Source organism: Hydractinia symbiolongicarpus, chromosome 14 (genome assembly GCF_029227915.1).
Source record: "Hydractinia symbiolongicarpus strain clone_291-10 chromosome 14, HSymV2.1, whole genome shotgun sequence".
NCBI lineage: Eukaryota > Metazoa > Cnidaria > Hydrozoa > Anthoathecata > Hydractiniidae > Hydractinia > Hydractinia symbiolongicarpus.
Window position 1 is genome coordinate 15,553,878 of NC_079888.1, and position 56,354 is coordinate 15,610,231.

Consider the following 56,354-nt stretch of genomic DNA (forward strand, 5'->3'; position numbering starts at 1 on the left):
CTATTGCTCAGGACCTGATCTGCATAACATTGTGTGCTACCCTGCTGTCTTGATCATAAATTTTTTTGGATAATGAACATTGTGATCTATCGTGCATGTTCATAGTTGGCAGAGGCCTGACCCCACCTTTCTTATTTTAAGAGTAACCCCCTATTATTTTTGTCCTGTAATGGATATGTAATGCAAACAGCCTGTTAATTTGAACTATATAATATTTAAAGATATCGGGAAGCACTTTTGTTGTTGTAACAATTATATAGAACCTACCAAAAAGCAATGTTAAATAGTTAGAACAAATTGATAGTGAGAAAAAGACTAGTAAATTAAATTGTACACTTTTGCAACAGTGATGTATGAAAGGTTCTTTTCTAATGTTTATATAATTTTGTTGTCCATTAATACATCTAGCAATCACAGTATGTATGATAAAATGAATTGCAGCAATGGTGCCGAGAAAGTTGCATATTTTATTTTATAATTGTATTTTTTATATATTTACTGGCCACCTGTTGCTTGAAGGTAGTGAAGATAAAAAAAGAAAATTAACATCCATATAGATCTAATTTTAACGTGTTTTAATAACTAAGCCCTGGGCACTAGTTTGGAAATAAATGTCAATAACACCTGGAAATGATGTAAATAAAAAAATGTGGTTTGTGTTAAAGTGGCACTGCTACGGATTATACAAAGCATTTTTTGACACAGTAAGGTTATGTACAAGGCAGTTATATTAATGTATGTGGGCTGTCTTTTCTTCATTAAGAGCCATGTAAATAGGGAAAACAACAAAACAGGATCCCAGATAGCAAAAAAATGCTGTGTATCATTTAAAAGGATTAAAACGGGATCAGAGAAAGCGAAAGCATAACTATAGATCTTTTTAAATTTATCAAAATGGGATTGTAGCAAGCGAAACCATCGTCGTAGGTTGTTTCATAAGCATCAAAACAGGATTGTGTGCCTATGATATGCCTGTGCGTATGATACGCATTCACAGTGCTATGTGTTTTGATTCTAGTACTATATAGTGTCTTCTAACAATACCATATGGTCTGATCAAAGTTTCTTGATTTCACATTATGATGCTTAATTTAGTTTTTTTTTTGTTGATGGATTGTACACAATTGGGTGCCCAAATCAGGCCGTTAAAAATTTTGGACACTTTTGTAAACTTGCACCTAAATCAACATAAACAACCATACAGAATAAAAGGGAATCTGTGCAAAGATTTTTGTTTCACCATCGTTATATGCCATGTATATTATATTTAGGTTTCTACTACCCCTGACTCTATCAATAGTTTAATTCGTTATCAGACAAAAAATAAATTTTTATATGTAAAATACAAATAAAAAATATAAAATAATTGTCGATAATAAAATCAGTTCAAGTAGGTAAAAAATAATAATGTCCAATAATTTAATTTGTTATTTTTTGAATTGCTGATGTCAGCACTTTTTCAGTGATGTCATTGGAAGCTTGAAATTTGTCCAAAATATGACTATCAGCTTTAAAATTCAATAATTTACTCTAGTTCTAGATAGAAGAAATTTTATATATGTTTAAGGTTTCTGACAGTAAAATAAAAGTGATATATTTAACATATTTTCCTGTTTTTACATAATTTGCATAAACATCAAAAATTTAGATTTTTCCTGATTTATGGGTAAAATCTGAAAAGATATGGAAAATCGGAGTAATCACATGTGCAAAATTTACGTTGATAAGATAAAGTTGTGTTGTGAGTTTTATGTGCAGGATAATCTTACCGAAAGTTATATTTTCCTGACCATAAGGATTCCGTAGAAATTTAATGGGGAAGTTTCAGGTATTAACCAATACCTGAGGGCCTGAAGGTATTTGACCTAAAAAATTGGTATGGAGATGTCTTGTTGATAAAATAAAAATTCAGTATCATATTACCCTGCAGCATAACAAAAAAAGTTATTAAAAAGTAACTGTAGGGGAGATGGGGCAGAATCCCTCCTTGCCTCCAGAAAAGCATGTACCAAGATGTCAAATTTTTGAAGCCCTGAATGTTATCAAGCCTGACTTTTCCATGAACAATTATATCTTTTAAAAAATCTTTACAAAAGTATTAGTTCTCATATCAATAATGTTTTACTTTTGTCCTAAAAATATATGTTATTAATATTTCTTTATGATTTTAATAGGATAAAAGTGAATATTATACACAAAATTGCAAGTGCTTAATGACGTTGATGTTCTGCAAAATATGACCTCAGCATTGGTATGTATGAATTTTGACAGAATATTGATTATATATACCTTTATTCATATTATTTTTTCTAATCTTCAGTGCTAATTTCTGTATTTAATCTAAGTTTTATATTTCTATGGTATAGGTAGGCCTGACTCTGGCAGTGTACATTGTACAATTTGTTGGTGCTATTGTGTTTGATCTTTGTAATTTGTTGTTGAAAGTTACGAGTTATAATTTGTAATGATGACGTGAACAGGATTTGTAGTCAATAGCAGTCCCAACTGGTTGCTATGCATTTTTTGCAGTAAAGCTTTGTAATGTGCAGGGTTGATAAATTGTTGTACCTAATGCACTTTACAAAAATTGACCACATGTATATACCCTCCATAAAAATTTTTCTCAAGCATGTTGATGTACAATGTTTTTTTCTTAAAATATAAAATGGTAGTAGCTTATTTACTACTATACTTTTTACACATTTTGATTCTGAATTTTCTTTCTTTTTTTTACGTTAAAATGATTTTTGTTACTTCTTTTTCTATTTAAAAAATGATTTTGAATAATCTTTAGTTAATTTGTTTAGTTTCTTCTCTGTTAAATATGTTATAATATCCAACTTACCATCTGTGAGCCAAAGATACTAGCAGTGAATAGGAACAAGCAATTTTCTTAGCATTTTCTAGATAAAAAAAATATATACAACATATATTTCTTAGTTCTATCAACCCAATTCTTAACTACCTGATACAACAAAGTGTTTTTTAGGAACAGTAATACACAGAGATCTATATGCAACTATATCTCAGTACCTTATCAACTGGTATTTACATATGTTGTGAGGCGTTTTCGCACTTCCACTATGAAAATCAGCACTTTATGAGTTAAGATTTTTTGCACACAAGGTCTCTTGCATGCTAGATGAGTTAACATGCACGTTTGTCTAATGCTATTTTTACGCACATAAAGACGTACAGTTATTAACTCTTGCAGGACATTTATGCTTGCAACAAGTTAATTTAACTTTCACTGTTTTTTACTTAACATTCTATGTTACTTTATTATTTGCAAAATAAGCAAAATAAAGAACATCTTCTCTAGGCACAAGCTCATTTTAGGCGCTTTTTATATCATGGTTTTAATTATGGTATGCCAAAATTGTTGTGATGAAATAGTTTTGTGGCATGGTATATAGCAAACTCTTTCTATTTAAATGAATTTAAAATTGTTATACTTGCGTAAAATTTAATATTAAACTACATGCACCTTTCCTCTGTCCACACTATTAAAATGCCATCTGTGCAATTCACAAAGACCTCAATATATAGCACGCCTAAAATCTTCCTGAAAAAGCCTGTATATATTGTTACAAACATTTATCATAATCCTACTTTAGATTATTTCTTCAATCTCTTTGTTGTTACTGAACACACTGTTATTGAAACACTGACTGCTTGAAAATGTTATTGTTTTAGTTTTATAAAACCTATTTGACATGGGCTTTTTGGGGCCTTAAAAATATGGTGGGAGGAGGGATTAAGTGTCCACTGTCCATAACTTTGCTCTGCGTTCCTGATGACATAAAGCTTAGCACAATTGTAGTATAAGACAATAGGATTAAATTAGGGCATTTTTTTACTGACATCAGCATTTTTGTTTGCAACATCAGCAATTTAAAATCAAGGAAAATACCATTACCTATTGATTTGGCATTTGAGAAGATTCTGGACAACATGTTGGCATTCTATTTTATTTTCCTGTTAGTGATATATGGTTATCTTCCATTTTTTTCACTACTGCTAAAACCCCAAAAACAGACAAAACAGATATTTTATTAGAATCGGGAAAACCATGATAAATGGATATTAAAGAATATAAATACTTTGTAAAATTTTCCTAATATTAATAGCATTGTTTATTTTCAAGAGTTTACTTCAATGATTTTGAGTATAATACCAAATAGATTGTAATAAGTTGAAAATTTTCTACAAATCTGCCTATCATAATATTATAGTCATAAACATTTTCAGAAGATATCAAAATTTAAATTTGTTTCAGGACTGCATGTTTGAAAAGGGAAAGAAGGGACTGGAAGAGAAAGGGTTGTGAGTGAATGCAGCCAAACTAGAAGATGATTAGTAACATTAAAGCCAAGTGACTTTGCAGTTAAAAAGTGGGCTTGTGGAGTTTAAAGGAAATGGGTTGATAGTAACTCAGTTTTTTTGGTCAGACTTGAAAACAGTGGGTATAGGAAGTGCAGTGGAATTGCAGTAAGATTAAGGGCTAACATTCAGTTTGCATGCAAGAGTTGCCAAAATGAGATTACAGAAAGGTTGTGTTACTAGGATGTGTTGGGTAGAGAAGAAGAAGAAGTTTTACTTGCAGGAGAGGTTCTGCTTTGAAAATGTTTGGAGTTTGTCAATTGACTTAAGAGCTAGGGTGTATGAGGCCTGTGTAAGAAGTGTTATACGTAAGTGAGAAATGGGCAGTGAGGCAAGGCAATTTTGACTGTTTAGAAAGGAATGATATAAGAAGGTTAAGCGAATGTGTGAAAGACAAAAAGAAACAAACTAAGTAGCATTAAAGGCGTTGTCCACTTAAAAAGATTGGGTAAATTAAGCACATTTGAAAATAGTGGAGGAGGATAATTTAGTACAGGGTGGACCATTTTTGCTGGGTCCCAAAGACGTAAAGTTTATTTCTTTATATATTGAGACTATTAATTATTGAGAAGTCACTATACTTGCAAAAGTGTTTACCTACTGTATATCCTAATTTTTTTTAAATCCTAACATTGTTCTAACTCTTATATTTCTTTTATCAAAATACAAAAATCAGTTCTCCCACCAAAAGTTTTCTTTTTTAAAATAGTAGGAATGCTTTTACAGGATAAAATCCTGTACAAGACTTTTTCTTATTACAAATCCTAATTATATTATTTGTGTATGCTAAATAGCAAATTTTATATGCACTTTTACAATGATTATAAATATTATATATTGAGATTTCTGTCTAACACGTGGCTACAAGCGTTTAATAAGACTTTGCAACTTTATGCATGATTTTAATAAAAGATAAATGTAATAATCGCAATAATGACATACATATCAATCCTTGTAAATTATAAATTTGGAATATATTTTTATAAAAGAACGTTTTATGTACCTGCTTATATCTTGTCCATAGGAAGACCCGAGTTTGGAGCGACATTTTAAAGGACACAGAGATGCAGTGACATGTGTAGATTTCAATCCCAACATGAAGCAACTAGGTCTGATGTTTTTTTACTGTCATTTAATGTCAATTTGTAAAACTAGAACTTTCTATGTTACCACAGTTACCTGTGCCATGGTTATGGAATCTGGCGTTATCCGTCTATAACAAATCGAATTGGCCAAAGGTAACTTTTATGTGTGTGAAATGTGTCAATTTTATTTTTTTTAGTTAGTGGTTCAATGGATTCATCATTAATGGTGTTCCACTTTAAACCACACATGAGAGCCTACAGATTTGTTGGACATAAGGTTTGTTGTTGTTGTTGTTGTTGTTTTGATTGTTTACTGCTGAAATAATATTGAACATCTAAAACTAAGTGAATACATACTAGGTATTCTTAATTTAATTAATGTTTTTTTTGAAAAATACATTATTATGCCAGTGACCATGGCATGAAAATACTGAAACGTATAGATATGAAAGAAACGTTATTTTTTTCCCTTTATGGTCCAGCTTAAAGTTTTTTTTATACATAATTTAATCAATATAAGGACTCACTTTGCCTTCAAAGCAAACCTACTGTAAGTTGGAACGTTTTTATCTTAGCTAGATACTTTATTCTATTTATCTAGGAACTATTCTAGACATACTAGCTGGCCGACAATAGTTTTCCTATAGATTTTGGTCAGATGTCAAGTTGCGTTTTTAGACAATGTAGATCTGAAGTTCCTTAATTGTGGCTTTTATTCAACTAATTTTCGTAATTAATATAAGAACAGAAAAGAAGAAAAGAAATAAAGTTTTTAATAAAAAAAGTTCTTGAAAGTAAAGTGTTATGAGCTACATTCTATCCTTCAATATTTTTTACTATTAATTGTTTTTTCTTTTATCAGTTTTTTCCAGTTCTGTTTTAAGTAGCTATGCATCTGGTTTTAAAGTATATATATATTTTACGTTTTTGTCTTACTGGTAGGATGCTATAACGTCTGCTTCATTTTCTCCATCTGGACATTTGATTGCATCAGGATCCAGGGATAAAACAATTAGGCTGTGGGTACCAAGCGTGTGAGTAGATATAAGTATATGCTTTGTTCATACCAATGAAAATTCGGCATTAAAATTTCAGTTGATGAGGTATAACTCGTGTAGTCTTTGCTGAATATTTATTATAATTAATTTGTTTGATGTCATTTTTATCTTCATAGTAAAGGAGAAAGTACTGTATTTAAAGGACACACATCAACAATCCGAAGTGTTGACTTCTCAAGAGATGGACTTTCCCTTTTGACATCATCTGATGATAAAACAATAAAGGTTTGCATTACATCTTTTATTTATTTATAATAAGAATTTAAACCTTGAATTAATGTTTGACACACAATTTTGAATTTTTGAGTCATTCCTAAAAGATAACTGGTTAAAATGTTTATTGTTATGTAAGTGTTTGTAAGGTTTATTGGTAGCAAAATGCTCTATGAAGTGCACCAGGTGCTTAAAATTGTGTTATGTTGTAGTTTCCTTTTTAAGAAACTATAATGGTCGTAAAATATAGAAACAGAAGTATGTAACAGGTATAAATAACATGTCTCTAAGCGTAAATGTTTATGGTCAACTTTCCTATATGTCAATAAAATAATGGCGAACTGCAGTAAACAAAAGATAGTATAAACATTTTGACATACATTTTGACATGCATTTTGACAAATATTTTAAAATGTCTCAAAAAGAAAGTTGTTGTTTCCAATCTAATTTATAATACTTAAAAATAATACTTAAAAACACCTTTTTTTGGCTCCAGTAATATATTCAAATAACTTCCCCTGGGTGCTTATAAAAAATGCAAAAGAGGCTAGGTGTATTTGAGAGGTGTGCTTTTGCGAAAGTACGCGCTTAATTGAGAATTTATATAATAAGGTTAATTTTAGGGTTTCTGTTTTTAGTATGCAGTATCTGTCTTTTTAGTTATGGACTGTTCACAGGCAAAAGTTTCAATTCTCACTGACTGGTCATATGAATTGGGTACGCTGTGCAAGGTGAATCTATTATTCAAATATAAATATTTTAAAACATTCTCTGCTATGATTATCTAAAATATCCAGGGAGATTTTGTGTTTTGTAGAGAAAAAAGGACAAACAAAAAAGCTATTTTTATGTAGTTTATAAGACTTTTTTATTAAAAGTGTTAAAGGAATCACAAGGCTGTGGAAAATTAACTTATTCTGCCCAGAGTTGGTCTGTTCGATGTCATAAGACAGCTTATAGTCCATCTACTTAATAAACCTTAAATTATTTTCTTATTCATTTATGAGATTCGCAAAATATGCTGCTTTTGAACCAATCTGTGTTTTTCTATCATGTAATATATGTTAACATGTAGTATCTATATTATAACACCTGTATGCGTCTGTCTGTCACACAAAATGGTATTGCAAGTAGTGAAAGGCGGTATAAAAAGGCGGACAAACCTGTAAATTTTTCCACTGGCCACCGATTAGTATTATTACTTCAGATGTGAATCATTAAAAATTGGTAACTGGGCTTCTATTGTTTTTATTTTCTGCCACATTTGCACCATTATTGATAACTTTTAATCTTTCTTTATATATTTGCTTAATTTCAGGTTTTCGCCTGATGGTCGACTCATAGTTTCAGCCAGTGATGATAAAACGATCAAACTATGGGATCGAACGTCAAAAGAATGCACACATACATTTTATGAGTATGGAGGGTGAGTTGTTTCCACCGTGCTTGTTGTACTGTGTATAATTTGATACATCATCTTTTACCTGTGTTGATCCTTTTTTTAATTTTTCCTCAACATAATATCAGTATAGTCATTAAGGGCATTTTGTATATTCTCGTTTGCTATCTAACCAGGTATAAAAAAAAGATTGTTGTCTTGAAAGTGCTTTATATCTTAGTAAAAAATTAGCAGGTAATGAAAGGATCAATTTGCACTAATTTCAGTGATGTGGCAAACTGGGGAGAGGGTGGTATGGGTTGGGTGTATTTTAAATAAATAGTTTTTAAATAAGAACATAAAAAGAACAATATCGTTTCATCAGTCTCCCATTTAACACTTTTTGTTTTTCTCCACCTTGTTGTTGGCATAACATTGCTTAGGGCTTCAGTTTGATTACTTTTTAGCATTTTGGGTCAATTACCTTGAAAAATGTCTTTTATATAAAGTCCTCTTGCAGAGACCTCTAAGCAAACTTATTACTTTTTACGCAACGCTTATCACACAGACATTTTGTAGGCAAAATAGGAATTGGCCAACGATATATCTTAATCACATTTGGCCCGAAATTGATCGCTAGTAAATTTACGATTTGATTTGCTGATTGGAATAGTGGTCAGCTAACTCATTCCATTGAAGGAGCATCACTGAATATGACTTGCAACTCAGCAAGGTTTTTTATTCGTGAAACAGTTCCTTGTGCCTTTGTATTGAAGATTTTATTTTTTATTCATTGGATCACAAAATGTGCTGGTTGATAGAATTTTTAGTGAGTTTAGCAGTAACGTCTCTGGAGTCATGACACGTCTGTGGAAATTTCTGTCAAGGTTTTCAAATGGTTGCGTTTAAAAGCTTGCATTCAGCAGCAGAACAAGCGTGTCCACTCTTGCTTAGCGCTGCTTTAATTGGCTGAACTTAGTTTTCTATATTCTTTATCGTCTGCAACGTGTAGTTAAATGTGATGGAAGCCAGTAATATAAATAGAATATGCTACTTGTAGGTGAATTTCTGCTGTTCTGGAGTATTTTCAGAAACAAAAAAAATATGGATAATGATACCTTATCATCTTATCAACATTTCACATTCTCCTTTTTACTTTTTCTATAAATCCCTATGGTAATATTTTGCATGAAAACCATGATTGACCTTTGCAGAAAAATAAAATTTGGGACCACCAACCACACCCCCTCACTTCCCCATTAAAATTATAACTGAATTTTGGCTGGGTCATAAACTTTTTCAACAGTTTATAGTCGCATCACCGAGATTGGACATAAACTTCATTTTAACTTTTTTAAATATGTCAGACCAAACTATATTTCTTTGTTTTGATTCTAGATTTGTCAACCATGTTGATTTTCATCCAAGTGGGACATGTATTGCTGCTGGTGGAAGTGATAATACTGTCAAGGTATAAATTTTTGTCAACAGATTGACTTAGATGCATTTCACTTTTCTGCCAAAGATATCACCTCTGGGTAGATGTAACTTTACGAAATTATCTCGGTTTCTTGAGTTTTAAATTTCTAATGTTCACTAACTTTTGAAACTACTTTACTGTAACTACAAGGTGTTTATCATTTCACTATAATTACGCAGGTGATGGATGATTACTTTTAACTTTGTGGAAACCAAAAAATCTTTGAGTTTTTTTAAAATTTTTCTGATAAAGATTTTCGAAAAATTGAAAGCTCCATCACGTTTAACAAATATTTAAGATTTATGCTATAAATGTACCAGGCTGTATAAACCTAAGGTGTTCAATTTTTTTATTGTGAAAATGGTTATTTGGATGTATGCGAATAGTCTGAGAACCAGAAACAGTTCAGATTAGTCAAAAAGCAAGCTACAACCCTGGAAATAATGTATCGAAAATTGTCTGTTTCTCAGCTCTTTCGTACAAACACCATTTCTTAGCCAGTGCCTCTGCAGTCGGTAGGCTGCAAAAGTGCTACTTTTGCAGTGGTGAAGGCTGTGTGACTTACATCGAGATTGTGCCAGCTGGACCTTTCACAAAGCCTGTATTATAGAACAATCCACTCCGCCTCTAGGAAAAGTTCAAGATATGGTGGAATTGGGACGTACCGACATCGGTAAAAATTAGCACCCTTTAAGATTTTCACCCTAAAATTCCTAAGATCCTAAGTTTCAAGTCTGTTGTGAACATTGACAAGTGAACATTGACAAGTTGGCAGTGCATGTTACGTAGATAGAGACGACATTCTTAATTGCTTGTGGTTTTGATCTTTGACATTTCTCCCCTTTTTGCCAATGTATAATGTTCGGGGTTGCAGCTATGCATGGCTTGAAAGTTGGTTGAGAAACTGAAAAAAAAAAGGGAGGATAATTAGGCAAAAAAGTGCAGAGATTTGATAATTCCTGTAACAAAGCCCAGAGGTAAACTAAGAAAGATTTGACAAGAGATAAGTGCAGATTTTCTGCAGAGAAATTTTAGCACAGAACAGTCGAGAATAATAACGATATTGATTACATATGTTACTTTGTTTAGGTTTGGGATATCCGAATGAATAAACTGTTGCAGCACTATCAAGGTTTGTGCTCCTAAAAATTTTACCAAAAAAACTGGTTTGATTTTTGCAATATATTTGAAAAAAGAGGTTACTAAGAAAGTTACAACAAAAAGGCCATTTTGACAAGTACACAGTGAACGTGCGTGTTGCACGAGGAGTTAGTCAAGTCGGTCAATGGTGAATCTAAACAACTTTGGTATGCCTCGCATTATCAAGCCCATTCTCTTGAAGATGTTTTTGTACATGGGATAGTTTGTTGTAGAGAGTTTTAATACAAATGAAATGTTTTTGTTTAGTGTCATATTTGTCCTCTCTTAATAAGCCGCCATTCATAAAATTAAAGTTGTTCAAAATCTTTTCTTTTTATGTTGCAAGCTATAGTTTATCAGATATCATGATCTATATTTTTATTAGTGCATGGTGGAGCTGTAAATTCTTTATCGTTTCATCCCAGCGGTAATTACCTGGTAACTGCATCAGCTGATACCACGCTGAAGGTAAAATTCCTTCATGTTACTGTATCCTATATTTTACTTTTCTTTAATATTTGAATATTTCTTTTCACAGACCTTTGTATTGACTATATGCATTTTAAGATGCATGTTAGTTTAACTGACACAAACTTAGGTATTGAAGAGATTATCACAGTGACTTTTGCAGCAACTATGATGGAGAACTAGCAGAAATTATGTACAATAATTCACTGAACCAAATTGTTTATACTGGTTTTCCTCTGAATCTCTATGCAATACCTGACTTTACCAGCTTTTCCATGAAACACATTATTTATCCTTAACAAAGCATATAAAAAATAATTTAAATATCTTTTTTCTTATGAAGATTTTAGATTTGATGGAAGGACGGTTGTTTTACACTCTTCATGGACATCAGGTAGGAAAGAGTTTTCTAAATGGCTGTTTAAAAAAGCTAATAATTGGAATAATTTGGTTTGCAAATGGAAGAGTTCTGACGCTTCTACACACGAAGAAATAATTTCACCTTGTTCTTAATTAGAAAGTAATAGTTAACTAGTATTATTACAGATGATGTATGTTGAATCTTTTTATGTTAAAGAGCCATATTTAGTCTTACATACTGGGTGTCAAAATGACTAAAAAATATTTCGAAGGGAGTAAAAGTTATTAGCTCTCGAAGTTGATTTACATATAAAAAATGGTTGCTAAATGGTTGTTAATACCACCTCTTAAACAGAGGTGGTATTAACAGCTTTTTTTACTAAAACTTGAAAACGCCATTTAACGTCTTTTGTGTAGAGTGCTGCAACTTGTGTGAAGTTCTCACGAAATGGAGAATTTTTTGCGTCTGGTAGTGCTGATGAGCAGGTAACGTTTTTTCTGTTATTCAAGAAAATAGTCATTTTAATGTTTCGTTAGAATGTAAGAAATTATTATAGCTTCACTTGATGAGTCGAACACCAGTCCTAATTGATATTTATTGTGTTTCTCTTCAGGTTATGGTTTGGAAGACAAACTTTGATTCAATCGACTACACCGAAGGTATGTTTTATGTTAGATGTTGACACGTTTTCATTCTGCTTTATTTCTTTTCTTTTGCTTTATTTTCGGAGAAAAAAAACGTGTAACCAGTTGTATATGTGTGCTAAAAGAGCGTGAACCAATGCGTACTTCAACTAGAAAACAAAACAAAAATATTTTCGGAGAAAAAAACGTGTAACCAGTTGTATATGTGTGCTAAAAGAGCGTGAACCAATTCGTAATATTCTGGCGATAGTTCTAATATATTCTTCTGTGGGTATTAAATTACTATCCCTATCCAACATTATTTTATAATACTTTCATTTCTTAGACGCCTTATTTAGAATAACTGAATACCAAACTTTAAATCATTGTAGCCCATATTGAACCTATTTATCCCTTTCTTGATCTCTACTCATCTTAGACTGCATTAACTTTGTATAACTGTATAAAAATGAGATGTGCACGAAATTGAAAATCATGAAAGTGAAAATTTAAATAAAAAAGACCGTTAAGATTTTAAATTTTAGCTACCTTTGCTGGTATAGCTTTGTTAATAATTCAAAATAGTGGAAGGTGTATCTATTTTTCTTTTAGTTCTTCGTTCACACAAGAAGAAAGTAGCGTCCCCATCAGCTTCACATGTGCATGACCCACCACCAAGAACCCCACCCAAATCATCACCAACAAGGACGCGAGATGTATGTGTTTGTTGTGTTAATAGAAAATCCACAGAATGTCAGAGGTGGTCTTTATGCAGACACTCAATATATAGAGAAAATTAGGTTGAATTTCGCAAAAGAATTATATAGGAAAATTTATTGACCAATTTGTATTTACAATTTGTGCATGTTTCGTGATTTATCTGTGGCTTTCACTTGCTATTTATATGTTAGTTACATAAAAGTATGTGTATGAACTACCATAAGCTTAAATTTGGTCAAGTTTTTATATTTTTTGTTTCGTGAGCAGTTTCTCTTTTTCTACTTTATGTCTCTATAACCAGTATGCCGTGAGATTTAGTTGTAATTACTGATGTTTGAAATGCTAATGCAATATTTTTTTCAAATAAGCATATTTTGAGCCTGATTATGTGTTTTTCATAAGCATATTCCAATAAATCTTTTTACCATTAAGCGTAACCTAGGCATATTTTTCATAAGCATCCTTAGGCCTCATTTTAAATTTCAATTGTTTATATAAAAAAGGAAAATCTGTCTTGGTTATTACTGCTTTCTCTTCTTTTCCTGCCAGATAAATGCATTTACTCAGCCGTCTGATATGGACTCTAAAGATACTGACGTGATGAATGTTGGACCAGCACTTTTCTCCATTCCACAGGTAAAAGTTGTCTCTTTACTTCCAGCCTTCCAAACTTCATATGTATGAAACCCACTGCGAGTAAGTCACATAATGCAAATCTTGGTTCAAGTGACAGATAAATCACATACAAGCTTTTATATCAACAACACAAAATTTTTAGCATAGGTTTCTCTCTTTTGCAGGCTTATATTTTGCTTACTCGTGCTTGTTAACTGTATACTTGGAAAGGTATAATTTGCTTGCATAATTTGCTTGTAATCATGTATTTTGTATAAGATTTTCATGCCTCATCTTTAACAATATTTGTCTGGGAAAGTATTGTTCCTTTTATCATTATTGTTTTTCTCTTTTTCTGTTATTTTGAGAGAAATTAAAAAAAATGTGTTTTAACTGTTGTATCTCGAGTAGAGACAGTGAAAGATTTCTTAAAAACATTTAAAATTAAATTAAATTATATTCTTTGGTTTAATTCTAATTGTGTGTAAGAGAAGATCAATTCTCAAAAAGGGACTGAAAAAATATTTTGCTAAAGCGAAAGTTCCAGATAACGGAGTTAGTGATATAGAACGTAATTTGCCTACAACAGATTGCAATGACTGAAGGGACCGGGAAAAAAAGTTCGAGATAGCGAAAGTTAACGGGTAATCGAGATATCAAGTGTCGACTGTAATATTGTTCCGAAAGTTTATTCTGTGAAAACACTTTTATACAATGAGATTCAATTTTGTTTTTGTTTTGCTAATCTAAAGTGTTCTGTGAAATTCTAGCGAACAACTAACGGAATGAAAGCCCACAGAAACAAAGTAAGAAAGCACAGTAAGACTGTGATCTTGCCAGCAGCAACTGCGAATAGGAAGTCAATTTGACTTGTTTTTTTTTAGAGACAGATGTGTTTAAAAACAGGACACAGCAATTTTCTCTATTGTAGCATCTGTGTATCTATGGCAACAAAGTAGTATTTGTTTGTCCATCATATTTTTTTTTCTATGGGTATGTTGCCAATAGTAATTAGAAAAAATAAAAAAATGATTTTTTTTCACAAATGAGTGAAATTAAAATTTTTCGCGATAAATTAATTCGGCGTGTGTGCCTATCAACTTTAAATGTCTAGCTTTTCATGCTGCTATTCATGCATCAAAAGAATCTTCCTTTCTTTAGCCACATGGAAGAGACTATTCTAATTTAATAAGTGTTGATGCTGAAGAACCCGTAATTGCTCATCCCACCACAACACCTCTTGAACGACGTGATATTCCACCACAATTAGCAGAAACTTTAGAGCACATAGTTGGCCAACTAGATGTTATAACGCAGGTAGTGTTATTTTTGTTCCTGTGTTGTAAATATTGTTGTTGTTGTGGCTGTTGTCGTCATCATGGTCGTGGCTGGGGGTAGGGTTGCTTACTCTGTTGTTGTTGTTGCTATCGTTGTGCATGCTGTTGTAGTTGTTGTCGTCTTTGTGCGTGTTGTTGTTGTTGTTGTTTACTCTGGTGCAGTTGGTATTGTTGTCGTTGTGCGTGCTGCAGTTGTTATTGTTGTCGTTGTGCGTGCTGCAGTTGGTATTGTTGTCGCTGTGCGTGCTGCAGTTGGTATTGTTGTTGCTGTGCCTGCTGCAGTTGTTATTGTTGTCGTTGTGCGTGCTGCAGTTGGTATTGTTGTCGCTGTGCGTGCTGCAGTTGGTATTGTTGTTGCTGTGCGTGCTGCAGTTGTTATTGTTGTCGTTGTGCGTGCTGCAGTTGGTATTGTTGTCGCTGTGCGTGCTGCAGTTGGTATTGTTGTCGCTGTGCGTGCTGCAGTTGTTATTGTTGTCGTTGTGCGTGCTGCAGTTGGTATTGTTGTCGCTGTGCGTGCTGTTGTTATTGTTGTCGTCGTTGTGCGTGCTGTTGTTATTGTTGTTGTCGTTGTGGGTGCTGTTATGTTATTTGTTGTTTGATCTAATGTATTGTTATTTTTTTGTCGCTGTGCGTGCTGTTGTTTTGTTTGTTGTTTACTTATGAAAAGTATTACTATCTACTTTAGACTGTTTCCATATTGGAGCAACGACTGACAATGTGCGAAAACAAGCTGAGGGAATGCTTAGATAACCAACAGAAAGTTTCTCTACAAATTAAGCCTAGCTAGCAGAAGGTCCCTTTCCAAATAAACCAATCTAGCGGCTGTTCGACTTGGTAGAATAAATATATATTTTTATTTGAAGCGTCAGTTTTGTGAGTGCATTTGTTTATCAATTGTCGTATGTGTGACGTAAACACTTGCTGTTGTACGAAGTATGCAAAGTATTGAAAAATGTTTAATATTTTTAACATCTTACTTTTTGAACAACACCAGGAGTGAAAAAAGCTTAGGAAACGAGCAGGTAGTTCTTTTCATTTTCGACATGCCATTAAAATATAAGTGTTGCAAAGTGTTATAAAATATTTTATCAGAATGTCAACAATTAAAATCAGGCTGGGATATACTCAACTTTAGAATATTTGAACGTCAATAAATCTTGTTATTATCTATAATGCTCAAACATGCACTGATTTTACAAGATATATTTCACTCAATGTATGTCTCGCTACATAAGAAATTTATCAAGGCTATGCTTGTAATATGCTTAAAAAAATCTCAAATCTGAGCCTGAATATGCTAAATGTCTTCATAGGAAAAAATATATTTATAGTGAAGATTTTCTTGATAAAACAGAAAAGTAAATTTAAGCCTACGAATGCTTATAAATGTCATGCTTAAGAAAAGCATGTAGTTGCTTCGTTTTTTCTAAGCTTAATTTACTGATAAACATTGTGTGTGTTCGCCCAATGTCAACATGCTTGGACGGTTAGACAATACCAACATTTAAGCTCACCACTTTACATCAATGTTGCTAAGTCGTTAAAAAGAGAACTTCTTTGGGTTTAGAGACAGCGTTCGTGAACAGTTCATTCATATCTGTTATATTATGGTGTTTAATTTGATCGCAATTTAAATATTATATTATTATTATCGAAAGTGTTGTTTGAGCAAAATTAACCTTTCCTTAATTTTGCTTTTGCGATGGTGCTCAAAAAAGAGTGATGCATTACAGAAGAATTGTAGTGCTTGATGAAACTAAAAAAGATATATACAGAACTCTTATTTTAACCTCGTTTCTATGTTTTTATATACCCGGGTAAAAAAGAGACATACCCATGGGAACAGGGTTGTGAAAGTTCCATGAAACAGCATTCCAAGGGAAAATGAAGGAAAGGCTTTTCGTAGCTCAGTTTTCATTGTATATATTTTTAACACATCGGAATATTTAAATTTATTTGACTTGTGTGTTGTCTTTTCCAAGCTTTTGTACCAGATCGAACAATTTGTATAGGACTAACTAGGTGACGCGGTGTTAAACGTTTAATCTTGAAACACTTCGTAGAAACACCAAGGCGTGCCATAAGGAAAAAAATATAAAAAAAAGCAAAAAAATAACGTCGTGGCCAAGGAGTGCTAGTATATAGCCAGCAACCTCGTCTTGTATAAATGTCTAACAAGACCTGGGGACCAGGTTGTATAGTTAGTTCACATCTTATCCTGCTTGTTAGCTTCATAATTTATTCTCATTTATTTTCAAATTCAATATTTAATTTCGTACATATTGATAGGTGAATTTGTTCGCTCTTCCCGTGCTCCGAAACGAAAAACATATCATCCAGGAATCTAAAAATAGATAGTGATGAGGTCAGAAAACTCATTGAGAATGTTTTTGTTCTTTAAATAAACCGAGAAATAATGATGCATATGGTAGTTCCTCAGGTATCATTAAGGAACTGAAAATATTTGTTCTCCAATACTAATTAGAACAACGCGTCTATGTCTATCACTTGTAAGTTTGGTGTATTCTCCCGACCGGCAAATGTCACGTCATACTTTTAAACCAATTACAGGTCCGTATTTTCCAGCGTAGCCAATATCCTTTGAGGGAAAACACGCCGTTTACGCAGTCACCTCTTCATAAATAGGGGGTGAATTTTTTACAGAATCTTTGTTTCTTAACTTCAAACCTGTCATATTGTGTAGTTTTACGTGAGTTCTGCTAGTTTAGCTTTACTTTAATTTAGATGCTTGTGTAGTTCTTGTTTAATCAAAACTTCTCCTGTGAGAATTTGACCACGAAACGTCAGTTTTTACCTCAACTGAAAGTTGTACCACGTGACATTCCGACGGAAGAATAGTTTGGTAATTCATGATTGAATAATTTCATGTATATATAAAATAATATAAAATATATAATAATATGTCCTTCAAATTCTGACCCTTCTAATACATAATTAAACCCTTTTCACACTTGTACTTCAAGGACTTATCTCATTTTCAGGGTATTATATGCATAAGTTTTCGAAGTTCGCAATTTAATAATTAATTTCATATTCTTTGATGCAGACGCTTTTTTATAAGAAACCAGTTTTGGCTACTGACGCTAAAGTTTCTTATTGATTTTGAGGCTAAAAGTTTCTTAATAGTTTCTTAAGTTAGTAGGTCATTAACCCTGTACAGGACATCCAACCAAGCTTTGTTTAAAGTTCAAATAATTTTGTTTGTACATAAGTGATATATACTTGTGCTGTGTTAGTAGTGTATGAGCATTACTTTCTGATAATCATATCGCTTTTGGAAATGAAGGGTTGTTTTTTTCTTAATAGTTCCAGTTTTGTCTGCTATTTGATCAATTAAAAAAAGTGCAAAGAGCTCACTGTAATAGTTCATAGTCTATAGGAGCATGAGAAACTGAACTAAGCTAAGTTGCTTAATTTTCTCAAAGTTTAGGCCTCAGGTTTCTTATAAGCGTGTTTCTTATAAATAATAGCGTGTTTGAAGTCGTAGTACTTCAACAATGCCGTACGGAGACGTTATTAAGTCAAAAAACAAAATATTTAGGCCAACCTACTTATCTATCAGCAAAAAAGAACAGCGTGGACTGAACCGTTCTTAATCCCAGACATCTTTTTTGCTTTCTAGATATGCGTGCGGGCACAAAAAAAGTTCACGCAGTCGCATAATAATAGTCGCATAGTCGAAAAAGGGACCCTGGGTACAAGATTATGAACCAAATAACCCCTTTCTAGCGCGTCATTGTTTGTTTATGGTATGACATCGATTCTTGTATCTCAAAAGCTTTGCACATAACTTTGATAAAAAGCATAATGGCAGACATGCTAAGAATGGTATCTATCACGAACAAATTCTGTTGACGGCACAGAGTTTGGTATATAGTTGGTGAAATTTGCCTGAAAAATATATTTCGCACAACTTCGTTTACTTTAAGAATTGTGTGTCTTTATCACCAATTCAATAAGAATGAAAGCCCTGTTTCGCCAAAATTTATAATGCAGGAGCTATCATAAAAATACAGCAAATTTTTTGAAAAGACGCCCGAACCCGCCCTTTTACCTATTATATATATGCATTGCGGGCGTTTGCAAGTGATTGTCACCCATGTGTAATTCATGGTCATCTTGTCTTTCAAACACTTGGATCATCTTTCACCTCAAACTCAAACATTAAATGAAACACTTTTGGGTCCTCCCCTTCTTCTTGCAGTGGCTATTCATACTGGACCGTACTTTAATATATTTCTTCTATTCGTACGTGACTCTCACGTACTTTGTTATTTTCCTTCTATTGTATTCGATCTTGCCATTCTATTTTATTCGACTTAAGCAAACTTGTTTCCAGAACATTTGTTCATATATGACCGTAAAATGATTTTGGGGGATTAAAAGAAATTTAGAGAATTTCACAGAATGTAATTGTGTGCGACGGCAACGCATTTGCTACCATTGATTCTATGGAACAGATGAATATGTAAATGTATTTATTGTTACAATGTTACTCCGCTATGGTGCAAAATCATAGCGGCTTTGAACAGAATACCTTTTGCCTGTCTTTGTCCAAGTTTAGGCAACTTCAATTTCACTACAATATATCAATTAAAAAATTATAATTTTTGTAATGTACACGTATCTGAGTTGTGTATTAATTATATAGTATTGAGTATATTAGGAATTGTAAATACATACAAATACCGAAGATTACTCCACAGAGCAGGATACCGAATATGACTCCACTTACTAATTGTATAACTCCACTCGCTAATTGCATAACTCCACTCGCTAATTGCATAACTCCACTCGCTAATTGCATAACTCCACTCGCTAATTGTATAACTCCACTCGCTTATTGTATAACTCCACTCGCTAATTGTATAACTCCACTCGCTAATTGCATAACTCCACTCGCTAATTGTATAACTCCACTCGCTAATTGTATAACTCCACTCCCTAATTGTATAACTCCACTCGCTAATTGTATAACTCCACTCACTAATTGTATAACTCCACTCGCTAATTGTATAACTCCACTCACTAATTGTATAACTCCACTCGCTAATTGTATAACTCCACTCACTAATTGCATAACTCCACTCGCTAATTGTATAACTCCACTCGCTAATTGTATAACTCCACTCACTAATTGTATAACTCCACTCACTAATTGTATAACTCCACTCACTAATTGTATAACTCCACTCGCTAATTGTATAACTCCACTCCCTAATTGTATAACTCCACTCACTAATTGTATATCTTCACTCACTAATTGTATGACTCCACTCACTAATTGTATAACTCCACTCACTAATTGTATAACTCCACTCACTAATTGTATAACTCCACTCGCTACTTGTATAATTGCATAACTCCACTCACTAATTGTATAACTCCACTCACTAATTGTATAACTCCACTCACTAATTGTATAACTCCACTCACTAATTGTATAACTCCACTCACTAATTGTATAACTCCACTCACTAATTGTATAACTCCACTCACTAATTGTATAACTCCACTCACTAATTGTATATCTTCACTCACTAATTGTATGACTCCACTCACTAATTGTATAACTCCACTAGCTAATTGGATGACTCCACTCGCTAATTGTATAACTCCACTCACTAATTGTATAACTCCACTCACTAATTGTATAACTCTACTCACTAATTGTATAACTCCACTCACTAATTGTATAACTCCACTCACTAATTGTATAACTCCACTCACTAATTGTATATCTTCACTCACTAATTGTATGACTCCACTCACTAATTGTATAACTCCACTAGCTAATTGGATGACTCCACTCACTAATTGCATAACTCCACTCACTAATTGCATAACTCCACTCGCTAATTGTATAACTCCACTCACTAATTGTATAACTCCACTCCCTAATTGTATAACTCCACTCACTAATTGTATAACTCCACTCACTAATTGTATAACTCCACTCACTAATTGTATAACTCCACTCACTAATTGTATAACTCCACTCACTAATTGTATAACTCCACTCACTAATTGTATAACTCCACTCGCTAATTGTATAACTCCACTAGCTAATTGTATAACTCCACTCACTAATTGTAAAACCCAACTCGCTAATTGTATAACTCTACTCGCTAATTGTATAACGAACTTGTTGTTATAGTTCACTCTGGTCATCTACCAATACAGGGGTTTTTTTATTCGTAATTTGTGGTTTGTGTTTTGTAAACAAAACTAACTGAATAATGAGTGTCAGTTGATTGCTACCATCATCAGAGTTTTCAGCCCAGTCCTAGCACGAACTAATCACTAACTCTCCGTGGTAATGGCCCATACATGGTTTAAATATTTTCATTAGTAAATAAAGCAAACCCAAATGATCGTTGTGACTCATGATGCGTGATAGATACAGATTACATATTGCTTGATTAGATCCCGAGTAAAAAGAGTGTTCAGAAGCCGTTCAAATATAAAAAGCCTAAAAAGTCCTTGGACGAGGTTGATGGCGCACTGTGTGGGCCGTTGTATGCTGCAAGGAGTTGTCTGGCAGAGCGCGGACCCTAATTGGGTCTGCATAGCTCGAAGTAACCATTAAATACTCCAGGACATCCCATCGAAGCCTCCTGAAAATAAAAGATAGGGTGTATCCTTCGAAATTTGTGATGTAGCTATGATTAGGCATGTAAAATATGCACATCATCTACACGCGTTATTGCAATTCACACAAATTCAATTTCTCTTACAAAAGCGAGTGTTTGCCCACAGCCAGAAGACCCTGCGTAGTGAATGAATCTCTGTTATAATAGCCTTATTCCGTCTTTCTGTCTCTGCGCGGACCCCCGCTGAGTTAGAAAATGATGTTGCGGAAACACGAATACCAAATGCAATATATTTTTATCCACTTTGTTGCGACGGGTAAATTGAAAGGAAGGGCAAACACGTGGATTTTTTCACGGGCTAACGACTAGTAAATTTATTTATTTAATAGTAATAACTACATATGAGTCAAGCTAAGAAAATTAAAACAAGAGAAAATACTATTATTTCATATTAATATATTATTATTACTAGTGTTATTATTGTAGGGAGGGGGGCCACCATAAGTAGCTTGGGAGCTATGGCAAGATAATGGCCACACTTCAGTACAAGAAGATAACAAAAATAACAAGAATAAAAGTAAACAATCATAGAAAAATAAAATATAAAAATAAAATGAAAAAGAGAATATATATATCATGATTCCAAATACAAAATATAGGTGACTTCAGCTATACAATGAGAGGAAAAATTTTTGTTAGATATAATTTAAGTGCCTAGTGGTGAGAGAGAGAAATTGTTTAGGGAGGAGGAAACCTTGTCAAAAATTCTAGGAAGAAATGCGCTGGTATTGAATTAAGTTTGAGGGAAATGATTTAGTGGAGACAGTGGAGAGATTTATTAATCCAAAAGCAGAACCACGAGTGCTATGAGAGTGAGTGAAGTCAATAATGAAAGTAATAAGAAGCGTTTCAGGGAGATTTTCATGATACAAATTGTGAAGAAATATTACATTTTCAAAGTAAATCAAGTCACAGAATTTCATAATACCAAGTTTATTAAATAGCAGATTTGAGGGGAGCATTCTGTTGTTGAAAAGACACGAGTGTGAGAGCGGAACGCTGCGGAATGTATATGCGGCTTATAAAACAATTAACAAGTTTGCCCCAGATTTCACTGCAATATTGCAGTGACTGCCAAAAATTGCATGATAGCCAAACTTAAGAATATGTTGAGGGACCAAGTGCCGGAGTTTAGCTATTGCTCCATTAGCGCTCTTGAATTTGACAGCAGCATCATTGATCTGAGATTTCCAACTTAGATCAGAGTCCAAAAGGATGCCAAGGTATTTAATACGAGCACTGGGGAAATTGTAAAGCTTGTGCTTAAACAATACGTATTTTGTTTTAATTGCATTCAACGATATTTTTTTTGACACTTAGCCATTGTGAAAGTATTTTAATGTCAATGTTGGTTCTCTTTGAAAGGGATTTTAATAATTTTTCAAAGCAAATATTTCTTACCTCTCCGAAATCAATATAATGTGGGGAAAATTCGTATGAGAAAAACAGAATTTTGATATCCTCGAAAAAAGATATACATATCTGTTCCCGCGCTCCCCACAACCCTGCATCGACGACTGTTCGCTTAATACCGTAATGCTTCGAATAAACGCCCCCTTCTATTAAACGCCCTCTCGAATAGACGCCCCTCTATCATAAGGGGAGTTTATGCAAGGCGATAGTAAAAATACACTTACTTACTTTTTTCCTAAATCTTAGGTTTAGTCATATTGAAGAAGAACTTCTTTGTTCATCACTAACATACTGCCAAGCAGTGAGCGGGATTCGATATTCACCTATATTCGATATTCACCTATATCTTAGGTTCGTTTAGTGTTGGAAATTTAGCTTTTCGCTTTTGAAGTTCATTCTCTAGAACATGTGAAAATCTTTTATTTTCTGTTGTGAAGATATATATTATAGGTATCCTAAAATACTGCAAAGGAGACGATGTGTAAAAATTTTAATAAACTCCCCCCTCTTTTAAACGCCCCCGCCCTCGAGTAGAAGCCCCCCCCCCCCAAAAAAATGTCAAAAAATTTAATAAATGCGCCGGTCCAGGGGTCCAACTATGGTACCCCTATTGGGGTAAGGGTGACAGAGAAGGACCCATAGTGAAAGTGTTTTGGCCTAGCGAGAAGAAGGGAAGGACCCAAAAGTGAAAGTGTTTCAATCAATGATGTTTGAGGTGGAAGATGATCCAAGTGTTTGGCCAAAACAATTTCCTGAAATGAAGGTAAGAAGTCTAGCTTTTCATGAATATATATTTCGATAAATAAAAGGTTCTAAGGACTTCACGACGTGTAGCTCTAGCTTAAAAAAGAGCTAATCATACCATTTAGATCCATAATGAGCAGCAATTTAGCCAGCCCGCTAGGTAAATGGATCTTAATTATTTGACTTTCTTACAAGGAAGGAAAAAAATATTGGTTGTGACGAAAACCTGACTTACTAACATCAATAAATCTTAAATGCAGTGATAATAATGCAGCGATAATAATATCACAAAATTTACTATACTGCATAATAGCTAGCCATATTTGTTCTATGCCTGCATGGAGGGAGATAAAAGGAGGAGCATTTAATCCTGGTTAAAATATGTTGAGAGACAAGACAGCTAATTGTGAAGCCACAAGTAATTGCCTAAGACTATTTCTATATATATACTAGAATCATGCATTTTTAATGTTGAAAGTGGACTTAGGACTTCCGATCTTAGTTAATTTAGTCCAAACTCTTGAAATATGCTGTAACAGTTGCTGATGGTACCATAGCCATTTCTACAAATTAAAGTGAATGAATAGTAAAAAAATAGTGTGAATGTGCATGTTGGGAATGTGAATTTTATGCAAAGTGTGTAACAATTGTATATATAAATTTTTGGTATATAATAATTAAGATGATATTTAAGTTTGGTATATATTTATAAAAAGAGTGAGTGCAATTGTGCTTTATTTTTGCAAATAGAGAAGGAGGACTGAAGTCGTAAGTATGTGTAAGTAGACAAATTGCACAAACAAACATGGTTAAACAAAATGGTAAGGGGTCAAGATCACAATGATACCCAATTAAGATTTACTAGTCGATAAGGCTCGTGGAAAAATCCACTGAGGCAGAATAAAATTTTTAATGACGTCAGCAATCCATCCACAAAAAAAAGTTATAACTTTGTTTTCACGTTGCCTCTATTGTATAGAGCTTAAACTGCTGATGAAGAAAATGTATATGTTCGAGTGGTTTTGATGAGCGGTTAATGAAATATAAGGGTTTAAAAATATTGCTGACGTCAGGAATGACCCGTCAAAACTTTTTTTAGAAGTTTGTATACTTGTTGTCTTTATCGTATAGATCTTGAAACGCTGATCAAGAAAATGTATAGAATCATGTATTTTTGACAAACGGTTGCAGATGTATTGGGGTTTAAAGGTTTTTTGATGACGTCATACGCCCGTCCATTCCGAAACGGATTTGGGGATTCAGGTTTGGGAAAATTACCCAAATTGGTCCCAGGTGGTCCCTAGTTACCCATGCGGTGAAAAATCATTGACGTCACCACCTCGTTTCCAAGTTTTTTGACCTCAAAGTTTTAAGTGCACTTCATTAATTTAATATAGGATATTGACGTTAAAGTAGTGTTATTGACGTCGCGCCGTAACGTCAGAAAATTTAACATAGTAGACATGCATTTTTCGGTTACTTCAGAGAAAATTTCGGTAAGATCAAAGGAAAATGAACATATCCATTTTGCCTGTTACAGACACACGGAACTGGCGTATTATTATATAGATTGTAGTTAAGACATGAGAAAAAGGGTTATTTCATTTAACACAAAAAATGACAAAACAAGCTAAATCAGCTTAACTTACTCAAAGTCCATGCATGTTCACAAAATGGAATGAGCTATATGCAAGACTTGCAGCATTTTCATAGAATGCATTGCGAGGGTTTCATAAATGATCTTGGCTTCACTAGATTGATGTGCATATGTTACATGTCTAGCCTTAAAAATATCAAGGGATATAACCTGTCTATTAATCCCAGGATGGGTCATGGCTTTGATAGGGAGTCCTGGAGTATTTAATGCTCTCTTTGAGCTAGGCAAACTCAATTAGGGTCACTCTCTGCCAGACAACTCCCTGCAACATCCAATGGCCCACACAGTGTGCCATCTCCCCAATTTCCCTCATATGGCTTGGGTTAACCAAGGGCTATGGTAATATTCAATTGCCCATATTGAATCACTGTCAAGGGGAATCGAACACCGGTCTCCTGCATAAAGTATGAGGGTGATAACCACTACTTATGCAAACACATGGAAAATGAAATGGCGTGTTAACTTTTACAGATGGACCAGAATCTGAGTTAAAATGAGCAAAATATGCACAATGAGCTATATTTTTTACTTATTTTAATAACCTCTGAGTTGACAATTAAATTAACTTTTTTTTACTCAAAGTGCTAATTTAACTTAAAAACAAAGTTGAATGAAATGGATTTATTAAAATTTTTGAGTAAAATTATTAAATTTTAACCACTTATTTGTGTTAAATAGGATGCACCCAAAGTTAACCTAGAAAAGCATTCTTATAATTTCAGTATGGACAATGAAAGGATTTTGAAACAGCAACAAAAAATATTCTTGATCAAAGTTTTCAAAACATTGTATCGATTTTGATAAAAAAATTTTTCACTGGGAAGATTTATAGGGTAGGCTAGTATTTACATACAAGTAAGAATTTGTGTTTACTTCTGTGACCTATAATTAGTAAGAAAAAATGCTGGCACATGCAAATTTTGAAGTTCACAGCCACAAGTAGCTATAATTTTCTATTTTGGATTAACATATTGTTAAACCTGTAAATGTTTACAACAAACTCAGAGGACTTAAGAGTTTAGGTTATTTTTGGTGAAATCCAAACTTTTAAGTCAATTTCAGCTAACATCAGCAGGATCCTTTTTTGATATTTCAGCACTTCATAGCACCTAACATGGATTATTCATTAATCGTTTGTTAGAAAGCAGGCATAAGTAGTAGATTAAAAATTCAAAATTTTGGTACACGTTTTTTGTGTGCCTTGTAGGTTGATTAGGTGTACATCAGGGGCGTAGCCAGCGTCAGTCAGGCTCTGCGATCGACTGACCTACTTTTTTCATTTCAACACATCGTTTTTTCCACCGCCACCACCAACACATGGGTGGGCGCACCAATTGTGCATCCGGCACAAATCTTTTCTCGGGCGGCGCACACAAGCTTCGCGCTTCGCACGTCGTTTTCGCAGGATTTAACAGTATCCACTTTGTTTTGCAGGCTGAGGTATTGAATCTCTACTTTGTTTTGCAGATAGTCTTTTTTGCAGGATTACCTGCGAAAATTATGTCTATGTACGGTCTTGTGTCTTCCATTTATGGTCATTTTGGACTCATCCTATTGGCTAGTAAATTTCGCAGAGGTTAAGAATTTGCTCCATATATGGCTATAGAACATACGCAACAAAGTCAATAAAAAACAAAACAACAAGGCTAGCGAAGTTGTGAAGGTGAAGAAAGCATGATGTTGCTGTCAAACGTATTTAGCTTTATAACTTGTATAGAGCTTCATGAAAATTCTCTATACTCGAACCATCCAATTTTTGTACTTGTATGTAAATCTTCAGATTTGTTTTCCTGTGTAGAAAGCACTTTCAAGTTTTCAGTTAGCTGGCTATTCATCCTCTTCTGTAACTCTGTGTAGACAGCAGATCTTGTAGCTATACATTTTTCCAAAAGTAGGTTAAAATTTTTACGCAAGAATGTTCCTTACTTAACTAATAATCCCAACTATGCCCATAATTTTAATGTTTGTAACACCATGTGTGGAACGTATTATTAACACGAGGGTTTGCAATGATTTGTATGAAGGCATTTTGTCCATGGTTCCATTTCATTATATTTTTGAATTTTTTATTATATTTATGAAGAAAGAAGATTTTGATTTGGGTATTTTTTAATGACCTCCAATCTGCAGAAAACTTTATTTTGATGCTAAATATGAAGAAAGAAGAATGAACATTTTAATTATTGCTTTAATAACTTTCAATCTATATAAAAAAATATTATGATGGTGTTGTGTTGTCTTATTGCTGATTTGATTACACCCTTGATGACAAAGATTTTAATGTATTATATGTTGTCATTTATTCCCCTTTTTTGATCAATTCGATCAATACTTAATGTCTATCGCGTATGTCAGAGAGTCGGTTTCATGGCATTTCAGTGCTTAATGGGCGTAAAAAGCTGTTGGCTTCCAAACCCCTAGTTGGTTAATATTGCACCTGCGGTTCGATGTTTTCTGGCTACGCCCCTGTACATGTGTGTACTTCAGGTTTTTTTGATGACCTGCATGTACACCATTTGTGCACCTCACTGTACACCTCGATATCAGTTATATTAATTTTTGTTTGTAACAAAACGAATGTAAGAATATATATGAATTATATAAGTTCTGATTAAAAAATTACCACTTATTATACGTCCTCATTAGTAAAACACATGCCATTGAATTAGAACGTAAAATAAAACGTGAGAGAAAAAAATTAAAGTAAAATTATCCTCATTCATAATAAATGATATGATTATGAAATAAGCAAACAGTTTTACAATATTTTTGTCTGGAATAAATTAACCAATGACTTTTGTTTTTAATGTTATAGACTTCTTTATAACAGGGCACCCTGTCTGTCACTTGCCCGTCGGTTCACATACAGGATAATGAATAAAAAACTTTGTAAGATTCACTTCCACTTTAAAAGTAGCATGAAATTGCCAGCGTTATTTTTATGTGCCATTTTTCCGTTTGCATTGAGCAAAGTTTAGGTGCACATTAGGTCCATGCTTACGAGTATGTACCTAATTTTTTAAGACCTGAAGTTGGTTTTGCCAACTTTTTAAACTTCCAAAAAAACCTTGTTGTGCCAAATTTTTTGTTACTGAATTTTGATCTCAAATATGTGTCCAGTTGTTTGAAGTTCATGTCAAAGTCAATTTAAACAAGTGCTCTTGTAGAAACTTCAAACAAGGTCATCATACCCCTAAAGAAAGTTCTATTAAAGAAAAAAAAAGATATGTTAACCAACAATTCTTTAAAGCACCTAGAACTGAAAAAGAAAAACTTTTAAAACACTTTAAAACACAACATCTATCTTGTAATTTTGACAATTTGAGAGCAATAGGCTTTAATAAAATTACACTCTGAGCACATTTAGCATTTGTATATTTTTTAGAAAATTGACAGCTTGTTGCGTTGCTCAATATGTTTTGAATATTTTAACACTGCTGTGGTTGTTCCTACATGCTCACACAACTGTAAGTGTTATTTTCTCCCCTTTTTAAACAGTGCAACATTTAGGTATTTTTTAAAGTCAAAATTGTAAAAGAAACTACCATGCGTTTAAAAAACTTAAATATACATATTGATTTATTTAAAACAACATGTAGTGTATTAGTAGCCTTCCTATTGGATATATTCCATATTGGATATATTTCCTGCTTCTATCTTTTTTTGATTTTTTTGCAACAATAGACCTGGTAGTAGAATATAGTTAAGTCGACCAGTGGATAAAAAGTAGAGGAAAATTTTATAGCAAGGCAAATTAAGAAGACTAAGCAAAATGTTATAGATGAGAGGTGTATACCTTACTTGTATTTGGATTGGAGTCGTACTATTTTTCACTCAGTTTTAAATTCGCGCGACTTAAATTCGCGCATCCTAAAGTGGAGATATTCGCTCAGTTTTAAATTCGCGCACCCCAAAATGTCTGGTCAATGTTTATCACTAGATCGTCAGGTATATCGTGAGCATCGACGAGTTCTTTAATAGAACGATGAAAAGAAAATCCCATCTCTTTCAAAAAACCGGGAGACACGGGCTGTTTTGCTGTTGTTGCACGTCGCTTTGTAAAACCAATCCGTCGGAAAATTGATTGACACCAAGAAAAATCCAAGTTTATTTGACCTCCATTTTCCTTCAACAGCGAACGGTCATTTGCCAAGACAATCCCTTTTTCCAATGGCTATAGCAATATTGTAATTCACTGCGCATCCAGCTTTTCTCATGTATTTGATCATCTCAAGAACTTTTTCATCGATTTCGGCTGGAAGAAGGGGTTTAGCACCACGATGCTTTCTTGGCAGTTCTCTCAATTCCCCTTGATCTGTTTTGGCTTCTTTGTAGCTTTTGACGATACCTCGAACCGTAGATTCAGGGACTCCAAACTTTCTTGCAGCAGGTCGTATGCCATAAACTATAGCCCATTTCCCAATCTCTGCACGCTGCAGCTTGTCATAATGGCCATATTTTTGCCTTTTCTTTTTTGGTTGGGTCTCGCTGATCAGCTGCAACTGTTTTTGAACCTCATTTTGTTCAGAATCTCCTAGACCACTAGCTTGTGCACTCTCTGAGACAGTATCTTTAATTTTCTTAAAATACTTAAAAAGTGCCATGATTACGTTTTCAACGGAGATCTGTTTTAGAAAGACAAAACCATAACACAAACATATCAATGCAATGACATCTTACGTTCGAAAAGAAATTTTCGTTCGATTTTGCAATGCAATTGCATCCTCGGATGAAAACAATCACGTTGCATTTTGACAAGTGATTTTAAAAATGGCTGAGGGAAACTGCGTCGGTTGTCAAGCTATGACAAAATATCTCTGCTTAAAGTGTGGTGACTTTGCCTGTAACAGAAGTTTAAATTGTTCTGTGCCAACATCTGAAAGTTACCCTGGGTGGACAGAATGCAAAGTCGCACTGTGCATGAAATGCGAGAAAGAAGAACATGCCTCTTTTTATCAGGATCACCATCTTGAAGATGGAAAAGATACAATAAAAGCGAAGCTCAAGACCAAAGTGAAGTTGAAGGAGCACAGGAACTCGAAGACTTACATTTGACTTCACATGATCATGATCTTGTTATTGATTGTGCTTCCAGAGAATTTCACGAGTACCGAAAGATTTGGTTACCAAAGTTAGGACAAAGGCTTACCGTGAAACGGGATAAAGCTAACCTTTTTGACCCATATTCCATAGGACTATACTGTCAAATCAAAGGAAAGATCGAGAAACTTTCAATTGTAGGGCATCTTCCACGAGAAATTTCCCGCTTTTGCAAATTCTACCTTGAATACAACGGTGTGATCAATGCAACAGTACGAATGACAAAGTTCCGCAGAAGTCCTTTACCTCAAGGGGGCTTGGAAATACCAATTAAATTATGTGTTGGAAAAGGAGATTCAAGTAACGAAGTCTTCCGAAAAATGAAAGGGTTCATGCTCGAAAATTACCTTGAGCCAGAGAAAATCCCGCTGGAGATAAAGGTCGAGGAGGAAGACGAAGACGAAGAAGAAGAGGTTTCATTGTAATTTTAATTTTATTTAAAACAGAAAAGAAGTCACTATACCAGCTGAAAACTATCTAAAATTTTTACTTACAAAAACTGTTACTAAATTACATATCAATTTAGGGTTTCTTAAGCGACTTCCAAGTTTGTGATAGGAAAGCTATTCGCGCGGATTATTTTTCGCTCAGTCTTAATTTCGCGCACCTTAGGTCTGCGCGAATTCTAGTACAGCGCGAATTTTAATACAAGTAAGGTATGTAACGATCGTGGTGTGTTCACTAGTAAGGTGGAGGAGACAAAATTAGATAAGAAAAGTTATGATTAGAGGTTGCTCAACCCTGTGTTTGGTTAGGATGAGGATAATTGCCTGACAATAATGCAAAAGAGCTCTGCAGATTAGGACAGAATGGATAGTGGAGTCTATTTAGGTTAATAAGATTGAAAAGGCCGTATTAGTGTCAGGTGTTGTTGCAGAGATGTATACAATGTCTAAATAAATGGGAGTTGTGCTTGTTTTTTAAATGTCTTGCTAATCAAATTTTAAATGATCATGTTATCCAGAGTGACTGGCAGTAAAGTGTAATAGTCAATTGTTTCAATGGCAAGGAATGCTGTGGATAGAGGTCATTATAGACTGTTCGAGTTAATTGAGCTAGTAATAAAATTTACTGAAAGAGTGATTGATCAGTTAATTAGAGAAAATTGATATAGACAGGATGTAATTTGGTTTTCTTCCCAGATGTGGCAATATATTTTTAGGAAAAGTATTTAGAAAAGAGAAAAAATCTCCATTTTGGCTTTGTAAATTTAAAGAAAACCATTAATACGTTGCTACATAAAATGGGCTATAAGAAAATTAGGTGTGGATGATTGCCTAGTTAAAATGATCCAGTCTTATGAACAGCAATGTTAGAATCAATGATTTATTTAGTGATAAATTTAGCTTAAACATTGATAAGAGTTCTAACTATCTTAACCTTTTTACGAGTTTACACATTCGCTTTTTTTTTTTTTTACTTCACAGGCTTTCTCTTTTGTAGACTGTTCCTTTTGCATTCGAAAACATGTTGCTCAAAAGAAATGTTGTCCAGCTTGCAACGAGGTATGTAAACACATTTTTTAGATTCAGTGTGGTTATATATTTACATAAAACGGATTTCTTTTTGTTTTACGCGCATAATGAAAGGCCAACAGCCAGAACAAGTAGAGGCAGGTCTTTACTGGGTCTTTTACGGAGAGTTAGTCATAACACAACATAAGTAATGATTTTTATTATGTCTATTTTGTTGCATTTCGGAGATATTCATTTTTATGAATGACTAGATGGATTAAAAATGGCTGACTAGATAATTAAGTGCATTATATTATTTTGGTTTGTGTTTTCATTATTCATATTTTATTACCATTTTTTTATCGTGATAGTCATTTCAGGTGAACCTCAGGGTTCGAATTAGGAGTTTGCAATTCGCAATTTGCAAATCGAAATGCCATTTTTGCGAATCACTTTTCGAAGGAAATGACAAAATTGCGAATCAAATATTTTTAAGCGGCGATAGAAATGCTTTTTTAGATCACGTTTTAAAAGTTTAAAAACAAAAAGTGACGATAGAAATGCTTTTTTAGATCGCGTTTTAAAAGTTTAAGAACGAAAAAAGGTGATAGAAAAGCTTTTTTCGATCGCATTTTTAAAGTTTAAGAACGAAGAACGGCGATAGAAAAGTTTTTATATAATTTTCTTATAGCATGCTACAAAAATAAACTATTTTTTATTTTTGCAACACTATTTCGGCTATCGCAGACAAGAAAGTTAAAGCTTTGAGAGTCGCTAGTTCAGACGCTCAGTTCTCGTGTTTGGGGTTCACAAGTTTAAACGTCCTCACTTGTCTTCAACAGAAAAAAATAATAACGCAGGAAAAAGTAAAGCTTGCAGGTCACAAAAAAATACAAATTCTCGTCGAAAAACAAGTAGCTACTAATGAACAAGCCAATGTAATTGATCTATGGTGTTCCCAGACCACATCTAGATAGTGGTTTACTTCGTTACAGAGTGCCAAAATGTTTGTGAACCAACTTTACTCTTCTAATTCGAACCCTGAACCTTTTCCTATCATTGGAAAAATAATAATAATGTTGTAAACATATATGTAGTTGCGAGGTATCGAAATTCATAAGATTTTGGCTGTATATTGTAGAAATAAAAATTCTTTAGATCTAAGGGTTTGCTTACAATCAAATCTTAGGAAGATGATACAAGATGCTTTGTTGTTTTTCATGTTCTACACTGTTGATTGCTTCCTTAATCCTTCTTGTTGTTATTTTACAGATTCTCTCTTAATGAATTTTTTTTTATCCCATTTTAACTGATGATTTTTTCTCCAGCCATGGTCTGCAATTCCGTTTTTCGGTACCATTTTATTTCTTACTGTATGCATAAGTTCTTATCTTTGCTACTTGAGTCTTCTATATATACGTCTTTTCTTTATATAGGAATATGCGTTGTAAGAATATGAGGCTTCGATTTATTTGGCATAGAAAGAAGAAAAAACTTATTGTTATAAACTTTTTTTAACTACTTATCTAAGCTATAATAAGGCATCAACATTAAAAATGGTGCACTCTTCAATTATACTATGTTAATATTGGTTTTGAGACCTTCTGACAAATTTCCATTCTCTTTATACACATATGCAATGCACATCTATAAAAAAGTGCTATAACAATAAATTCAAGCTAAATTTTTATCATTATGAATTAACCTGGAAGAATAAAGTAATGCTGTTCTGATGATGTTTAAGTAGTAAGTTTAAGAATGTATTAGTGCGTCAAGAAAGGAAGATGTTGAAAGAAAAACACATTGTCAGATTACGACTGGAGCAATAGTCATAAGTTCAACTGGGATGAAAAGAAAGCTACAGCAGAGAATCTAAAACAACAGCTAGAAAGATAAAGGAAACAATCAACACTGAATAACAAACAAGCTCTTAGAGGGAAATGTCAATTAATCTAATTAACAGTGGTCAACAGCTTGTTTCTGATTGGCTAGTTCTTATACAATTTGTGTCCGGCATCGTTATTCTTTTGTTCAATGATTAGAAAAGGATCCATGTTTTAGGAAATGATAAACATTCATTGTAAAACACTTAAATGCTATATTTTTTTGTTTCTTTGCAAATTTTATAAGCACGGATCATAATATAAGCACTGATTGTTTTGATTAGAAAATGAAAGAACCCCATACTCATTTTTAAACCACAAAGTTTAACTCAACCTTTCCAGAATGTAGAGGGGTGTGTTTTATACTGCCTATTCACAACTATTTTAGCCATTATCAGACATGGATTTAAAATGCAATCGTGTTTTGGATGAGCTGGTCCTCAATTTTAAAACTGTCAGGTTGGTTAGTTAGTTTCTATAATGTGATTTTAGCACTTCTATAGCTAGTATTGCTATAACTTAGGAACCTTATGGAGCTGCTTTTGCGTATTTTTGAAATATTAAATAGCTAACCTTCCACTCCTGTATATGTTGCTTTCAATACTATAACGTTCCTAACATATTAGTGTTGAGCAAAAAAGTATTGTTTTTTTGCAAATGTTTATCGCAATAACTAGATATTTAACCTTTAAAAGATTGCGTGCTACTTACATTATTGCAAAAGAAAATAAACTTGAACGATTCTTGAAATAGTCCTGTTTAATCTTTAAAATTCAGGCAGTATAGTAATGTATAGTAGTGTTTATTAGGGAAAAAGAAAACTGTGTGTAATTAAAATACCAATAACACAAGAAAAAAACATGCACAGAATTATTTACCAAGGCTGACCTATGTCCTTATAGTCTATGCTTGAAACATTCACCTATCAAGTCTGAGTATATACTTGTAAATGTTATGCTTATAAAAACATGTAATGTGTTTTTAATTGTGTCAACCGTTGCTAACATTATTTAGAGCACAACTTTTGCAAGTGATCATTGCTTATCAGTCGCAAGATTCCGTGAAACGCACAACCGGAAATGAGGTTAAAATTCAGAGAGAGGTATAATCACTCTTTTTACAACTTGCATTTGCAGTATGTTATTGTAAGATTTAGTTCTTTTTGGAAAACTCAGTGATTTTTTGCCTTAGAAAGTCTTTTTCTTTTCTTTTTTAAGTCTGCTCTGTTGCAATATTTGCCAGAGTTGGTGCTTTGAAAACATATTTAAAGCCTTGTGAAATTAATCCCTGAAAACTTGGATCAGGTCAACAGAACCTTTGACCATGTCAAAAACTTTTGAAACAGAGTGACTTGCACTATGGTTCAGTCTTTGATTAGTTGCATTGTTGTGTTTAGAGGGATTCCCAGGAAAGTGTTTTTGAAACTTCTCAGAGATTTCGAAATCCAATGGTTAATAAGGAAAGCTTGAAATCTAAGACAAAACACAAAGATGAACAACGAGAATCAACAATAACAGATATAGATACTGAAAATGATAATATTTATGAGATTGATCCAGACTTCGGTAAGTTTGCTGACAGTGTAAGTTTTTTTGCCTAACGTTTACCTTGTTTTTAAAAGCTTTGCATGCTGCTATTAAATAAACAAGCAACTTGGAAAGGACACTTTTATTGTTGACAGCCCCGAAGTAGCATCGATTTCCAATTAACAATAAAATGATTTATTTAATTTTACTGTATTTTTATTGCTATACAGTCATTCTCTACGATAACTTCTTCAGTTTGAATTAAGTTACAAAAATACGGATGCATTGTTCAATTTTTTTTTCCTTCCGTTAAACCGTTCTGTTAATTTTTAAATAATGCACGTCTGCCAATTAATACTAGTGAGGTCTAATTTAGCACCGTGTCCCGTTTGTCAAGAACAGCTACCAGTGAAGAGAATCAATATCCATTTGGATGGTTGTCTCAGACAAGAAAACAGGTAACTATTGTATATTTACTTATGTTTTATGCGTATAAATTGAAAGAACTTGATTTAGTTTTAAATTAGTGATCATGCGAATAGTTTGCAGTCGTTTTGGAAAGTTGCAGGAAGCAGGTTAAATCGTGTTTGCAACAGAAAGCTCTTAAACAGATCAATAGCACAGTCGATAGATCAATCGTTCAGCAAGAGAGAGGTCATAGAATAATTTTGCAGGATCTACCATTTTGTAACATTTGAAATGCTATAGTTAGATTATTTTATATACGCGCGTTGTTTTTATAAACCAACAAATTTTTTTGGATTATTTGAGTATGGACTTCGTATGAAACTGTTCGCAAAAAACCCTAGATTCAATCAAATTGATTGAAGCTGAAATAATTTTCTGTCTGCGAGGCATTCATAATGTTGACACGGCTTAGAACAAAATTGAAATCACCTGAGTCTCCATGTGTAGACATTTACTACAAGAAAATGATTTCTGTTTAGACAGAAAAGGAATAGAAAAACTTCGCCGTCGGGTAATGGAAGTAAAGTTAAGAAAAGAAAGAAAACGACTTGCAAACACAAGAAGAAAGGTATACGATATGTTTAGAGTTCTAATACAAGGTATGGAAAAGATAAAAAATGCCTTTTTCAATAACGGTCTTGAAAAGGGGAATTTTAGAAGATTACATGATGGTAAAGGTTTTACAAATCATAGAGAATTTAGGGTTTGCATTTTCCGGTCTATCCAGCCCCGTGTTTTCTACAATATCCATTTGTCTCGTTGTTATCATAAGTGCATTACAATTTTAGTTCTTCCAATAGTTTTACAACTGTTCTGCAACACGAGGCAAGCTTTTCACAAAGTTCAACGCAAAAAGAAACAGCTAACGATCTAATGTAAGTATGAGACTACACTTGTTGTATATAAATCAATTCTATAGTGCATTTACAATGCGACTGGAAATGGCTGAAAAATAGAAGCAAATAAGAAGATAACATAGCTGAACTTTTACTGATTTCCCCTTTTTTTTCTCGGAAAAAGTATTTTCAACGCAGAAATTCCCCTAGAATTAATCGTGGTAAATTGTGGTAATCGTGGTAAATTAATTGGCATTTAGCGAAACACTATATCTCGCACCGAGATCTCAGTATAGGTTACGGGAAAAAGCAAAACTAGATTTCTTTGTTTCGTGTAGTCATTTATGAAAAGTGAGCCAATATCACATTTTTTTAATTGCATACACATACACTGCACTGGCGAATGTACACATAAAATTTGGTGCTTATAAAAAAAGCCAGTGGCAAATGTTTGCAAAAAGAGAGCAAATTTGATATTGTTCTTAAAAAGGGGGCTTAGCTACCCTGTAATCTGTAAACTATAATACTAAGTTAAATTAGTCAAGTTTAAATATTACTATAGCTAGAAATTTCCTGAATCTAGAGTACAACTTTACTAGAAATTAAAAAAAAGGTTGCGAAGCATTTCGCAAGTTGCAAGCAAAATTAATTTATCCAATACTTTGTCCCTAGCGCTTCTTGTTTCTTTGGCGCTAACATCTTCCGAAATACATCAAAATTAAATATCATATAGAAGAACCCTGGGGACGAGGTAGGAAAATGAACGCTCTGCGGAACAATTTGTTGCTCAAAAACAGTTTTTTTTGCGAATAGACTGCGCGAGTATTTGATGTGCGAGAAAATTAGATTACGCGAAACTAACAAAAACGAATAACGCGTGTTAAAATTTTGTACCGCCTTTTCCACAGAATGGTAAAAGTAAAGAGCGCAATACAAAATTACACTTTTAGCAGTATTCCGAAAGATATGTGATACATCGAGTTGTACAACCCGCAGAAGTTGGTCCTAACGTAACGATTTCGTAAATGACCTCACAACAAAACAGTATTTTTTTCACGTAAAAATACCGGCAGTAGAAGCCACAGAATCTGCTGGAACGAATTTCGAAAACTCACGGGAAACAATTAAAACAAAAACAAACAAATCAAACAGTTTTTTAACTTTATCAAGATTTATTAAATAGCTTCAAATTTGGGCAGAAAAACAATAACGGATTCGCCTTCTTTTCACCACACGCATTAGAAGATTACATCACTCACTCCCATTGTACACAATCTAAAAGAAAAAGAAAACATTTTCATATAGTGAAGCTTCCAGTGCCTTTAAGGGATGGCCAAGTCAATGGAATTGAAAGCGCTGTTTTTCATCTTATAAATAATTAAGGCTAATTCGGAAAAGTATAAAAGAAAAAAACTAAACAATTTGGCAACTTTACTAATTTTATACGCAAAGTTCCAACCATACCAACAGTTTCCAAATCTGACAAAATCATTTTAGAAGTGTTTATTTTTTCAGAATTTGATTGATGCAAGGCCGAGGGAAATTAAATAAGTTTATTGTCCTAGACCCATTTAAAAACATATGCTTCTCATCATTCAGTTTTTTTTCAACCAACATTAATGTAATCACCCAGAGGAAATTATAATGTCTCTTGTGTGTGTTTTAGAAGTTGAGTACACAAATACACAAATATTACAAGTGCTGAACTTTAGCAATCATATTTTGCAATCAGACCCTTTTAAAAACTATGCTGAACCATGTCAATTATTAAATTCAGCACTAATAGAAAAGCACCTTGGATAGGATTCTTTGTTGGGCGAATAAAATGACTGACAAATGGTTTATCGTGAATGAAATAGTAATTTTTACACAAATAATTTAAAAAATAATGAACTTTGTTATGTGGGTTGTTCTCAAACACACGTGAGCGGTGGACAAAAAACTGTGATGTAATTTCTCTTGGTCTATTATTCCTGAGAATATTCTAAAATAAGAGGGTGTCAATAAGCTGCAAACAGCCACATATATAAGGGCGAGTTCGGGCAACTTTTCCAATTAAATTAGTGATTGTCTTCCAAAACCGCCCGCACTTTCCCGAACTTGCCTGGAGCATTTTCAAAATTCAATTCCTTGTAACATACCTTGTGGACGATAGTTGGAAAAAGATGCTTTAAGAGAAAGAAGTTAATAAAAATTAAAAGTTATTTATCAAGTAAATTTTATCAAAAAACATCAAAAACAGTTCTTTTAAGAACTTTGCTACCACATAGTTTACTTTATGGTCTATGCAGGTTTTTTCGGGTGAATACTTCAATTTTTTTGCAAAACGCTAAACTTGCCCAAAAACGCCTGCACGTTATACGGCGTATGCAGCTTATCAGCACCCTTGTTCTAAAATTACAAGCTGTTTCAAGATGCCCACGCCGTTTAGAGGACGTGGTGCGGCTTGGGCATCCTTGAAGTTCTGTTTAATGACAGTTTTAATGTTTTAATGTCGTTTTAAACCTTGTTCTCAGGGAGGGTGTACGGAAAACTAATTCCTATTGACAATTACATTGCTGTTGGTTTGATAGCAAAAGAGGATATTTTTTTAATTACTGTAACAGGTTACTTATATAATAAATAAAAAATGATAAAAAACGGTTGGTCAGCTCACTCTAGCGCCCAGAGCTATTTGTTTTGTCTGCGCCCTAGCTACAGGTTTTCCTATATCTGGCTATCAGTTAGGTAGTAATACAGCTTCTCCATATGTATTCTACAAATTACTTTCAATTCTTTTATACAAAACTGAGCTCTAGCTAGCTACCTTTCGTGTGATTAAGCCTTACCTTGATTTGGATAAAACCAATTAAAATTGATAATATTGTATTCTTACATCTTCTTAGAAACAATAAAATAAAACACAGCTCGGCGCGTTATAATTGTACAAATTACTTCAATTTTTCTTTAGGAAAGGGTACCTTACACAGGAGCTTTCCAATCCAAATAAAATCTCCAGAAAAAGCACAGCAACAAAAAAGCTTAAAATACACAAGTAAAGTCGATTAGAAACAGGACTAGCAATAAATTTTTTCAAAAGAAGAAAACCGTTTTAATACTATTATATTTCATTAAAATACAACTATAATAGTATTAGAAGCAAAATTGCAAAGTAATTAATTAATTATTTATACCATAATTAGCTATAATACAAAGAAATAAGGCATATTTTGGGTCTGTAAAATATACGTGTCTAAAATGCCGACTACCGTTTCTTGTTCACGGCATATTCCTCTTTGTGTGTTCAAGTTCGGCGGACGTATAATCCGGACCAAAAGACGGGGGGGGGGGGGGGGGGTCAAAATCCGGGGGTGGGGGGGTACGAGCCGTACTTATTGCATTTTTTACTAAACTTATACTTTAACCCCTCGGTCCAAACTTATTTGTTTTATTAGAAAAAAAAATACCCTAGCTTTATGTGCAAAAATATCAGTCCTATTTCTTTACGCTGATTTTATATGATTTTTTTTCTATCGAAATTTTGAGAATCTCAATAATTCTCTTGGTATACCTCGCGTGTAGCAAACGTGCTCCACAATTTCGCTTCGCTCGCTTCGCTCGCAAAGCTCAATTGCTTCGCAAAAAGGCTGAGATTTAGCTGAGTCAAAAGTCAAAACAGGAGAAGAAAATTACACATTTTGTTGCCTTATACCTACACATAATTGAGAACACCTGCATGAAATTTCATTGTTAATTATGTTACCCCATATGGCCGACCCCTTTTTTTGTTGGCATGTACAAAATGATTCCACACAGTCTTTTTTAACTAAATCTTTTAACTAAACAAAATAAGTTATAATATTGGAAAATTTTAGCTCGTCCAAAAAGATTTTCACAAGGCATACTTTGACAATCTCTATAATTGTTTCGTTTAAAACTAATGTCCTGCAGAGATGAAAATTTTTCGTTTTTACCCCATGGTCATGATCATAAAAGAAACCTAAAAATGTGCAAAATTTATTTATGACAAATAGGTTGTGCAACCTATTTGGCCAACATAACAATTTCCTGCATACTTAGCTAGCTAGCTAATACTCAAGTCTTAGTTATGTACTGTTATTGAAAGAAGTGTCCATATGGTTAGCTACCCGAATGAAGGGAGGTTAATCGCGGGAAACCGAGATTGCACGGTTCCCGTAAATCTGGGCCCGGCCGGTATAGTCGAATGTAGACAAAGAAAGTATACATTTTTAAAATGACAGAATCCTCTGAAAATCATGCTAGGTAGCTAGATAAACATAATATATATATAGCTACTTGTACTTTAAACTATTTGAAAAGTGTACCTTTGGAGCGCTGGTGTGTGGCTCAAAATCTCAAAATAAAAATTATCAAGATGTGACTACAGACACCAGAAAGGAGTTCCTGATCTGTAATCTTCATTGTGAAGTGCCTCAAAATCTTGTAAATTTAATTAAAAAATTGTTCAAAACATCCTTTTCTTTGTCTTCAGTTCCAGTCATGATTTGTAAAGTTCAGTTGTGTCTCGTTCACTAGTTTCAGTACTAGCCAATACTATGGACACCGTAGGGGAGCCCTGGGTAATATTGAAAAAATGTGGTTATGCCTTATGATTTTCAAATTTTCGCTGTTGATATCAGCATATTTTTGCCCTCGAACCGTCTGCGTATATATGGGTAAAAAAAAAACAAGGCTTGTTACAAAATAGTTAAGTGCCATTAGGTATTACTTTGAACGTTGGTAATTCATCTCATTCAAAGCCCTCACAAATTTTGTTAATATGTTAATACTAAATATATATAAACAGTTCCATCATTTTTAACAATGTTCATTTATGAAACACATTCATTTTTTTTTCAAAGAAAGGTTGGGGTTATCGCTTTTTTGGTATAAACTTAAAAATGAATTTTGCTAGGCAAATTTTTTTTCCTTTAAGGCATTTTAGAAAGTAAAGGTATTAATTACGTGCTTAACCTGGTTGTGGATTTTTTTCTTGTTTTGAATTTTGGTGATAAAGTTGACAACATTTGAATGTCCATTGAAGATTGTTGATTCATGTTTTACCTTATTTTTATGCATTAAATGTTTCTTATGTAATCCTTCTATCTACACTTTAATTTATTTTTTAAAAATTATAAATCTCTCTCGTTTTCACATGGAAGATTTCCACATTTAAACAAGGTGAACTCAGTTACTAGCGAACATTTGATATAACATGTTTTAAGTTTGTACAGTACGTACAACTACTCCAACATATTATGAGCTCTAACATGTATCTCTATTTACAAATACGTAATGTACGCTCAACTTAAACTATTTTATCAAGAAAAAAAGTGGCTTGAGTTGTGTCACTGTATTTTAGAATGCCTTCCACGTCACGTGTAATGAAGCCACTGCCCAAAGTCTGCTACGATGCGTTGAGCGATACACAGTTGCGAAGGAAGCTTAAATCGTACAGTCTGCCAACCAAAGGTGATAAAAGAGTGAGTGATTTTTCTTGACCGTCATTACATCTGTTATTATTTTTATTCTTCACTGTTATTACATGCTGTACCCTATGTTACCGCCATCGGTCATGATTTTATTTAATTTTTATTCCATTTTTCATTAATTTTTCTTCTGAGTTGCATTGGTAGAAATCAGCACAGCGCTAACTTTATTATATAGACTGGTTCATGGTGGATCGATGGTTGACAATCGTCTGTCTGTCTGTCTGTCTGTCTGTCTGTCTGTCTGTCTGTCTGTCTGTCTGTCTGTCTGTCTGTCTGTCTGTCTGTCTGTCTGTCTGTCTGTCTGTCTGTCTGTCTGTCTGTCTGTCTGTCTGTCGCGCAAAATGGTAGTTTAGCTGCGCACGTAGCGAGACGCACGCAATGCGGTATAAAAAGGACGGGCGTACCCGTGGATATTTCCACGGGCTAACAACTAGTGTGAATATCTAATCCTTCAATTACTTGCACAAGCCTCCAAAGGCTGTAATATGGCCTTTTACGATTTAATAAGGGCCTCACACGTAAATCACATGGTTCCACGCGCCAAAACAGAATTGTAACACTCAGGATTTGTTTATGGAAAGTGGAAACTATATATTCTATGAGCGTATATCCGCATAAATTTTTACCCAAAAACGTATTTTGCTATTTGTACTTCTCTTTCAGACATTGATAAAAAGATTGGAGAAATATGTTCTGCTGCACAATTCCCAGTGTGATTCAAGCAGGCCATTAAGTCGTAAGTCTCCTTTACGCTATCTATTTTTTTCTTCCTGTTAACAAAGCTGTGGTATGTCAAGACACAGTTAAAGTCCACTTTGCTTGTCACGTGACTAAGAGAATAGGAGGGTAGAATAAGCGGAAAAATATCACACATTAGTTAGTTTTGCAGACCCATCCACCCGCCCCCTTTCCACCCTCAGTGAAAGTCGTCGCAGTAGATAATTATTTATCTCTTGTTATATTAAATTGTTTTGTAAAAATGTACCGTATGCTGTCTAGTCTGATTTACTACACTTCGGAAAGCGAATATTTAGAAAATTGCAAAATGGTTTGAGACAAACGTTACAAAATATAACGTCTAGTAATAACTGCAGTCTTTTGTAATTTGATAATTTTTTTGTTTTATTTTACAGCACGATCTATCGCAAAGAGGGTAGAAAAAGATGAAGTCGAACTATCGAAACACGGCTACAAACCAAGCATTGCGGTAAGGTTGCTTGCTTGCTTGTTTGCTTGCTCGCTCGCTCGCTCGATCGATCGATTGATTGATTGTTAACGAGTATGTATATGCAGTGAAAATATTACCCTTTACAAAGTCGGTATTTTTTCACAGAAACGAATATTTTGGTTACACGAACCAGTTACTTTCTTGCACGAAAATAGTGTTTCTCTTTTTATATAAAGCGAGTCATTTGGTGTATGCACTGTTTATTTGTGAATGTTAGCTTTCTCTCACTTCCGTAGAAGTTGGTCTCAAAACGTTCATTAGGCTTTAGTATGAAACAAAGATTCGTTTTGTTCGTAAGAACATGAAAACTCGGTGGTTTTCTCCACTTTAAGGTGGAACTCCAGTCAAAAAAAATATTATTTAAAAAATTGTTAATTTTTTATACGCGTATGCTCATTTCAAAACACACTATGCTTAGAGGACTTTCATTTAAAAATAATGCTTAAGGTACCCTTTTTTAAAATGTCCCAAAACAAAGCTTAGATGTGCTTTTATTTTTGTAAATCTGAGCCTAAGTATGCTTATAAACGTTATGCTTATAAAAAACATGGAATCAAGAATGAACTACGCAAATTATAATGTTTCAGGGCAGCTTGCAAAAGTAATGGTAGCTGCAGTAGATAATCGCTAGTCTGTCGCTGCTGCACGAGTAAATTTCTCCCAGTACCACTAACTAACGTTCATATACGCCCAAGTGACACTTCTCCGCATATCCTTTTTTGTATATATATATTTTTTTCTCTTATTTAGATACCTACTCACGACCGCTCGATAACAGAACAAGAGAAAATGGAACGACAGCGAAAATACGGTTTGTATTTCTCTCTTAAGATAAAGAAGAGCAAACAATAGAGGAGATTTTTGACTGTAAAATTTAAAAATGGCGCTACTTATTTTTATTTTTGTTTTCATACTTCCATACAAAAAAAAATTACTGAACGAGATGTCAAAATGTCTTTTTTCTACATGACTTTGTTTAATTACATAGGGGAAAAAGGTTTTAAGTTACGTAGCAGTATATTTTGCGTTTCCATTTTTGAAGCAGCAGAATATAATAGGGGTGTGTCTTGTAGGGAAGCAAAACGAGGTTCAATTCATGGATCTGATTGAACAAGTCAAATCGCGAAAACAAGTTGCCATAAAAAGTGACGTTGTGCAGTCAGAGAATGAACCAGAAGAGTATTTGTTCGATATCGTGGAAGTCAATAGCGATGACAGTAGTAACGACTCTGACACAAATGCGTATGACAAGACGAAAGCATCAAGAACGTTCGACATCGACTCCGAAAACGAATGCCGCGCCAAATTGACCCATAATGTGAGACCTTCGTCGTCGACTATTCGTAGTACGTCGAAACCACCTCAAGTTAAAAGGAAAGCCTCGAGTAGGAAGAACCAGAATTTAAAGGAGAACAGAGTTAAAAGTCGGGACATTATCACGTTTTTTAAATCTGGAAACAAGGCAATTTTTAAACAAGAAAAAATTACACCGGTAAAGTTAAAAAATAACGCAAAGTTGCAGTGTAATAACTCTCCATCTTTAGTTGCAAGAGTTGATAGTGGTTCTTCATTTACGGCTGCGCACAAGAGTGCAAACCACAAGGAAGGAGGAGAACTTTCAAGCATACCTGAATCTCCTCCATTTCCTTCATCAGAAAAAAAGTACATGTTTAAAAATGATGCAAAATTTAATAGCACTGCGGTGGAGAGACATAATTTGAGACCTGAGTTGTTACCAAACCTCTCGCCAGTGTTTGAAGATGAGGATATAAAAAGGAGAGAAAATAGCAAATTAAGAATAAAACGGCGTTTGTCTTTAGGCAAGAAAAGAGTGGGATCGTTTTCTTTGGAGTCGAAGTCAGAGAAATCCAAAGTTTTAGAATGTGATACAGATAGTACGAGCGGGGAGAGCGAATCCCTATTTCCCAAACCAGATGACAGCACAGAAGACATCACTGGCTTAACAAATGAGATAAGTTTGTTAGTGGAAAACGCTGTCCGACATCCAACATTGGGCATTACATCAGTTTCAGAAGCAGAGAGTGACGATGACGACTTAGTTCCCACGCCTCCCAATCTTGACTTCACAACACTTGATACTCAAAGATATTAAGCATATGTATCGTGGATATGTTTTTTTTTTACTTTCTAATTAAATTTAAGAAATGAACAACCTCGTACTGAAGCTTTCTTTAATGCTACGCTACAGTGCTATGTTGTAAGAAACTGGTCTCAACAAGGTGACGTGAAATGTAAAATGACTTAGAAATTCTTCGCTTATAATTTCTCTATAACTTTTCTCTATTATTAATTTTATATCTTAATATATATATTGTTTATATAAAGAAACCGGCTGTTGTGCTTGCACGCTTTCCGTAGCTCAAATAGATGATTTGAATGGACCTTCATCGACCAGGACCCCCTTCACAGGACCCTCATTGATAACATTTCTATAAGGAACTAAAGAAGCTGTCCTGGGTAATAATAATAAGAAGAAGAAGAAGAAAAAAAATGAAGAAAATCTGTTATAAAATACAACCCTATTACTATTCATGTCATTAACAACTGCGTTTTGATGTTTAACATTTTTTAAACATGGATAACCATTCATTTGCCTGAAAAGTTGTATCATCGATAAAAAATTTTCGATGGTCAATATGTGCTATATATGTAAAATTAATTGCATGACTTTTAAATATTAAGAGTTGTCATATTTGTAACGTTTAATGCCATCAACAGCTGCAATAGCCATTTCGGCTTTCTATTGAAAAATATCGACTTGGGGCATAGGACATTTAGAAAATTCAGTTTTTAGGACATTTTTACTGTAGCTGTATATATTTCATGAAGTATTACATGCACCAACCCTAAAATTACATTTCTCCGAATACTGGCGTGTTACAAACGGACCACTCGAAAAGCCAATGTTGACAAAATTATACATACCTTAGAACCGCATAGATGTCAAGACAACTTGTTTATGAATATTTTTTTATGAAGAATTTTCTTCTTTTTTTATGTTTTATTGTCACGGTTCAGTTATTTCAGTTAGACAGCTAATTGATGTTGTTTTTGTCCTCAGTGACGTAAACTTTTTCACCGCCAGTAGCTCGACTTTTGTGTAAGTCACTAAAGTTGAAAACTAACAGCCGTTTTGTAGGAAGATTTCGAAGGTAATCCGAAATCCTAACCTCAATTCCTGACCTGCTTGAAACACATCACTTTATGACCTGCTTGATGGAGTTTATGGCCTGTTGTAAAATGTTTTTTATTTTTCTTTGTTTTTCTCATAGAGATTTCAGATAATCAGAATCTTGTTTAATAGCCTTTTGTTATTTGTTTGTAACCATGGAGATTTAAACCTGTTTGAAAACTTCTTCAACAGATATAATTAATAATAAAAAACCTAGAAAATATTAAGGTTTAAAGATATTTTTATTACCTCGTCAGCTCAAAAAGGGTGCCATCCTGAAATGTATCATTTTAAGTAAGATAATGTCACACAAATAATAATTTGTATAGGCTTGCTATCGTACTGAAACTTGTTTGCAGAGTAGAACTCCTGTCACAAAGCAACACGAAAATTAGAGCTCTAGTGAAAATGCTAAGGGTGGGTTGACACAGCTTTGAAAGGTTTTCAATTTTCTTGCTCTCACGTGGTTTCCAGTCACCAACACAAGAGAGGAGTCAACATTTTTATGTGTTTCCATGTTATTTCGTCTCAAAGTTTTAACAGCATTGCACTATTGACACAATTGCTATTGACGTCGTAACAAAAGTTTTAATGGATGTAATAAAAAGTTTATTTTTTTGGAGAAAGATGGCGCGTTAATAGAACCATTAAAGATTAAAGATTGTAACTACAGTTGACTCTCTCTATCTCGACTACCCTCTATCTCAAACATCTCTCTATCTCGAACCAAAGTCTCGGTCCCTTGGACATTTGTGTAGGCTCTAAGCTATTTTCCTCTCTTTATCTCGAACCTCTCTATCTCGAAAACCTCTCTATCTCGAACTAAAATCTCGATCCCGTCTGACTGTTTCTCTCTCTATCTCGAACTTTTCCGGATTTAAGAACCTATTTACACTAAAAATCGAATTAAAATGTTCCATTTTCGAACGAAAATGTTTGACGTTCGAATTCTAAAGTCACTCACAAAACATTGTTTACAGTGTTTTGAACCAGAAACCTTCTTGAGGTGAAGATGTCGGCTTTAAAAAGAAAACTCAATAACGTTTCTTTAATTCAAAAATGTCAAATAATTCGGGAAATCGAGAAAGGAATGAAACAAGGAGGCAGCAGAAAAATACGGGATCCCCAAAAATACAATTTCAACTTGGATGAAAAAAAAACATAAGATCCTACAAAGCTTGGAAGAACAAAAAACCGTCTGGTTCGAAAAAGGTTCGAGGCTGTGATTATGAGCAGATAGACAAGGCTGTTATCAAATGGTTTACTGTTCAAAGAAGCCAAAACATTCCGATCGATGGCAATTTGATAAAAGAAAAGGCACTCAGTTTTGCTAAAAACTTTGATTGTTCAAGTTTCAAGGCTTCCGATGGTTGGCTGGACAAATGGAAAAAAAGGTAAATAACATAGTTATAATTTTCATTTCGTGTATAAAAACAACGTGATTACATATCAAACACTAAAATTACAGCTTCTGTTTTTTCAAAATCTCTACCATTGACTTTTGCCCGGATAAGCTTAGAACACAGGGGACCTGCATTCCATCACCATCTCCAAGATTAACTGCCTTTCCAGTAACAGTTATATCACATCTCCCAAATTGATCAGCACGGAGAAAATAAAATATGGTTTTAGCAAACTTTCCATTTTCTCCTAACGGCAAATGTCCGATTAGTTTCCCATCTTTTTTAACGGCTACAGCGTATTTGTCGACAGGGTTGTGAGGTTCCATTTCTCCTTGTAGTTTTTCTTGTTGGACTGGTGTCCATAAACTTTTGTAAACATGGTACCCTTTTATGTAAGATGTAATGTCAGTGGAAGACAAAACGACGAGTGGCATATTTTCAGTTAATTCAATTTCTTGTCCCAGTAAATTTATAGCCATATTGTTCATTACAGATTCTACTACACTCCACCTGTTCAACAATATAATTTGTAAACAGATAAGAATCGAATCGAACCAATCTTAAAATTTATGTTCGATTGTGTTATGTTCGATTAATATTAAGGGCTGCTTTACACGAAACATTTTTATTTATTTACTTTTTCAGGCACAGCATTTCCTTGAAAGTTATCGGTGGTGAATGTAAGTCAGTTACAAATCAAATGACAAGCTCCTGGAACGAAACCACGCTCCCAACCATTCTGTCGAATTACAAATTGGAGGACACTTTCAACGCAGACGAATTTGGTTTGTTTTACCAATGTCTTCCCGAGAAAACATACCACCTCAAAGGAGAAAAGTGTTCTGGGGGGAAGAAGAGCAAGTTGAGATTCACTGGAATGGCCGCAGCAAGTGCTACTGGAGAAAAGTTGCCAATGTTCGTCATTGGCAAATCAAAAAAACCTCGCTGCTTTAATAACATCAAACATCTCGCTTGCCAATACACATCACAAAAGAAAAGTTGGATGGATAGTGAAATATTTGAAAACTGGGTCCGGAAACTGGACCAAAAGTTTCGTGTAGACGGGAGAAAAATCGTTCTTATAATCGACAACTGTCCAGCACACCCATCGATCTCGAACTTAACAAACATTCATCTCGTTTTTTTGCCCCCTAACACAACGTCTGTGTTGCAACCGATGGACCAAGGTGTCATACGAAGTCTAAAAGCGCATTACCGAAGGAGAGTTGTACGTTTGCTGTGCAGTGCTTTGGAGAACAACAAACCTTTGCCAAAGATTTCAATTTTAAGCGGAATGAAGATACTGGCTGATTCTTGGGAGGCTGTAACTAAACAAACCATCATCAATTGTTTTAAGAAATCTGGAATCTCTTCTACAGGACAACAGGATGCTATTGCTGATTCGGATGACCCATTTAAAGATCTTCAAGAAAGTTTGGATGATTTAAGAGAGGCTGATCCATCATTGGTACCAAATGATCTCAGTGCTAATGATCTTGTGACCTTGGATGATGAGGTTATCGCAACCGCCCCTCAAATCTCTAATTAGGATATCATTGATGAATTTCGGAAATCTCAGGACGACGAAGCTGAAGACGATGGCAGTGACATGGAGGATGATTCATTTGATATAGTTGTCGAAAAACCATCAAGATCAAAAGTCGAGTGTAGTATTGATCTTTTGAAAGATCTAGCAATGTGTTGCGAAAAAGGCAATGAAATGCAAATGCTTATCTCCAAATTCGAAAAAATGTATAATGAAGACAGAGTGGCATCACTTAAACAAAAAGACATAACCGATTTCTTTAAATGAAGCTGTAAATTTATTTTATGTATTTATTTTAAAAGAAGTCTTGTGCATTGAATATTAACATTTTAACATCTCTCATTGACCTCTATCAACTCCCGATACACTGAAGGTTAAAAATACGTTTTTTACGAAAAAATCCAATTTTTGTCAATTTTTCTCTATCTCGAACTTTCTCTATCTCGAACAAATTTTCTGGTCCCTTGCGAGTTCGAGATAGAGAGAGTCAACTGTAATACAATTATTGAAAAAAAATGTGAGTAAAAACTATATCTTTGTGTATAGTTGTCACAGTCAACAAAAAACGATTGTAGCCATGGTGACATAAAGGTTAAATGTTTCCTCAATATTATTTTTTTTTAAAAAATTGTCAATGAATAAAAAGCAAACATAAGAATTATTTAACACCAGTAAAATTCAAGCAGGGATCATGTAAATTTATGTTTTATTTAATCTTCTTTTTCGCGCTAGTGAAAATTGTTACAAATTTGACTGCGAAAACAGTGAAGTTGCCAATCCAGTTAAATGTTCTTTTGTCGTACGACAGTTGTTTATAAGTTTGAAACATTGAAATGAAATAAATTTTTTGGTCAACAACAAGGGAAGAAGGGTTTTGAAAATGTTTAGCGTTTGAACAAAAACTTTAATAAAAATGTGTCAGCTAAAGCCTGCATGGATGATGGTTGCCAGATGATGGCCGCCAAAACAATTTCTCTTTGCAGGTGTAAATTATATCAGAAATCAGATGAGATAAAAGCTTGGCGATGAGGTTGATAAAAACATAAAGACTATCTTCTTTTTCTTCATATTATGTGTATTTATTGAAACGTCAGAATATAAGCAAGGTATAAGAAAAATACAAGAAGCCACACATTTGTCTTTAGGTATCCACCAGCATTACAATCACCATTTGAGCAGCAATTATCCGTCTCACAACACGATACCTAGAAAAGTAAACAAGGAGTGAAAAAAAGAAAAACATAACACACCTAACATTTCTCTTGAAATGTAAAGTTGACGACATCTTCGCCCCCTATGTTTGTTGCCTGATGTCAAAGCCGCTAGCGCTTACTGTCGCCAGCCTTGATGTAAAAAAGGCAAGAACCCCTGGGGACGGGGTAGATTTAACCGGAAATATCATAAACTCTCTTTTTCAGAGACAACCCAGGCAATTAGATTGCACTTATGCAGCAAGAAGATGCACTATATGCGATAAAGTTTTAAACGAGCATCTTTTTCTAAACCACTTCTTACACAATACTACTTCCTAAGGCTTTTTTTCTCTTTTATAATCAGAAAAACCAACGAAAAAGAAAAATATCGCTTAAGGAAATATTTTTGTTTTACGTAGCGACAAGGGCAGCTCAAGCAAAAATATTCTATTTCATCAAATTTCTTGTTTAACCGAATCGGAGCCATATTCTTTTTAAAGTAGTCGCACCAAAAGTTATTTCAGCCCTCTGCTTAGTAATTTTATTACTTCGCGCAAGCTTTCGGACAAAAAATGCACAAAATACCTATATATAAAATATGTACTATCGGAAAAAATCTGAAGACGGTGAGACCCGTGCATTCTTCCATGGGCTAATGACTAGTCTCTTATACTAATACCTATGTTTTGTTAAAAATATTTACACGTTTTCTACTTTTTGCTAACAACTAACGATAATCTGCAAACCAGAATTTGCACGACAAGCAAATGAATAGCTTTATCTACGGGCTAAAGGCTAGTTCTGGATTTATTTCCACAAGAAAATCAATATGACAGATTGAAAACGTTGTCCATTATACAGTGTCACAAGAAAACTAAAGCAAAGCGAATCCTTTAAAACCAGCTAAGAAATTTCCATTAACTAAAAATAATAATCAACTGGGAGAAATGCAAACAAAGATGGATTCCCTGCCCCAATTTGTAATCCATTATCCTCAGTTGTATTTCCTAAGGCTCCCTGTGTTTGTATTCCCTTTAAATCGAGTTTTATTCCCTATCTGTATTTTTTCTCCGGATGTTTAGTCCTTTGTACTGTGAATTTTAGCCTTAAAACATTTAATTTTTAGATTTATCGGATTTCTAATATTCTTTCGCCGCAGTTCGGCATTCTAAGTTACTGCAATAATTCGGATGTCACTTAAATTCTAACTAAACAGGTCGTTAACCCGTTAAAAATCCACGAGTTCACCCATCAGCGTAATAAATGTTTCCACTTTGATTTACACTAGAGTTCTATTCCACAAAGATTAATAATATAATGATTAATTACCCTGCTTATTACAAATATTACTTCCCTAGGACTCAATGGGAAGAGATTATCCTGATGTTAAGCGTGCATGAAATGTACCTTGCAGTATGTAGTATCTCCATGGCAGAGGCTTTGTTTCGTGCACAATTCTTTTGTGGTACAATCCATTTGGTAAGCTTTTCCATCATATCGCACCATCTTGACTGCATAGCAAACATCATCTTTAGAATAACATGTCGCCGAACTACCTTGCTTGTTACAATCTGTCCATGACACAGCGCTGTTGCATTTGTTGCAGGACAATGCAGAGCAGACTAAAAAGGATATATTTGTTGTGAGAACTGCTAGTTTTGACATAGCTATTTGGATATCTTAATAAAAAACAACTCCATGAAGGTGAAGGCCTAGTTTCAAAGTTTTTTCACCTTGGTTTATTTCTCCTGATGAGTTCAGAGGAAGCTGCCATATATGTAAATTTTAAATATTTTAAAGAAAGAAACTTTTGACAAAGAAACCTACGCGATTTTTTGGCACAGGTTTGAAAAGAATTGGTTTGTTTGTCGATGCTGCTATTTTACCTCCTTAAACAAATAAAAACTATTACTTCTAGCGAAAAATCATGAAAGTGATCATATTTAAAAGATATTTGGTCATGTTTACTTAGCTGTCAAATCTAACAATTGGGTCTGAAATTATTCCTAACATGCAGAAAATTACTAACTTTATTTTATCTCAAAGATAAATAACAACACTATACAGATGATGCACAAGCTGCAGAAGCTGTAAAAGTAATGCAGACATGTTGACGAATAAAGATGTCGCAAAAAAGTGTGAAGTGTGTAAAAGCACTGTTTCCACGTGGTTAAACTTTCTCGCTCGAATATCCTTTATCTCGAAGTTTTTTCGTCAATCCCTTAAGAGTCCGAGATATCAAGCATCGGCTGTATACACAATATACCACATGTCAATATAAATACAAGTACAAGTTATTAGTAACGCCATGTATCATGTGATTACAAATGGTAATGGAGCGCAGGATCCACCGAAATTCGATTACTATATATACCGACAACCCACCGTCGATAAAATTGAAAAATTAAATTATAGAATTTCGAAACATGCCTAAATTAAACCATACTGTGTATCACAGATGGAGTAAAAATGATAGTCCACAACGAGAAAAAAAATTGAAAATATAAATATTTATAAAAAATATAAATGTCTTTTTTTATATTTCCGTGTATGTATAATAAAATTATTTATGAAATTGTTATGTGGTAAGTACTTCACGTAACTTGAAACAATATTCCTACCTTTTATTCCGACACTTGCAAAACAAAAAGTGGAAAATAAAAACAACAGCTTCATACTCCTTAAAAAATTTCTCAAAATTATCGTATGGAATAAGTTTTACTTTTTTTCAGTTTTTAAATGTTTTGGTGAATCAGAAGTTATAATTATTTAAATTCGTTAATATTTGATGTTTTAGAGATTTGTTAACATGAATACTATTTAACAAGAGATTACTTGTTTCGTTGTTATAGTGTCATCCTGCACAGAAACGTTTAATATTTTGCTCCCATGACAAAATTTGATGTGTTAGCATGTCATTGGTTACATCCACCATTTTAAGATGTTAGAAATAATTCCGTTATTGCGTAAAGTTTTCACACCTTTAATCAGAGAAACTTTTGTGAGAGAAACTTTCGCGAAATTTTATGTCTCGAAATTTTTCTAATTTTACAATTCTTGAAAACTTATTCACTAAATTCCGAAGTGTTTTTAGCTAATGATTTTTACTTTTTTTACAAATCTGATTTGTAGTTTTAAACAAGTTAAAAAATAAATCTTTTTTTAGTTTTTTGTATTATAAACCTCTTGCCCGCTATAATATAAAAGAATTTCAAAAATTTCTTTATTCGCGAGAAATTATTTAGTAAATTTTTTTTTAGATTTCTCCAGATGTTTATTTAAAACTTTCGCGACTTTTTCACCTTGCGAAAGTTTCTCCGCTAGGGTAGAACATGTTTGAGAAAAAAATTAAAGAATGAGGAGTGAGTTATCTAAAACCATATTGTCGTCAATTCTGGCCGTATTAAAAGAGCATCAACCTCGCCCCAAGGGTCTTTTGGTCCCTGACCTGTTAATACGGAAGAGGCAAAATGCCCTGGCAACAAGGTTGAAGGGGATTTAAAACCATAAGAAGAAGTATATACCGTAATTCCTCAAATTAACGCCGCGGCGCTAATTAAATTTTCATGATTTTAGATGCGGCGCTTATAAGAGGGCGGCGCTAATTAAAGGAAATACGTTGCCTGTTAATATTACGTAAGCAGTCCTCTGGATCTTTTTTTTTGGAACGGGCGAGGGGGCGGATGTAACTAGCTTACACTGTGTGTACACAAGTGACTACAAAACCCTATTATTAAGGTGGATTTCCACTAGTTCTAACTTTCGTGTTGCTTTTAAATTTCACAAAATTTCAGTGTGACAAAAAGTTTACTCATTAAACAAGTTTCAGTGCGATAGCAAGCCTATCAAATTATTATTTGTGTGACATTATCTTACTTAAAGATACATTTCAAGATGGCAGTCAGTTCAGACGAAGAAAAATAATAAACAGTAGCTGTCTTAATAATTAAAGTAAAGGGAAAAGAGACGAACGGACATTTTTTAGTGTTCGTCAAATTTGTTGAAAAAGAGAAGAAGAAAAAGAAAAATTAACTTCTTCAAGAATTGAAATTGCACTTTATTTATTTGGTAAATATAAGCTCCGAGGTTGCTTTCTTTTATTGTCTTCTTTATTTCGTGCGTTTGGTTTTGTGTATTTGTGCATTTTTTGACCTCACCTAAGACAGTGAACGTTACAGTTTTGCAGACCATGTACGATTATAATTATATGGAATTCATGAATCAAGATTCGGAGTACATGAGTAGATTAGTCTCAACTTGTTGGTCATCTTTGGTGAACTGCGTTGTGATAAAGAACTTCAAAAGTTCCCTTTATTAAAAAAAATGTTTCTCAGCAGAATAGATAGCAGCTTGGCTGTTAATAAAAGAAAAAGTTTCCAAGACGGAGGTGAGAAAAAAAGATTTTCTTCTGTGAGCCAAACAGTGAACGTATATGATTTCACAAATGCGTTTTTTGAAACCTGATGTTTTTGGAAAGTGTAGATGAGACAGTTATTGACTGTATTGACATCTATGTCTCAGACGTAATGTATTTCTTGGGTTTAGTGAACGAAATTTGTTTCAGAAAAAGTTTCATGAAGAAGGTATAAGTTCTTCTTAGCGTAATACATCCATTGAACATGCTACTGAATGAGATATGTTTTACTAAAAATGGATGTTGAGAATACATTATTGGATAAAGCAAAATGGATCAAATTTGATAAGAGAGCAAATGAAAACTCGTCAAATGTGGAATATTTTATCAAAAGATATTCTGATATATTGCAATACGATGATTATAAAATGGAATTATAGTTGGGTTTAAATGTCTTACTGAATACCTCCCAAAGCCTTGAAGGATGCGATTATGAAAGACTACGAGGATGGTTCCCTAGAGTATTGTTTGGACAAAGTTTGGACAAAGTTTGGACAAATTCACATTGATATTGAAAGATAATTGTCATCAATTCTTGCCGTGAAAATGGATTAATCAGAATCACAATTTCCAAATTATAAGTTTTAACTATGCACAACCATATTAGCCCTAGGAACGAGTTTGAATTATGGAAACAAATGGTTGATGATACAAATCAAGTCTAGAATGGCAAACACTGATTGACATATTGTAGTTTTATCAATTAATATTATGATAGAAGCAACTATTTTGCAAGTTTTTTGTTGTTGTTGTTATGTTTGTTTAAAAAGGATGTGTGAGGGCAGATTCCGAATTTTTCAGATTTCGCCCGAAAATTGGGAAAAATCGGATTGTCGGGCAATCTTTAACGTTTTTTTATGCGAAGTGTAGAAAACGGAAAATATAATAGTAAAATACGTGCAATAACTAAAATAATCAAATTTTAAGCCGATAGTGATATGGTGATATTTTGGACAAATTTTAAGTTTTCCATGACGTCATAGAAAAGGAAATGCCCAGATATACTGGGCATTTTTTATAATCCAAAGATAATGAGATGCAAATTTGGCACTCGCCTTAATATCAAGTTTGGAGATGCCAGGCGAAAAAAAGACACAACATCAAAGAAACGTTTTTGTCGATAACAGCAAAATTGTTAGAATATTACTGATTTTACTTTATTGATCTGGCTAAGCTTGATTGTTTAATATTGACAAAAGGCCTATAATTAAGAAAATGTTTTGGAAGCTTGTTTTCATTAAAATTCATGGGCTGTAGCTAGCTAGCTAG

At 33.8% G+C, this 56,354-nt stretch overlaps 4 protein-coding genes and 1 long non-coding RNA gene across 10 annotated transcripts; 3 read left to right on the forward strand and 2 right to left on the reverse strand.

The window, feature by feature from the left end:
* Positions 1 to 2,154: 2,154 nt before the first annotated feature.
* Positions 2,155 to 16,821, forward strand: LOC130625577 (POC1 centriolar protein homolog A-like). Its single transcript, XM_057440683.1, has 17 exons — positions 2,155 to 2,251; positions 5,408 to 5,492; positions 5,666 to 5,745; positions 6,411 to 6,502; positions 6,643 to 6,751; positions 7,400 to 7,470; positions 8,058 to 8,165; positions 9,516 to 9,588; positions 10,687 to 10,729; positions 11,123 to 11,205; positions 11,549 to 11,599; positions 11,983 to 12,051; positions 12,180 to 12,225; positions 12,802 to 12,905; positions 13,459 to 13,545; positions 14,686 to 14,841; positions 15,547 to 16,821. Exons 1-17 carry the CDS (start codon positions 2,237 to 2,239, stop codon positions 15,646 to 15,648), a joined length of 1,374 nt encoding a protein of 457 aa, XP_057296666.1. The 5' UTR covers positions 2,155 to 2,236; the 3' UTR covers positions 15,649 to 16,821.
* A 6,734-nt stretch (positions 16,822 to 23,555) lies between these two features.
* On the forward strand, positions 23,556 to 46,378 carry LOC130625017 (uncharacterized). 6 transcript variants are annotated; one of them, XR_008981685.1, is made up of 11 exons: positions 23,556 to 23,711; positions 28,735 to 28,816; positions 31,893 to 31,954; positions 34,175 to 34,245; positions 34,801 to 34,888; positions 35,183 to 35,351; positions 35,689 to 35,770; positions 36,260 to 36,348; positions 36,569 to 36,655; positions 41,979 to 42,099; positions 42,772 to 42,793. XR_008981685.1 is itself a non-coding variant. In XM_057440103.1 (7 exons), the coding sequence occupies exons 3-7, from the start codon at positions 41,980 to 41,982 to the stop codon at positions 45,447 to 45,449; spliced, it is 1,368 nt and encodes a 455-aa protein (XP_057296086.1). In that variant the 5' UTR covers positions 36,283 to 36,348; positions 36,581 to 36,655; position 41,979; the 3' UTR covers positions 45,450 to 46,378. The 6 variants fall into 6 exon arrangements, 2 of the variants coding, with proteins under 2 accessions (XP_057296086.1, XP_057296085.1); XR_008981686.1 differs by having other exon boundaries at positions 36,581 to 36,655; XR_008981687.1 differs by having other exon boundaries at positions 36,264 to 36,348; positions 36,581 to 36,655.
* Positions 37,761 to 39,930, reverse strand: LOC130625020 (uncharacterized). The gene is made up of 2 exons (XR_008981689.1): positions 39,445 to 39,930; positions 37,761 to 37,891 (listed from the first exon to the last, which is right to left on the reverse strand). It is a non-coding gene; the product is annotated as an uncharacterized LOC130625020 (long non-coding RNA).
* A 2,254-nt stretch (positions 46,379 to 48,632) lies between the features above and the next one.
* LOC130625228 (tigger transposable element-derived protein 4-like) lies at positions 48,633 to 50,296 on the forward strand. The gene is made up of 3 exons (XM_057440286.1): positions 48,633 to 49,448; positions 49,512 to 49,644; positions 50,211 to 50,296. Exons 1-3 carry the CDS (start codon positions 48,633 to 48,635, stop codon positions 50,294 to 50,296), a joined length of 1,035 nt encoding a protein of 344 aa, XP_057296269.1.
* A 236-nt stretch (positions 50,297 to 50,532) lies between these two features.
* On the reverse strand, positions 50,533 to 53,411 carry LOC130625019 (uncharacterized). The gene is made up of 3 exons (XM_057440104.1): positions 53,293 to 53,411; positions 52,079 to 52,293; positions 50,533 to 50,683 (listed from the first exon to the last, which is right to left on the reverse strand). Exons 1-3 carry the CDS (start codon positions 53,345 to 53,347, stop codon positions 50,558 to 50,560), a joined length of 396 nt encoding a protein of 131 aa, XP_057296087.1. The 5' UTR covers positions 53,348 to 53,411; the 3' UTR covers positions 50,533 to 50,557.
* Between the last annotated feature and the right edge of the window lie 2,943 nt (positions 53,412 to 56,354).

Coding starts and splice junctions, on each gene's coding strand:
- LOC130625019 (XM_057440104.1), bottom strand. CDS start 53,347: ATGAAGCTGTTGTTTTTATTTTCCACTTTTTGTTTTGCAAGTGTCGGA. Junction 52,294..53,292: donor TGCAAGTGTCGGAATAAAAG/GTAGGAATATTG, acceptor TATCCTTTTTAG/TCTGCTCTGCATTGTCCTGC. Junction 50,684..52,078: donor GAGATACTACATACTGCAAG/GTACATTTCATG, acceptor TTACTTTTCTAG/GTATCGTGTTGTGAGACGGA.
- LOC130625228 (XM_057440286.1), top strand. CDS start 48,633: ATGACAAGCTCCTGGAACGAAACCACGCTCCCAACCATTCTGTCGAAT. Junction 49,449..49,511: donor TTGTGACCTTGGATGATGAG/GTTATCGCAACC, acceptor CGGAAATCTCAG/GACGACGAAGCTGAAGACGA. Junction 49,645..50,210: donor AGCAATGTGTTGCGAAAAAG/GCAATGAAATGC, acceptor TTTTCGCGCTAG/TGAAAATTGTTACAAATTTG.
- LOC130625017 (XM_057440103.1), top strand. CDS start 41,980: ATGCCTTCCACGTCACGTGTAATGAAGCCACTGCCCAAAGTCTGCTAC. Junction 42,845..43,241: donor TTCAAGCAGGCCATTAAGTC/GTAAGTCTCCTT, acceptor TTTATTTTACAG/CACGATCTATCGCAAAGAGG. Junction 44,148..44,409: donor GGAACGACAGCGAAAATACG/GTTTGTATTTCT, acceptor TGTGTCTTGTAG/GGAAGCAAAACGAGGTTCAA.
- LOC130625577 (XM_057440683.1), top strand. Junction 5,493..5,665: donor TCCCAACATGAAGCAACTAG/GTCTGATGTTTT, acceptor TATTTTTTTTAG/TTAGTGGTTCAATGGATTCA. Junction 8,166..9,515: donor ACATTTTATGAGTATGGAGG/GTGAGTTGTTTC, acceptor TTTTGATTCTAG/ATTTGTCAACCATGTTGATT.